The sequence below is a fragment of the Pinus tabuliformis genome, chromosome 1_2 (genome assembly GCF_031772625.1).
Source record: "Pinus tabuliformis cultivar Carrire ecotype Pingquan chromosome 1_2, CPIR1, whole genome shotgun sequence".
Taxonomy (NCBI): Eukaryota; Viridiplantae; Streptophyta; class Pinopsida; order Pinales; family Pinaceae; genus Pinus; species Pinus tabuliformis.
The window spans coordinates 771,928,795-772,000,883 of record NC_142298.1 but is presented as its reverse complement, the minus strand read 5'-3'; the positions used below and the strand labels follow the sequence as shown (position 1 = coordinate 772,000,883).

Below are 72,089 nucleotides of genomic sequence, written 5' to 3'. Positions count from 1 at the left end.
GATGAATGGGTTTTCTACAACAATTTCATTTGGTTATAAAGTACAAAAAGGGAATCTAAAATAAGGTATCTGATATGCTTTCTAGGCCTATTGTAAATTCATCTATTATACTCAAACACAATTCTATTTTACATGAAAGTTACATTGAGCAATATGCATATGATAATGACTTTCGAGATGTGTATGCAAGCTTGAGGCAAGGAAACCAAATTGAAGAGTTAGATTACCATGTACATAATAGTTTGTTGTATCACTTGGGCAAGTTATGTATTCCACAGGGAGAAAGAAACAATATCATAAGGGAGGCGCACACTTCATTGATTGTTGGACACTTTGGTGTAGGCAACATAGTAGTGAATCCCCAAAGGTATTGTTATTGGCCACGCATGTTTGATAGTGTATCTCATTGCATTAGAGGATGTTCTTTGTGTGCAACAAGTAAGCCTAGCATTAGGAAACTAGGATTTTACACTCCACTTCGGTACCTTCACGTCCATGGGAGAGTATCTCAATGGATTTTGTAATAGGTCTTCCATTGTTAAGGAAAGGTCATGATTATTGTATGTAGTTGTAGACAGGTTCAACAAGATGTGTATACTAACGCCATGTAAAAATAAAATTACAGTTGAACAAATAACTCATCTTTTCTTCCAAAATATTTGGGTTCATTTTGGTCTTCCTACTTCCATTGTAAGTGATCAAGATTCTTGATTTGTTGGGAATTTTTGGTAAAGTTTGTGGGACATGATTAACACTAAGTTTAAGAAGAGTACAACCTTTCATCCGCAAATAGATGGACAAGCCGAGGTGGTCAATAGGACAATCATTCATCTTGTTAAAGGATATTGCAGCAAACATCCCAAGTTGTGGGATGAATAGTTGCATTACATGCAACATGCATACAACAGGGCAAAGCATTCTTCCATAAACACATCGTCATTTGAGGCATGTTTTGGGTACTTGCCAAGATCGCTATTGGACTTCATCTTTGAGAAAGATGTCACCATAGATGGTCATAGCGACATCGATAAGGCAAGGAAGTTCATTGAGCAAATTCAGTTGATACATCACACAGTGCAAGAACAGCTTGAAAGGAGTCAAAGCAACTACAAGGCAAGGCATGACAAACACCGTGTTGATCATAAATTTCAATTTGGAGACAAAGTTTGGTTATATATTAGCAAAGAGATACTTCAAGGGCAAGGTAAAAATCTTAAGCCAATCCATTATGGTCCTTTTAAAATTCTGGAAAAGATTGGTAACAATGCATTTAAGCTAGATTTGCCTCCTTATATGCAAATATACTCTGTTGTTAATGTTGATAATTTGAGATTGTTTGAGCCTCCTTTGATTAATGATCAAGGAGAGCATGTTCAGCTGCCATCAATAGATGATTTCTCAACAGAATATCTTGATGAACTTCAACAAGATCTCATACTTGACAGAAGAACTAGAACTTTGAAGAGAGGGAATGTCGAATACCTTCGAATGGGACTAAAGGGGAAAAAAATTCTAAGGCCAAATGGTTGCAAATCGAGAAGGTGGGGGAGTCATACCCTCTCCTGTTGAACAATTGATAGTATCTTTTGGGATCTAAAAGGTTTCTAGTGGGGAAGAATGATCAGGTGCTCAGTATTTAGCTCAAAAATAAAAGTTCTCAGAATCGCTCAAAACTTGAATGAACGCGTCTGTCTCGGTGATAGGATCCCAATGCAACTCGTTTCACTGAAAACCGAGCTCGTATGAGGAAGATATCATGTTATGTCCACTTTGCCAAACAGAGGAATTTTTAAAAAAAAATGTATAGTCATTGCACAGTCAGCAATCCGTACTACTGAAGTGGCATGTGACTAGGTAGGTTAATAGGATGGTCAAGGGCTAGTAAGGTTTCTCCAAGTGTCTAATTGTGGTTGGTTAATAGGGTGGTGATTTGGCTCATTTTTGTTGGTTTATGATGGACCAATGAGGAGGGGACAAGTGGCAAGCCCGAAGGCCACCACGTGTCCCTCCCCAAAGGTCGAGTTCATCAGCGTGCTTGAGTAAAATTTATGGGCAGGTTGGTGGAGTCAAACCCATGACCTCTCTTGAGAAAACCTCGTGCCATACCACTACACCGCAAGCTTGGTTCTTATTATACTATGGTCACCGTATATATTTGAAGTCATATATATTGGCGGTTGGGTTTAGGAGGGAGCCAACCCCCTCCCATGTGAACACACCATAACAGCTAATGGCTAACAGTTACCATTAACCAAAAACCGCTAACATAATCGTTGGCATTTACTACACATGTGACCTCTACCACTATAACTGGAGTCTGGAGGTTAGCATAACTGTGTGGTATTAGTGCTAATTACAGGTTTAACATTAATTAATCTTCGCTTAAAATTTAATTAACTTGCAATTAGTTTGGCGGCATATTCGACAGTCCCTCCAAATTCAGCGGTAACTCCAGTTGTAGTGGAGTTAACTGGAGTTCCTCCAGTTTCAGTGAAGATTTACCAGGAGAAACAGTTTTTGCCATAACTTTTGCAAATTTCGATCAATTGGGATCAGGAAAAGGTGTTCCTAGATGATTTTGATGTTATGAGTATATTGAAGTAGATTTCAAGAGTATTAGAGTATTGTAAACAACATTTTTTCCATTACTGACCTAATACATAGGCCCAAGCCATGGAAACTGGACCAAGGAGATGTAGCCCAGGAGGGGTGAACTCCTTCATCAAAACATTGTGTTAAGTGTTCATTTTGATGGTTTGTTGTACAAACAATGTAAACTTTGAAACGGGAACTATAAACTCAAAACGGGAACTCTGGCCAAAAAACCCCGAAAAAACATAAAAAGAGTGCTAAAAACGAGAAATGTGTACACTGGAACGATGGTTTTTTTTTTAGGGTCAATTTTGAACATGTTTTAAAAATGGTAGTGAAAACAAAATTTTTGTGCAAAAAGCACCTTGAAAACAAAAAGTGTTGATACTGGAATGATGGTTTTTTTTTACGGTCAATTTTCAACATTTAAAAAAAAAATGCTAGTAAAACCGAATTTTTATGTGCAAAAAAACAGTTGTTTATGAGGAAAAAACACACTAATGTTTTTGGTAGAATAACATTTTTCTTTCCTAAGTATAAAATCAACATGTTTTAATAATGACCATAAAGATAAAATAATGGGATCTGAAATACATTAAAATTCTATTAGTTTTCATCCATATTGTTAAATATATAATAACATCACACTAAAGAATTGTTTTCAACCAAAACATTAAAGATACAAAAAAAATTGGAATCTTTTCAACCATCAAATTAAAAAACCATGACATTATGAACAAATTACATGGCTAAATTAATCAAAATGTCATTATTTGTATATTGAATGAAACATACATTATATCTCTAATTTAATGTTGCATTGTAGATATTCTAAACAATAAAAATCATCATAATTAAGACATATAATCCAACAACATAAAAATGACTCATAACTTCTGATTTAACACCATATGGAAATCAAAAATTTTATTTCAAGATACGATGCAAACATCAGTTATATAAATTGTCTTAGACAATTATTCAAAATCACTCATATTTTCTTACACACCATCAGAATTCACATCTTCAGATGCATGACTGGATGCAGACAGAGATGTTCCATATTCTTCTCTTTCATCAACTAGTGCCCCATCTGAGTCCACATGCATACCCTCCATTTCAGGTTCCAAAATTCTTTTGGATCTATGACTAGTTTCAGCAGACGCCCATCTCAGCACTGTTCCTTCTGGTAACAACCTTTTCAAAATATCTATCGTCTTGAAGTGAAGAGTTCCTCTCTTTGTTAAATTGAAGTCATAAACAAGTATATCAACATCCTCTAATTTTAAGAGGTCTGTGCAACGACGATTTATATTTGTACCCTTTATTTTTCTCTTTCCACCATTTTTTTGTTAACTACCATCTCCGGCTTATACACACAATTGAATGGGTGTGTATTTGTGGTACCAATGTACTTCAACACCTGTAACATCCTCATTTTCTGTAAAGACCTTTATAACCTTAGCAACCCAGAATGGATAACCATTGGGGTCTCCATCTGCTAGCACTGCGATCATGTAACCCTCTTTAATATCATGTACTGAACCCCTGTAAATGTCTTCCATGGCTTCACGTTGTGCACGAGATCTTCTGGAACCAATATACATCTCTCTTTCCTCTCCCTGTGAGGAAATAATAATACCTTGACATTGTTGTTGTTCAACAATGTTTATTTCCTCATGTTCATTTGACACGTTTTGTGGCCAAATAAATGGATTTTTCAAAGGTATATCTTCATTTGTTGTTGTTGAAATGATATCATTTTGATTATTGAAAAATGACTCCCACCAAACTGAATCAGCAATGTCAAAGTACTCATATGTATATCTAATACATTTTTTAATTTCTTCTAGGCAATCAAAATAATTTATCTCTATTCTATCTGTGTGCATTATGAACGTCACCAATTGATTGTAATAACAATATTTTTGATGCAAATATTGGATGATCTGGAATGAACTTCAAAAATTCCAAACCTGATGACGATGCCCATTCTGTAGTAGTTGAATACTTCTTGCCCCATATTAGTGTTTTCCCATCAATTTTTTTGATACGAAATTGATGTTGGAAGCTAATGTCATTAAGTTGTTCAATGCATTTCTCATCACCATGCGATCCAGGAATAAACCTTTGCATGCCAACAATTTCTTCCAACACATCAAAAGTAGGCTCTGGCATGTATGATTTCTTAATACATTCAATTAATGATGGCAAGCTCCAAACTTCCTTCCTCCTCAATGTGACTGAAAAACAGCTGAACATCTAATCAATAGGGTCATGAGTGTGCCCAACAAGAAGGAAACCAACCTTTACCTTCTGAAAAATTCTCAATTCAACAAGCATGTTTAGATATCCAAAAACAACCTGATTTTTGTTTTCTCGGCAAGTGTTGTCCAATTGTAGATACAAAACTTCAAGAAGATTACCAAACCAATGAGAAAGCACATCATGAATTATGGTTATTTTTATATTTGCATCATTATGAATATTTGGAGCTGTGAAGTACACCCTTGGCAACATTTTCCCATTGAAGACTATACAACCGACCAAGTGATACTGAATAAAATTTTCCTCCTGTGTGAACAAAATGTAGTAAAAGTGTTTTTTTCTGATCCATACCATCAATTATCAAACCCAAATATTTATTCGGATTATCATAACACTTCTTTTGATGCTTGTACAACTTTTTCCTTTAACTTGTTTGTTGTTCATGATGCTCTTGAAGTTCTTTGACAATCGAATCTACACAACATAAAATAAAGGCATTAAGAAATACATTTTCATAGTTGATGATTATACAATTTTAAAAGTTAAAGTTATGAATGCTTACCTCTTTCTGACCCTTCACATTTGTCACTTTTTTATTTAAGAGAAGCACATGTACTGCAAATCCCCATCCTTGTCTTCTTAGGAATACAGACATTGTTGAATTCTTTCTTCCATACCTTCACAAAATATTGATATGTAATAAACCGACCATGTCCCTCAGCACCTTCTGCATATTCTTTGTATAAGTTGTAGATTTCTCGTCTTGAAAAATTATCTGGAATATGTATTGTCTCTCTATTTGGCATACACTCTCCATGCTTTGAAAAGAAATATTTCATCCATGACATTGCAGTATTTGATAATGGCCCAAACTGTCATTTATGACGTACTTCTGAATAAAATGTGGGATCCTTTTCCAAATTTTCTTGGATTCTCAAGAGACAAAAATTCCCCATCGAATGAAACATTTTGAAAGCCTTTCTACAGATAAATAAAGACCCAATATGATAATCATAACCTGGCAATGTAGATTTCATGCTCCCAACTAAATATGAATTTTGCATGCTTTTATTCATTGACAAATATCTCTTCCTTTTCTCTAATGCAAATTTGAAATCCATATGTTTCAAGCAATCTTTTTGACAACATTCACTTGAAATGAGAGCGCTGATAGAACTTTTTCTCATCAGATATTCTACTCTACCCCTTATATAACTAGAACATCTTGCATTGATACGAAAAGATATGCTCCTACTCCTCGATACAATATTTCTTGGCAACATCTCCATCATTGGATCATCATTTGTATAAGCATTTTCATCATCATTCTAAGGAATGTTATCCACGCTATGATCAGTTGTGCTTTTCAAATACTGACTTGGAGGATATTCTTCATCTTCCCCTTCTTCAGTGTTACTGTCATAGTCCTTAGAATTGGGACTAAATAGAATATTTGACTTGATGTTTATTGGATATTCTTCCTCATGTGTATTGCCAATGCTTCTCTCATAGTCCATAGAATTAGGACTACGTCGAAAATGTGACTGTTTACTTACTGAAAATGCTACATCCTGTCCTTTGTCACTGATACTCTCATAGTCCTTAGGATTAGGACTAAGTTCTTCATCCTGTCCTTCATCACTACTGCTCTCATAGTCCATAGGATTAGTACTAAGAGGACACCGTGACAATCCATTCTTTTTGAACTTTTTCATTATGCTCTTCATCACTACTGCTCTCATAGTCCATAGGATTAGGACTAAGTGGACACCGTGACACTCCATTCTTTTGAAATTCGTCATCATGTTCTTCATCATTGTTGCTCTCATAGTCCATTGGATTAGGAATAAGAGAACACCATGACACTCCATTCTTTTGAAAAATTTCATCATGCTTCATCATTGTTGCTCTCATAGTCCATAGGATTAGCACTAAGTGGACATCGTGACACTTCATTCTTTTGAAATTCTTCATCACTGTTGCTTTCATAGTCCATAGGATTAGGACTAAGTGGACACTGTGACACACTATTCAATTGAAATTCTTCATCATTGTTGCTCTCATAGTCCATAGGATTAGGACTAAGAGGACACCGTGACACTCCATTCTTTTGAAAATTTTCATCATGCTCTTCATCACTGTTGCTCTCATAGTCCATAGGATTACGACTAAGTGGACACTGTGACACTCCATTCTTTTGAAATTCATCATCATGCTCTTCATCACTGCTGCTTTCATAGTCCATAGGATTAGGACTAAGAGGACATCGTGACACTACATTCTTTTGAATTTTTCATCATGCTCTTCATCACTACTGCTCTCATAGTTCTTAGGATTAGGACTAAGAGGACACCGTGACACTCCATTGTTTTGAAATTCGTCATCATGCTCTTCATCACTGCTGCTATCATAGCCCAGAGGATTAGGACTAAGCGGACACTGTGACACTCCATTCTTTTGAAATTCGTCATCATGCTTTTCATCACTGCTACTCTCATAGTCCATAGGATTAGGACTAAGTGGACACTTTTTCATCATTGTTGCTCTCATAATCCTTAGGATTAGGACTAAGTGGAAATCGTGACTCTTTATTTATTTGAAAATTTTCATCCCCTCTTTCATCAGTGCTGCTCTCATAGTCCTTATGATTAGGACTAAGTGGAAGAATTTACTTTCTATTCATAATGGAAGAATTTTCGTTATATTCATCAATATGAATAGAGTTGCTACGCAATGAAGATGTTGATGCTTCATAAAGAGAAACTTCACTATCCAAAGAATCCATCCATTTCAAATAGAAAAGGTTGAATGATACAAATGCAGACTCTCTTAATGATATTATATAGCTTAAAGCATAAAATTTCCCCTCCAAAAATTTTTGCCAAAATTTTTCCCTTCAAAAATTTCGTTTCATGTGTTTCCCTCCATTATTTTATTCTACAATTTACTGAAAAATTTTAACTAATTTTTTTATGAAATAAATCTTTAAATTTTAAATTTTAAATTTTAAACTAAAACTTTTACCTAAATTAATTTAATAGTTAAACCATATAATATTTACTAGACAATTGAATGTTTTTTAAATTTTTATAATACCTTCTAAAACAAAATAATTCCACCATGCTGTAAACCAATTCCATAATATTCGCTTTATCATAGTTTCCTATATCGCCATAACAAAATTAACATGTTAAGTTTTTAAAAAACAAATTAATCCCACATTAACTGTACGGTAAAACATTTCCGTAATTTCACCTATATAATAAATTGCATTATCACTATTACTCACGTCACATCAAGGTTTTCCGAGGTTCGTTAAAATACATGGAGCGAATTTGTGAAGCAGCTACATTGCTATCAACAACATATTCAACGGAGGATTCTCGCATTTGAAAGGTTAGTTAATTTTTCTGCTTTGCAAATTTTAAAATTAAATAAGTTTAATGAAGTTTTTTTTTTTTTTTTTTTAATTAAAAATTTTTGTGGGCCAAATTTACCCACTACGCCCACAGTGGGCATGGTGGGTCCAGTAATGCTCACGGCGGCCAAACAGGCCCGTAAGTTAGGGGCAGTGGGGCTGGCTACCCGGCACCCCACCCCACCACGGCCGCCCAACGACCCACGAGGTGGCGGGGCGATTCAAAAGGCGGCAAAGACGACAAAGTTAGTGATTTATTCAGAGGTGTTGATAACATTTTCCAGTTGGCATTTAGAACTGGAGAGATATGGGAGTTTATTAATGAGATTTTTAGCATGTGGGAGAACATTGACATTAAAGACCAGAAGGTCAAAAGGTCTAAACCATTGATATGTAACAACAGTAAATCAGGTCCTAAAATGAAGCAGCTGCCAGAAGATATGACTAACACACCTTGTAGAGAATTGCAAGGAGTGAAGGATGAAAAACTTGTCAAAGCAATATTATCTCGTGCGAGGTCATGAGAATTATCATTAGAGGAAATGACTGAGGAATTTCAAAAGCAGGTTTGTTCAATTATTTTTATTTATTTCTAGATTATAATTTTCTTTTAAATATAACATATTGTTCTTGGTAGTATTTTTTATACATATTATTATATTAACTTTTTTCACTTGATCTATGTAGTCACAAAGTTTACATGAAAATTCAAGAACAAATAATTAAATTGTTGAATGAAGATAGTTGGGATGATGTTATACGCAACTATCCAGATTCAAGTTCTACATCAACATTAAAAAAAAATATCTTGCATTTAAAAAGATATGTTGATTTATACATTCATTTTTATTCATCTATATACTATTTTAAATTTATAACTTACACATATATTTGTTTATTTTATAAAAGATGAAGAAGGATGCAAATGGAGCACTAGATAGTTTCAGAATCTTTATTGAAAAAATTAAGATCGAAAGACTGAAGAAGCAACACCTTATGAATGTTGAACTTGATCCAACTCTTACTCATTTCATTTGGAATGGGCACACTATTCAATATCAAGTCATACAAGGCGACTGTGAAGACATTGCTAAACTCATACCTAAAAGAGATTATGCTGGTTATTGCAGATATTCCCCATGGTTACAATATTCCATACATTAACTATGATAGTCACCCTTATACTTATCAAGCTCTTAGTAAAGTGGTTGCATGATTTCTAGAAGTCACATCATCACCATTATGGAGATTTGTCATTTAGATACACAATTGGCAATGTTATTGTCAAGCTTCAAGGGAAAAACAAATTCAAATATGCAACTTACATGGTAAGACTTTTAAAATGTATATTTGATTAATGTTAAAAAATTCATTTATGTACAAGTTAATTGACTTTTTACTATTTTATGTTACATGCAAAAGTCAAATCTTCTTAATAGTGAAGATCAACCATTTATAAATGATTGTGAGTTAATCCATATTGATAGTTGGGTAAAAGAAGATAGCTATATGTCTATGATTTTTAAACGGGTAGATGGAAAGAGTGATAGCCAAATACTGACTTATGATGTTGTTGTGAGAAAAATTACATATGAAGACAAAGAAGCAAAAGGAGAGATATTTAACATTTATCAAAATCCACAGTTATTGATTAGCTATCTTATAGACATATGTTCAAATGTAGACATATGTTCAAATGAAGGAGATTGAGTTCTGGATTTGTTTTCTGGCTGAGGTAAGTTTTACTATATGGAATTGAATTTCAATATGTTATTTCTTAATTTATATGTCATTGTACTAATTTATTTCATTATTTCTTTTGTGCTTGATAATTAGATATAACACTAGCATGTTGCCTTCAAAAATGAAGAAATTTCATTGCCATTGAAAACATCCAATACAGTGCAATTTTATTCAACAAAGAATTAATGCTCTTCAATTCATTCCAGATGCAATGCAAGAAATTGGGTTGAATAAAGGGGACTTTACTAAATCATGTGTGGCAAAAAAGGCAAAGGAACCCCGACCACTATTACACGGAATGATTGGAAAGGCATACATTGGGAGATTCACAAACATCAAAGATCCATTAGAAGAAGAAAATGAGCAAAATGAAGCAGAAAATATTGTGGAAGAAGACAATGATGAAACTCTAGAGGACGAAGAGTTTGGATTACGTGACAATGTTGATTAAATCTAAGTTAAGCTTAGAAAGCAAGCTCATTTTTTGTAACTATTAATTAGTTATACTTGTAATGTTTTGACTTTGACATTTTATGAGAAGAATAAGCACTCAATTAAGGTTGTTATGCATTCAATAATTGTATTATGTAATTATTTAACCATTTTTAGATAATTTTTATTATAAAAATTGTGATTTTGACATGTCATTTCTAGCCAAAAAAATACAAAAAATTATCAAAACGTGCAATTTTTTGTTATATTTATGTTAAAAATGGTTATTTTTATAAAAATTATTGTTTTTTGGAGACAATTATTTCATATGGTTTGAAAAATTAATTAACGACATATAAATATGTAGAATATCGACATATCATTTCTAGCAAAAAAAATTACAAAAAATTATCAAAACGTGCAGTTTTTTAGTTATATTTATGTTAAAAATGATTATTTTTATGTCAATTGTTAAAAATTATTGTTTTTTAGACACAATTATTTCATGTGGATTGAAAAATTAATTAACGGTGTATAAATATGTAGAATATGTAGAATATCGACATGTCATTTCTAGCAAAAAAAATTACAAAAAATTATCAAAACGTGCAATTTTTTAGATATATTTATGTTAAAAATGGTTATTTTTATGTGAATTGTTAAAAATTATTGTTTTTTAGAGACAATTATTTCATGTGGATTGAAAAATTAATTAATGATCTATAAATATGTAGAATATCAAAATTCAAAATATCGACCTTCTTTTTTAAATATGCAAAACAATAAAAACCTCATTACAAAAAAAATAATAAAATAAAAACAAGAAAATATGAAGAAGAATGCAAAATTACCACTTTTTTAAATCAGTGCGAAAATCACTACCATTCTACAACATAACGTACATAAAAAAATTTAAAGTGTCAAAAACTATGCTTTAAGAAAAACATGTGTGTTCTGCGTCACCCTTTTCAAAATCGGGTCACTTTTTTGCTATCTCTAAAAAACGGGTAACAGTATCAGTTCCTATTTCAAAGTTTGCATTGTTTACATTTGTTTACTGTTGTTCATCACTTTACTTTCATCATATTTTTCTCATGAACTTAACATAAAACTTGACAAAATTTACCTGTTTTCATTCACAAACACCATAAGGGAACCTATGCACATGAAGAAAAAGATAAGTATTTGTTTTTAAATCTGAAGCTAAAATTAGCACAACAAAACTAACATTCAACAATAGACTATAAAAACAAGAGTATTATTCCAAATTCAATTATTCTCAACATGGCTTTGATGAGGTTCTATTGGAAACTATAGGCAGGGTGATTCCCAAAACCCTCTCACAAGTTCCCACTCACAATATTATAGTCCATATCATTTCTTGCATTCCTAATCAACTATATCATCAATTTTCATTAAAAAGAAAATAAAATACATACATAGTGTTTCTAATTTATCTAGTTCAACCATGATATATAAATGTTAATATAGGCAATGTCAATATAATTAATTACAATAATCCTAGGGATCAAAATGAGGATGTTACAATATTATGTCATGCCTTCATCACTAATTGGTGATGGCCATAGTTAGTTCAAAGTACCCTTTTATTATGGCAAGGCCAAAGGCCAAATTATAACCTAAAAATACTAGAAGCGCATGGGATAGTTTATTTACCAAGTTGAAACCTTTTATTAGAGCTAAAAAGTGTTAACTTTGAATAGGGCATATGGCCTTATTTTGGTTATGTAAAATTTAGATGGAACATTCATACTTTCACCCTTACATGGAGCACATATTCAAAAGTGCTCTATGGCATTTTTTAAAAGAGTCTTGATGGCCTACTTCCTTTGTTTTGGGTGGATCCTTCAAAAGTGATTGATAGCTAAACTTCAAAGAGGCCCAATAGGTTATTTCCATTGCATCAAGAAAATTATATAAAAATTCCCAATGGGCTATCTTTCAAAATGGCACGTTGACCTTTACTTTCAAAACTAGGTTCCTCTTTAAAATAGACCCAATGACCCTAAATCCTTTGTTTCAAAGAATTATATGAAAGAAACCTAAAGATAGTCAAGTTGTATCTTTAAAAGTGACCTAACGAGTATCAAGCCATACATTCAAAGGTGACCTAGTGAGTACTGGACCAAGCTTTCAAAAAAATTCCATTGAGATTTGGCCATATCTTTCAAGTGACCTAATGGGATTAGACCACATCTTAGAAAGAGCCCCAATGGAATGTAGGTGGAAATTTTAAAAGGGATTAATGGCTTTGGCTCACAATCAAGGCAATCTATTTATATTGGTTTTATGTTTTTTTTCCATTAAGCCAAATGGCCTAGGCATGTGTGTTTCCTTTGAAAGATGGATTTGGGAGTTTATTAGAATTAAGCCTAATGTGTAGTGCTCAAAGAGGGACGATAGTTGTATGGTTGTACCTCTAATATAGCACATAAAATTTTGAATATGGGTTACATCTTATCTTTGACCCAGTTAGCCAAGCCATATTTGGAAAGGAAATTAATTAAGGAAACCTTGAAAGGTTAAGTCAATGGGAAAAGACAAAAGTTAAAATGTGGTGATAAAGGGATACAAGTACATGAAAATCTATCCAATTGTCATATGTAGCTAACCAAAACTATGAAATCTTGACCAAATTCGTATGAGGGTGCCTAAGTAAGTCAATGACCTTATTGGAGTCTCCTTTCTTATAAGAAAAGAAACAAGTCAAATTGTTGGATATAGGATACTCATTTGAGGTGGCGATGATCATGTACCATTGACTGTGAATTAAGGAAGACCAAAAGGTGGTGACCAATGTGTAGAATGGTTTCATTAGCTAGAATATAGTGGTACCACTATTTAATGCTTAGACAAAGGAATACAACTCTTTTTTCATATGTACTAAAGTTCAACCTGGCCACCAACAAAGTTTCGAAATGCAAGCCATTGAAAGGACCCCTTATTTAAGAACTTACCCAAAAGCATATTGAGATGCACCAAATTCAATTTCAAATGGTTGTTGAAAATATGACATATGGAATATTGGTTCAGGTAAGAAGATATATTTTAGATGCTAAAAGGTCCTAGTTATAGGTATCCAAAAAAATTATAGTTGAAATTTCACTAGATTGAGGGTGGCAAGTTTTTAATAATCTTGAATGATTTTGTGATAAAAATTAAGGCTATCCAAAAATGATGCCAGATCAACGATTGAAATGATGGTGTCACCCAATGAAAAAGGGATTTCACACATTGTAGATCCACCTAGATTCCTTCTTTGTTAATGAACAAGCCTAAAAAGGATATGTTGGCCTATCCAATGACATAATTTCAATGCTTAACATCAATTTTGTGCTATTGGAGGAGATCAAAAACTCAATAGACACATTGATCAAGCAAGATCTTAACATAGTTCTCCAAAGTTTACCATGCCTAAGGCAAGACTATTAAAGCCTAGTTTACAAGCATTTTAAATTTGAATGTTAAATGTTTTTTGTGCTCATATATTTGAATTTTAAATTGTAAATAGAAATTGATATATGAGATAATCTTCCTCAAAATTAGTTTCTAAATCCAAGTTGGAATTGAGAGTCTCATGGGATTTCCTCACATGCCTTGAGTTTTATTTAAGGTCCAAGTTTGGTGGAGTTGAGAGATTTTATCCTCAAAAATCTCATAGATCATCTTTTAATGGATCTAAAGAGTGATTCTCTCCTTAGAATAGGGATCTAAGGAGATATCTTCTCCTTTGTTTAGGTATCTTTGAAAACTATAAATCCCCCTCATACGTACTCTTTGAAAGGGAGCTTGTCCGAGAGAGTATTTAGAGAGTTAGTTTTTGTAGAAATTTTGAATAATTTAACACATATTCAATGGAGATTATCCTGATCATGTACTATTGCGGAAAACATACACAATACATAAGCTCCTCTACGTTGATCAACAATATAGCAACATCAATAACAATAAAACATCAAGAGCATTCACACATTAACACAGTATGTATCCCGGGGAAAGCATCTCGCTAAAAACCCCACACTATCTGTATATTAATGATTGAGTCATGTAACATTACACAGCATAATACTTCTCACAAGTATCTCCACCTCTGTTACACACAATACAGCTCAGATCTGATCTCCAAATCTCTTCCACTGCTTGCCTGCCTCCACTGCTCAATACCTGCTCAAGGACTGATGAGAATGTCTTACCAAACTCGTTTTTCACCTGCAAAATAGTCACTCACTCTTTGTTGGACGTGAGCACAAGCTATAATGTGGGAAAATACGTGAGCAAACTCATTGGCATACTCAATCCCTTGATTGTGCAAGATCTGGTGCACAACTATAGTCACAACTGATAGCAATCTGATTCTCTACCACCTGTCCCTGTTGAACTGAACATGCACTAACATGCAACTGAGTTAACTGATGTATTCATTAGTTGTATTATGAGTTAATAACTTGTGAATTAATTAATAACTAATTCACCCAACTCATCTCTAGTCTATTTGTCAGTTAGACTAAATACAACCAGTTTAACAAAGCTAAACTGAACACAACTCCATCAACTCCACAATCAACTCCACCAAACTCAACTGATTGAGTTCTAACTGAAGTCATGCATGCAACAACTCAACTGACTCATAAGAAAAGTGTATTTCCTTCTGACAGCTGCATGTGCCACCTCTGTAGCTCAAACTGAAGTGCTCCAAGAGAATAAGATTAAGTTTATAGTCCAAATATTATTGTGAGATAATAATATTTGACTTTTCTATTTTTGACTTTGATCACTCACACTTTCATCAAAAATAGAAGTCCATCTATTTTTTCCCAACTTGATCAATCATCCATAAACAACAACCTGCAATCCATAGACATGATCCATATGTCTAAAAATAGACATAGTCTAAAAAATAGACTTGCGCCAAAAATAGCCTGCGGGCCGACTTAGTGAAGGCGACTCTTTTCACTAAGCTCCATCATCTTGTTGCAATCTCAACACTCCCTCTCGACAAGATATGGATTATCATCAACCCCTATCCTGCCTCGGTGGTACTTGAATTTGCTCCTGGTGAGAGCCTTCGTCAGAATATCAGCATCCTGATCCTCCATTGGAATGTACGAAAGTAACATGATCCTCCGCTGCACACAATCTCTGATATGATGGTACCTGATGTCAATATGTTTAGATCTATCATGAAATACAGGATTAGCCGAGAGTTTAATGCAACTCTGGTTATCACAGTAAATCACAGTAGGATCCAAATGAGAACCGAACAAACCAACTAGGATCTTCCTCATCCATATAGCCTCGCATGCAGCCAAACTTGCCGCCATATACTCGGCCTCCGCTGAACTGAGTGCCACGGATCTCTGTTTCCTGTTGTACCAAGAAACTGCAGTCGATCCAATAGTGAAGACCCCCTCCTGATGTGCTCTTTCTGTCTGTTGGGTTCCCTGCCCAATCTGCATCCGTGAAGCCACATAGCTTCACCTCATCCTCCTGTCTGTACCACAAACCATATCCCGATGTGCCTCTCAAGTAGCGCAATACATGCTTTCCCGCCTTCCAGAAGAGCTTGGTAGGCTTAACCATAGCTTGTGAAAGCTGGTTAACTGCATAGCATATATCAGGTCGTGTATTGACCAAATACATCAGCGACCCCACCAACTATCGATAAACAGTGGCATCCACTTCTTCTCCCGAAGTGGCATCCTCCTTCCTCCAACCTCCAGGAAGAGGAGTATCAACAGGCTTGCAGCCATGCATGTTGAACTTCTCCAGTATCTCCCGAGCATACTTGCCCTGAGAAACAAACAGTCCACCACTGTGCTGCCATATTTCCAATCCTAGGAAATAGTGAAGGAGGCCCAAATCCTTCATCTCAAACTCTGTAGCAAGGTCCTTCTTGCATGACAGTATCAACAGCTCATCACCCGTTAGAATCAAATCATCAACATACAGTACAATGATAAGCAACTTACCCTCCACCACAATCTGGTATAGGTTCGAATCCGCCTCGCTCTTGGAGAATCCAAGTCTTGTGAAATAGCTGTCTATCCGTGTGTACCAAGCACTTGGTGCTTGCTTCAACCCATACAACGCTCTCTTGAGCCTGCACACATGCGACTCGCTGCTGAAGACTTCAAAGCCTTCGGGTTGCTCAATGTACACCTCCTCCTCAATGACTCCGTTGAGGAACGCAGTCTTCACATCCATCTGATGAATGTGCCATCCAATCTGCGCTGAGAGAGCAAGAATCGTCTGTATGGAAGAATACCTTGCGACAGGTGCAAAGGTCTCCTCATAATCGATCCCCTCAATCTGTGAAAAGCCTCGGGCAACAAATCTTGCCTTATACTTCTCCACACTCCCGTCAGCTGCCTACTTAACTTTGTAGATCCATCTCGAACCCACCACTGATTTCCCTTCCGGTCTAGGAACAATCTCCCATGCACTATTTCTGACAATAGAATCATACTCTTCCACCATGGCGTCTACCCATGCGGAATCCTCCACAGCTTCCTCGAAAGAGGATGGCTCAGTCACAACACACTTTCTCATAAGAGCCATGTATCCAGTGTACCGATCAGGTGACTGTCTCTGCCTGCGTTGGGCTGTAGGTGGTCCTACAACTTTCTCTGCATCTTGAGCCAGTCACTCAGCTTTTGTCAAGCACTTTCGCCCTCTGATGGTTGGCGCTGCATGAGTGGTCTCTTCCACTCCATGAACCTTGTCCTGTGGCTGATCCACGTCCTGAAGCTCATCCTTAGGAACTAATAGCTCCTCATCTGCATGCAAGTGTAGCTCCCTCTCAAGCGAACACTTCATGGCTTTCTCCTCCTGAAATTTTATATCCCGTCGCACAACAGTTTTACCACTGTCTGGCAAATACACATGATAGTTGTGGGGCGTATCAGTGTACCCCACAAATATCCCAACCTCTGCGGTCGGCTCCAACTTCTTCCTGGCATCCTTCGTCACATGCATGTAAACGTTAGCACCAAAAATCCTCAAATGAGAAAGATCAGGCTTCTTACCAGAATAAGCCTCCTCGGGTGTACTCATGCCAAGTATCCTATGAGGACAACGGTTCTACACATAAACTGCTGTATTGCATGCTTCTGCGCACAAGTGAATGGGTAGGCCCTGATCATGCAACATTGCCCGTGCAGCACCCACAATCGTTCTGTTCTTCCGCTCAACTACCCCGTTCTGCTGTGGGTTATGGGGAGCTATGAGCTCTCTACGAATCCCTTCTGTCTTGCAGAAATCCTTGAACTCGTCCGAGATGTATTCACCACCATTATCACTCTTAAGAGCCTTCACCTTCTTCCCCGAATCCTTCTCGACCAGTGCTTTGAATTCACAGAACTTTGAATATGTCTCGCTCTTCTTCTGCATGAAGAAGATCCAGCACTTACGAGAGAAATCATCAACAAAAATCACATAATACCTGTGTTTTACTGTCGAAGCAACTGAGAAAGGTCCACACACGTCTGTGTGAATTCTCTCAAGGATCACCGTGGCGCGACTATCCTTCTCGTGAAAGGTGGCTTTCACAAACTTCCCCAAAGTACACCCCTTGCACTGATCTGACTGTGCAAGTGTGCCTTTAGGAAGCCCTGTAGTGATCTGCTACAGTATCTTCAAGGCTCCATGGTGAAGGTGACCCAATCTCCTGTGCCACAACTCGCCATCATCCCGGCTCACCAATCCTTCTGCCTTGCCTGCCATTGCTGCGCATCCATCTACATGCAACTGATAAAGGTTCCTCACTCGAACCCCTATCTTCCGGGTCTCACCAGTTGTCTTGCTGCGCAGAAAGGCCTTTCCCTCGCTGAAAACAACATCATACCCCTTGTCTTCTAACATCGCCACTGAGATGAGATTCTTCTTCAATCCTGGAACATGCATGACTTCCTTCAATACAAAGGGTTTACCAGACTCCCTCTCAAAGGAAATGGTACCGATACCGGTCGCACTGTATCTACCATCATCGCCCATCTCGATGTGCACTCCAAGATCTTTGTCCTCCAGATCAGAGAACAAATCTCTATCTCCCGTCATGTGAAAAGACGCACCACTGTCCAAGAACCACACTGATCCCATCACACTTGAAACCAAGAATGCGATCAATGAAAAATCAAGCTCAAACTGAGAAGCTAAGGCCTCTCCCCCTGCAGATCCAGCAGCTTGCTTATTCTTCTTCTTCTATGGACAATTTGTGGCATAGTGTCCGTGCTGGTGACAGTGAAAACACTTCACCTTGGACATATCCTGCTTCTTGCCTTTCGCACCAGACTGAGAAGCTTTCTCGTTCTTCCCTTTCTTTGCTTTGGTAGCTAAAGCGCAATTCTCTTCATCAGATACCTTTGATGAAGATCCATTCTCATACTTATTGTTACTAAGTTTATCCTTGAGTGCCAGGTCGCTCTTGCTTTGGAATAACATTCGCAATCCGTTGAAAGACATTTCAACAACACTGCTGCAAATTCGAATTCCACCAGCAACCAACTCAACTGCTTCCGATCTAGAATTCGTGAGAACACAATATTTCTCGTACAGAGATTGACTGTATGGGCATTCACCGGATATCTCACCTTCCAAAGGAAGTATGAATCCAGAGGCTACCTGGCCCGATCACAGACTCTGCCTAAAGAAATAGAATGTAAACACTTCCTGAATAGTAGATCTGATGATCAACAGCTCTGATACCATGTAGAAATTTTGAATAATTTAACACATATTCAATGGAGATTATCCTGATCATGTACTATTGTGGAAAACATACACAATACATAAGCTCCTCTACGTTGATCAACAATATAGCAGCATCAATAACAATAAAACATCAAGAGCATTCACACATTAACACAGTATGTATCCCAGGGAAAGCATCTCGCTAAAAACCCCACACTATCTGTATATTAATGATTGAGTCATGTAACATTACACAGCATAATACTTCTCACAAGTATCTCCACCTCTATTACACACAATACAGCTCAGATCTGATCTCCAAATCTCTTCCACTGCTTGCCTGCCTCCACTGCTCAATACCTGCTCAAGAACTGATGAGAATGGCTTACCAAACTCGTTTTTCACCTGCAAAATAGTCACTCACTCTTTGTTGGACGTGAGTACAAGCTATAATGTGGGAAAATACGTGAGCAAACTCATTGGCATACTCAATCCCTTGATTGTGCAAGATCTGGTGCACAACTATAGTCACAACTAATAGCAATCTGATTCTCTACCACCTGTCCCTGTTGAACTGAACATGCACTAACATGCAACTGAGTTAACTGATGTATTCATTAGTTGTATTATGAGTTAATAACTTGTGAATTAATTAATAACTAATTCACCCAACTCATCTCTAGTCTATTTGTCAGTTAGACTAAATACAACTAGTTTAACAAAGCTAAACTGAACACAACTCCATCAACTCCACAATCAACTCCACCAAACTCAACTGATTGAGTTCTAACTGAAGTCATGCATGCAACAACTCAACTGACTCATAAGAAAAGCGTATTTCCTTCTGACAACTGCATGTGCCACCTCTGTAGCTCAAACTGAAGTGCTCCAAGAGAATAAGATTAAGTTTATAGTCCAAATATTATTGTGAGATAATAATATTTGACTTTTCTATTTTTGACTTTGATCACTCACACTGTGATCACTCACACTTTCATCAAAAATAGAAGTCCATCTATTTTTTCCGAACTTGATCAATCATCCATAAACAACAACCTGCAATCCATAGACATGATCCATATGTCTAAAAATAGACTTGCGCCAAAAATAGCCTGCGGACCCACTTAGTGAAGGCGACTCTTTTCACTAAGCTCCATCATCTTGTTGCAATCTCAACAGTTTTGGAGAGGGAGTCTTGTTTAGAGAGCTTTGGGATTTTTTGGAGAGGTTGGAGAGATTTATGTTGAGTAAGATTTTGTTTAGAGAGCTTGAGGGCTCAAGAGCCTTTATGAGCTATTAAAGAAACATATGCAATGTGTTGGCCTTGAGAACTCTTTGGTAGTAGAAGGTCGTTATTGGGATTCAGTCCTTTTTGTAAAGAATTGTACACATTCAACCTCGTTTAAAGAAAGACAATAAAGTGATTCGACCTTTGGAGGCGAATCCAAAGATGTAGCCTAATGGAAGAGTTGACTGGGTGAACTCTGTTATCATCTATGTCTTGATGCTTCATCTTTCTATTTGTTCATATGTTGAATAAGTTCTTTTGTATACATCTTAAGTTACAATTTTATGTGGAAATTTTTACTTTTATGTGACAAATTATAACTTATATCTCACAAGCCCTTATAGTCAGGTAAAGGATTTGTTGCAAGTTTTATGCTCTCTAGTTTTTTAGATCATTTAGTATCAAAGCAGTTGATTGTTTGGCTTAGTGGGTACATTTTCTAGCTTTAGTTTAAGCAAGGAGAAGGTAATTTCCTTTGATTCAAAATGTCTCATTTTGATTCTTTCTTGGAAACTATTTATTAAGACTCGATTTTTTTTAATATTTCTTAGTCATGAAGAACATGATAAAGGAATTGTATAATGAAAATAGAGAAAGCAATGAATTGTGAAAGTAGATGAAGATATTGGAAGGAAAAAACCAAAAGTTCCAAAATAGACTCCAAGAATTGGAGGGGATTAACTTATCACTTTGAACGGAGAATTTTAAGTTGGGATGATTGCATGAAGCCGCAAAGGATGTGAAAAGGAAAATACATCTTCAATTGCAAAATTCTCTTGAAGAGAAAATTGGTGAATGTTTAGGGATCGAAACAGTAAAAAGTCCCTCCAAGATAAAACAGGTTTGTGGTCATGGCAAGTATACAAGATATGGACTTTATAAAGAGAATATTGATATTTGTACCTTTTGTCAATTGGAGAACACTTCCTATAAACCATGAAAACAAAGTGGTTTTCTTGAAGCTTCAACTACCACTTCATCGACAACATAAAAGATAGAGGAGTTGACCAATCAAACAAATGACCAAGGGTCAAAGGAGGTAAAAATCTCTTCATTTTCTATATCTTTTGTTAACAATGATGATGCATCTTTTTGGGAACCATGCCAAGGGGATTGGTCTGAAGTTTTTAACCAATATGGATTACAATGGAAACAGACTTGGAGTCAATGGTCAAGGCATCAACAATCCTATCAAAGTAATGAGACAACCTCAGAATGAAGGATTGGGATATACTTATGAAGAAGTTGGAGAATGCTCCAAAGTTGTTGAAGTAAGAAAATCATCAAATATTGAGTTTATGTCAAAGGGACTCTTGCAAATTAATGATGCAGCAAATCATAATGGTAATGATGGTGATAAGTTGTCTCCACCAAGAGTTGAGCGCTTCAAAAGAAGAGCCAAATCGATTTCTCCTCGACAAAGTCTCAGTCCAAAAGACAACAGGAAAAGGTATAAGTCTCATGAATATTCTTTCTATGATAATTTAACTAAGAAGATACACAATATGTTCCGTTGTACCTTTTGCCACAGGGATGATCATTGTGTGGCTAAGTGTGAAGAGCATAAAGTAATGGTTCAAAAAATGAATATGTTTCTTAAGACGAAATCAGAGAACCCTCTTCTAGGTTTAAATGTCTTTTTTCCAAAGAACAATCGCATATATTTTTGTATCCAATGCAAGGAAATGGGCATCGGATCGAGAGTTGTTGGAGTCTGCATCCCGAGCTCCATCACAAGCCAAGTAAATAGTCGTTGCAAAGATATATGCCAAAGGAATACGCAAAAGGAGAACAGGTGGTCAATATGTCAAAAACAAAGCATGATGAAATCCAAATAAAATTAGATCCATTTAATTGGATTGGTAAGAAATGGTTGGATTTTTTGAATAATTAAAAGTCAATGGGAAATCAGCCTTTATTTATATTATAATGGATGTAAAGCTTGTTATCATGCATATTTTGAACCTCCAAAAATTGATCTATATTTTTCCATTAAGAAGAAGCAGAACTTTGCTAAGATATTGTCATTGATATCTATTTTTTTTATCCAAGAAAATTATACAACAATTGTTTGACAGACTTGTTGAAGGCACAGCTACTTGGGAAAAGCTCAAATAATCAGTTGTAAATACTACAATCTCTTATGTAGTTCAAGATTGATCCACGTTCAGTTGCAACATTACATGAATTCCAAGCCTTTATGACAACGCAAGTTGGAGTGAGAGGGGCTGCACAAAAAGAGTAAATCAATGATGTCCAACACTTGGAAACTTGTGGATGGGAGTTGTTACGAGATCACGGAAATAATTATGGGATTTCACTATCTTTACAACATGCCTCTCACTCGGGATACACTTTTGTATTCGGAACTGAATCCCTCGCATTTGCAGGGATTTCAAATAGCCATTGAATAAATCAGGCACGAAGAACAACTGGAAAATAGGATCATCATTACGATATTTGACTTGAGGAGTTTTCCATGTAGAAGAGAATGCTTCCACGTCACAAGAGGTAGTTAGGGGTTGATCCAGAATATGATGGAGTATGGATCACGATGACATTGCATTGGAGAAACATGAAAGGTCTATGAAGATGCGTTGAAAATTAAACATGGAATGGTGTTGTAAACGACTTCTCGGTCCATACAGGCATTCAAGATAGTTGTGTAGTTTGTTGGTGATAATGTTGATGATGATAGTGACATCATTAATATTTGATGCGATCTTGAGGGCTAATTTTGTTGAAGCTACGTCCAAATTCAGTGAAGATGAAATTTTAATGTGCCAACCGTTTAAGTACTGCAATATGAACACGACAAGGGTCAATGTTGGCAGGGGAGGTTACGTTGCACACGAGATCAACGTGCAAGGAATAACAATGTATTGTTCGACATTTCTTGCCAACGAAATCAACGTGGGGATCCATGTCAAAAATCCATGGTCAATGGTTTACAAGGAGGAGAAATGGAAAATTGAAATGGTAGAAGAAAAGAGGAGAATACACATTAAACAAAATCACAAAGAAACTTTTTATTAAAAGAAAGAATAAGTGTAAAAGCTACATTGTGGTGGACAATATGTCCTTTTACAAAATGCGACTTCTTACTTAGTCTTTTTTTAGTTATAATACCATAGGTAAATTCCATGGGTGGGTAGATACCATGGGTGAATCTCACATACAATAGCATGGGTGAATGAATACTATGGGTGGATGCCACTTACAATACCATAGGTAAATTCCATGGGTGGATCAATACCTTGGGTATATGAATACCATGGGTGGATGCCACTTACAATACCATGGGTATATTCCATGAGTACATAAATACCATGGGTTGATGACTATCATGGGTGGATGCTAATTTCCATTCAGATCATTCCTCCCTCCTTAAGAAGCAATGATACCCATTGCGTGAAGTTCCCTCCTAAAAAGCTTTTGTTGAATATGAAAAACCACTGAAGAGAAGGGTTTTTTGTGGTTAACTCATAACTAAGATGAACAAATATACGAGGATAAAGATACCCTGTAATGCTTGTGACCAACTGTGATACTCACAGTGTGCGACCTAGCAAATGGACTCGATGAAGTGTGGGTTTGTGGATGAACCATAACTATGAAAAATGAAGATCCGAGGATAGAGATACCTTGCTTGTGATCAACTGTGATACTAACAGTGTGCGACCTAGCAAATGGACTTTGATGACAATGATTTTGTGTGGTTGACCCATAAGCGTGATATTGATTGTTGACGAAGTAGTAGGTGCCTACATAGCCTAGGGTGGGAGGACACGTCTCCAAAGAACTCAAGACAGATGCTGCTATGCTGAAACAAATGAATGTGAAGTAGGTGTCTACTAAAGCAGGGTAGGAGGGCACGTCTCCAAAGGGAACCCGCTCCAAATGCTGCTCCAAATATAAAAACTAATTTAAAATGGGCATAACTCGGTCAATACAACTCAAAATATTTATTATAACCTGTTTTTGGAAATAGAATGACCATTTTGCATCTTCCCATGTAATTGAAATCTCTATCTAAATACTCTGGAAACTCAGATGTACGTTGTAGCTGTTTCGCCATCACAAAAATTTCTGAAAAAATAGTTGATTTTAAATCAGTGCTATCTCCCTCATTTGAACTTTGATTCCACCATTTTTTTTTTTTTTTAAATTGGACGATTTTTCAAGAGGAGCTTAGATATGCAATATTTTTTCTGAAATTATGCACAAAAACTGCAAAAAATTATAGGAGAGTCTCCATCCACAAATTGTTGTCAGAAAAAGTTCCGCAGCACCACTGATTTTAAATCAGCGATATCTCCCTCATCCAGACTCCGATCCAGATTTTTTTTTTTTTTTTTTTTTTTTCGTAAATTTGGGTATTTTTTGCAAGGAATCCAAATATGTTATTTTTTTTGTAAATTTTGTACCAAAAGTTTCAAATTTGATCTGAAAACTTGACACCCAAAAAAATTCTTGTAAAAAAATGAGAAAAAAAATTCTTTCCGTTTTGCCTAAGAAAGTGTTTTGTGGAGGTTGTAACAAGTGCATGAAGTTTGCTAACGATTGCTGCAAAACTTTAAAACTGAAATATGCATCAAACCCTCATTCCCATGGAGTCTTAACTTGAATCTGATACCACTGATCCAGATCTTGGGGGAGGCCCCCAAGATCTGAAAAATTGAAATGATAGAAGAAAATATGAGAATACACATTAAACAAAACCACCAAGAAACTTTTTATTAAAATAAAGAATAATTGTAAAAGCTACATTGTGGTGGACAATATGTCCTTTTACAAAATGTGACTTGTTACTTATAGTCTTTTTTTAGTTATAATACCATAGTTAAATTCCTTGGGTGGGTAGATACCATGGGTGGATGTCACGTACAATTCCATGGGTGGATAAATACCTTCGGTAGATGAATACCATGGGTGGATGCCTTTTACAATACCATGGATATATTCCATGAGTGGATAAATACCATGGGTCGATGAATACCATGGGTCAATGTCAATTTCCATTAATAATTATTAATACAAAACATAATTGATTATTATATAATATTTTTGATATAATATGCTAATTAAAACATATTAAATATAATATAATAAATAAAACATATTAATATATTAATATATTGTATTTAGTACATTATATCAATATTTTTTTTGGTTAAGTTTGCAAAGACTACATCTTTATCATGTCCAATATATCACCCTAATCAAGGCAGAGAATTGAACCGATAACTTCAATATATCACCGTAGACATTATATCAGGAATCTTATATAGTAATCAATAATCTTATATTATAATCCATTATGTTTTGTATTAATTTATTCATGAATGGTTATATACATATTTTCTTTTTTATTGCAAACATTGACTTTTTTTTAGAAATATAATTATATTGAATGGTGCTTTTTAAATTTAATGTCAAGGAAAAGTCGTAAATATTAGATAAAGTTTAAAAGAAAAATAATTTACCTTGCAAATTTTAAAAATAATTTATTATTTTTATTATTTTTCAATAATAATAGTAATAAAGATTTATTTAATTAATATTTTTTCAATATTAATAATAAAAAATTATTTTTATTATGAATTGGTTTTACAAATGGTTTAAAAAAAGTTAATTTAATTTATAATGAGAAAAATAATAAATACTAGTTTATATTAATAAATTAATATGGTTGCTTCTATTTTTCTAGATATAATACATTAATCCAAATTTTATCATGTCTTCAAAGATTTGAAACTACCACAACAAATGTGTGACATAAAATTTGACAAATGTGTGCCATACAACTGGAGCTACACTCTTTCCACAATAACATTATTAATTTTTACTAATTGATAATGAAAAAAAAAAAAACTTTATTGATAATTGAGTGTAACCATATAAATTTTTTTTTTTTCCAAATAATGTTATTAACTCCATGTTTTATATATATGTGTGTGTGTGTCCTAGTCTAAAGAGGCGTAGAAAAAATGGAAATTTGGATAGGATTTTGAAAAAATCTGGAATAAGCTTTTGAACTCTTGGTTACAACTATCAAAATTCAAGATTTTGGGTGCCCCAAGGGTTTTTTATGGCGTTGAATCTATTTCCACCATAAAAACAGTGTTGAAACCATTTCCACCATCAAACAAAATTTAAAGACTTCTAGGGTTGGATTTCTATTCATTGATTCGGGGAAAATTTTGTGATGTAGGTGAAATTGTGACCTTTGGATAAGTGAAACGGCACAATTTTGCCATACAAGGAAAATTATGACCTTGGTAGCCAACACCTCACAAAACCAAAAAAAACATATATATATATATATATATATAATTAATCTATATCTTATAAATTTATTTATCATTTAATATAAAAAAAATTAATACATAATTAAAAAGAATGCAATTTAAAATATCTAATTTCTATACTTCAGATATCTAAATTTAAAATAAAATTTCGCTAATCTTAATACATTTCAAATTAATGGAAGTAATACATTGTAATAAACAAAACTAAGTAGTGCATAGATTGTATAATCCATCATGTCTACGAGTAATTTGATTGTAGGCGTGGATTTCGGACTGATAAAGATGTTGGCCGCAGAGTGAAGACTGGCGGTATTAGGCCTCCTCTTGACCTGTTTGTCTTCTATACGATGGATCTGTCGCCGTTCACACCAAATTATTTGTCAGTGGCCTCATCTCCCAGTGAAACTTCCTCCAATAGATATCATAATCACAGACATCCGCATTTACCCTTAGCTTCGAATACTAATTCTTATCATTTTTATTTTCATTTTTATGGGAATTCTCGGACTTTCACTCCAACAGCTGTTGCAGCAGCAGTTAGGAATAAACTGAAGGAAAACACAGACTCTACGGCAGGCGCTAACGCATATGGCAACCACAGCCAATACAAACGAATCGACACACACCAACAGCACAATGCTTTGTCATGGGAATACATGATCAGAGATTATGTAAAGAATGGCTTCTGCGATAAAGCGCTGAGGCTGTATTATCAAATGCAACGCGCAGGCATACAGCCAGGCAAGTTGGTATTTATTTCTGTTATTAATGCATGTGGTAGCCTCTCAGATCTCCAAACAGGCAGGAAGATTCACGAAGATATTATCGCAGGGGGAATTGAGTCGGATGTGTTTGTGGGTACCGCGCTTCTGTCAATGTATGTCAAATGTGGGAGTTTAGAGACTGCATATCAAGTGTTTGACAGAATGCCTGAACGAGATCTTGTGTCATGGAATGCAATGATTGCTGGTTATTCCCAGAATAACCATCCCCATGCAGCATTAGCACTCTTCAATGAAATGCAAGTTCAAGACATAAAACCTGACTCTTTCACCATGGTTAGTGTCCTGCCTGCTTGTGCAAATTTATTATCTCTGGAGCAAGGTAAACAGATTCATAGTTATGTAATAAGAAATGGATTTGAACATAATATTTTTGTTGGCAATGGACTTGTAGATATGTATGCTAAATGTGGGAATATTGTCATTGCCCAGAAATGGTTTGAAAGAATGCCTACTCGAAATATTGTGTCATGGAATGCAATCATTGCTGGATATATCCAGAATAACCAACCCCATGAAGCATTGACATACTTAAATGAAATGCAAAAAATGCACATAAAACCTAACTCAATCACCATGGTTAGTATTCTGCCTGCTTGCGCAGTTTTATTGGCTGTGGAACAAGGTAAGCAGATACATGGTTATGTAATAAGACATGAATTTGAATCTCATATTTCTGTGAGCACTGGGCTTTTAGACATGTATGCCAAATGTGGACTTATAGGCATTGCTAGACAAGTTTTTGACAAAATGTCTAGTCGAGATGTTGTCACATGGAATGCATTGATTTTGGGATATGGACTTCATGGACATGGTGAGGATGCTCTTGCTCTTTTTTCCCAAATGCAGGGGATAGGCATAAAGCCAAATCATAGCACCTTAGTTGGTGTTTTGACTGCATGCTCTCATGCAGGGTTAGTAGACAAGGGCTGGCAATACTTTGAGTGCATGAGATCAAATTATGGCCTTGAACCTCAGCTGGATCATTATGCATGCTTGGTTGACCTTCTTGGACGTGCTGGGCATTTAGATGAAGCACGTGACATTATCAAAAAGATACCAATCGAGCCTGATGCTGCTGTGTGGGGGGCCTTGCTTGGGGCTTGCAGAATTCACCGTAATATTGAGATTGGAGAAGAAGCAGCAAAACATGTTTTGAAATTAGAACCAAACAATGCTGGATCTTATGTACTATTGTCAAACATCTATTCTGAGGCAGGCAGGTGGGAGGATGCAACAAAGTTATGGTCGATGATGAAAGAGAGAGAAGTAAAGAAGCAACCAGGATGTAGTTTGATTGAGGTAAATAGAGAGGTTCATAGATTCCTTGTGGGAGACAGAACCCATCCTCAATCTGAGAAAATTTATGCAACGTTGGAAACCTTGTATGGAAAAATAAAGGAGTCCGGATATGTGCCTAACACAAATATTGTGCTGCACGATCTGGAGAAGGAGATGAAGGAAAACGTGCTATGCAGTCATAGTGAGAAGTTGGCCATTGCTTTTGGGGTCATCAACACAAGACCGGGTAACCCGATTTGTATAATGAAGAACCTTCGTGTGTGTAGTGACTGCCACAATGCCACTAAGTTCATCTCCAAGATTGTTGGGCGAGAAATTATTGTGAGAGATACAAACCGTTTCCACCACTTTAAGGATGGATCATGTTCTTGTGGAGATTACTGGTAATGTAATCGAGCCCAGCAACAAATATATTTATACCTTCAAGAATCCAGCAACAAATATATTTATACCTTGAAGCTAATATGTGCACACTATTCCTTTTTTCAAGTAGAGTATAATGTCTTTGTACAAAGGTGAGGATCAGGATCAGCAAAGGTTCTAGTGTGGGTGTGACAGTCATTCCAAAATTAAATATTGGGATGTGGCACCCTATCTGTTGTACGCATTTATGATTATATGTAAATCTAGGCAGAAATTTTAGCAAAATAATAAGAAAATTCGAAATTCTAGTTTCTAGACGTTTAGATGCCAACTAACTGAATGCATTTTCTTACCTGTTAATGCAATCCCTCTTCTCTGTTCTCCTCTGTGACAAAGGCAACTTATGTGTTGAAGTCTAAAGACTAATACATTGATGCACCGAATAAACTTGTCTGAATGCAAATCAACACATTTTATGTAAGGTGAAAAATCCTACTCTGTATTTAATTATTATATTCCATTGTTTATAATGGTTGATTCAATTTCTCCGTTTTGTTTAATAACTTTTATTTTTCCCTCAGTGAGACATTGGAATTCCAAAATGTAATTCACAAGACAATTGGCCTTGTCAACTTCTTTCTGAGGGCGTAAATGAAGACTATCATTACTGATATCCCTGTAACTGTTGTTAAAAGTTGGCAATCCAGATGCCACCTTTATATACAAATGTTCCCAACAAGGACATAGTTTATTCATCAAAAGATTGTATATTCTTTCATACACTCAATGTGGCAAAAACAGTAATTAATATGATGAATTTTAGATACTATTTTGGTTAACGTAAGACCATTGTTAGCATGTCATAATAGAACGAAACCTCACTTGGATGTTCTGGTCACATTGAAAATTGAAGCAAGTTTTTGATGACAGACCAATTGACCTCACCTGCCAGTTCTTTTCCCCGATGCCAAAACGTCCCTGCAGAACCATGATCAAGCTGCCAATGAAACCTGCACCGTTGGATCAACAACCAACCAAATCAATGAACCGCATCTATTGCAGAGCTCAGCACGTCTAATTTTACTTCGAAATGATTTTGATGTATTTGATCAGAACCCTTCGTTACTGTTGTACATTATTGAATTGATTTTGATGAAGTCATCTTTCATAATAATTTGATGACTCTCTTTTCTAATTAGGATTAATGACAAAAAACGTACTAAAGTAATACTTAATCAATTTTTTGTAGAGAGAAGTAGACTGATCCTTTTCTTTAAGGAATATGGGTTGTATCGTCTACCAAATAATTCAAAGATATGTATAAAAATAATATTTTTCTATGACACATGTTGCCTCTATATTTAGTATTCAATCATCTTCATAATATTTTCACATCAACGTGTTGATGGCGACTGAATTTGCAAAGCCTATATCATGATTAACTGTTAATTTCAAAATCATCCTCTTGATTATTTGCATATTGAGTTAAAGTTCACGCATTAGACTGAAAATGTTGTTTAGAGTTGAAAATTTGCTCAAATTTTTGTTTTGTGTCCTACACTCTTCTGCGACATGCTCAATTGGAATACATCTTTTGCACCATACTTGAGTCATATCTTTACCTTTTCCTAATTGATTATCATTGTTAGGAGAATATTAAGATCTTCTAAAATGTTATTGCTTTTGATTGTTTCCTCCTCTTCCTCGATTTTTACCATGGCCACAACCATACTCTTTATTTTTTGAATTGTTGAATCTTCGTCTTGCTCTAAAACTTTCATTGTATGTTCCTCTTCTTCTTGTACTTTCATTGTAAGTGCCTCTTTCTCTTGAGATTTCTGCTTTTGAGTTTGTAAAGAAAATATCTTACCAGTTTTTCTGTGAACCAAAAGTCTTGTCTCATTAGATCAAGTCACTAAGGGAATTTGATTATCCAATTTACTAGCAATTTCTGAAGTTTTCAAAAATTGTTTATAAGAGGGTGGTAATCCATTACTCTTAGGCCATAAAACTTTCTTCCACATTGTGAAATCCACATTTTGGTATTTCCCATTTGATATTTTCTAAACTAGAGATGCACTCCAAAGCATCTCCCCCTTCAACCAATCTTTGTCCAAGGAGCTTTGTATGGAAATCGATCCTTTTTAATCAAGTTGAATATCAAATGCTTTTTTTTTAAATTTGCCATGCATTCCAAGCATCAGTTACATTTTCAATATGTACAATGAAATTTCAATATGTACAAACATTTCATTGGTTAAAAAAAAAATGCCTTTTCATCTTTCAATTCCCATTTTGCTAATTCTTTAGCATAAATAAGCTTAATTGCAGCTTTATCACCACTACAAAATTAATAAATTAATTTGTTTTGCATGCGATGACTTAAGCCTTATAGTTCTTGGGTACATCCAATTCAGTGAATAAGTTTACCAATTGAGACACGATAAGTTGCTTAGAAAGTATAAAGCACAAAAGACACTACAACCACCAAGAAAGAGAGCTACAGGGATTTGGCCTTGACCTTCTTATAGCTTCAATAAAATAAGCCACTCTTGTCAACCTTCAATTTGAGATTACAAGTAATTAAACTACAAAATTTGATGCTATAATCATCTTCAGACCAAAATGAATTTTTACCCTTTTTAAAGTAAAAAATTCGCAAATAAAAATTCCCCTTTGAACTAGTAAAGACTGTAAGTACAACCATTTATTTTCCAATAGCAATTCTCTTACAACCCCTATTGCAGGCCACTTCAAAAAAAAGCATGGGACATTTTCAGTAGTCTACTTTAAAAATGCCCACTACAAGATCACAATCTCCACTTAAACTCTCTCGTTTTTCCTCTTTCTTGAAACTGATGATTCTTTGAAGTAAACAATTACCATCCTCCATGGATGGGCACGGCCAAAACTTAAGATGGCACCGTATCACCTGTTGATACCTATTTGAAGTCACTTTGAAGAGAAGCGTAGTGATGTTATGCCAGAGATTCGATGAGGGCTGTTGTCTGCTCGATCGTTGATTGCAGATATGGGAGGGCGTCCAGGGTTAAGTTCTGCTCTGTGATCTCTACCAAGATTCAATTCAGTGAAATCTGAATTTTTTGCTTTTCAATCGATTTTTTGTGTTGTTTGTTGTTTTTGAAACACTGCGAATTCTAGATCCGGCCTTAAGCACCGCAAAGTTAACTGATGGTCAGTTTTCCAGCAATTTTTACTTGGGTTAAAGCCTGCCTTCTCGATCCTGATGGTTTAATTGCTTAATTGTTTTTTTCAGAGACCCAATGGAATAAAATGAATCATGCTAATCCCTCTTGCACTGGTTTTGGGTATAATCGCTTTGGTCAATCCCGTCAGATTTTGAGGATCATTTGAACCTTCATAATCTGCACACCTTCATAATGGCTCTAATCTGACACCATCAAGAGCATTATAACTGTATTCAGTTAATATAGAGTTGGTATAATTGTCCTCAGATTTGCATTCCAATCCAACACCATACTTGTGCTTCAATGCAGTCAGAAATTCTGCAACAATTGGATCCTCATCTAGCGTTTTAATAGGTTTCATGTCAAAAACATTCTGAACATCTGATTCATTGTCGTTCAGCTGATCATGCAAATCCACTATGGTGTTTCAAGTTTCTTCAAAATACTTTCAGCAAGTTGCGATAAGAACAACAAGACATGTCTCAACTGTTAGAACCCTACAAATATCCATACAATGGCATCCAGAGAAAAATACATTTGAATGGGAAATACCAAACAATTCCTGACTCTGCAGATGCAATTTAAGCAACAAAGTGTTGCCAACTTTGTTATTGGTGAGGCACGAATGTCGAGCCCTATGCCAATCTTTTAACAAGGAAATGGTGATTTTGTTCTTTGCTAAGCAGCAGCTAGAGGGATCTACTAGATCCATGCCAAATCTACTAGATAGATGGCCAATTGAGTAGATCCATGCCAAACAATTGAGTTTATATCAAGATTAAGAACAAAGGGTATTTTGGCCAAAGATTTCAGCTCCTGGATAGATTTATGAAATCCACACCATTCTTATTTTTATTTTTAAAGATTTGTAATAGATAAATAGATATATAATCTTGGTTTTAAAACGCATGAAGATTTTTATTTTAGTGTTTTCATATAATAAATTGAGATATATTGTAAAACTAGATTTTGTTTACGGATGTTTGTGAGTATTTTTTTTTGGAGTGCAACAATTTTTTTTTGAGTATTTCCCATGATTCATGGTTGGTAAATGGGGTAAATCGTTGACCTTGATTATGGAGCCTAAGCCCAAGAGGATCAAGAGACTCATACTTGTGACCTCCTCAACTTCACATGAGAAATATTAGGTCTCACATTTGGCTCATGGTCACTTGACCTAACCCTTGAGGCTTGCTACAACAATTGTTATAGATCTATATCGACAATTTTTTTTGATAGAACTAATTGTAGAGTAGATCTAAAATCCAAACTGTTTGAAGGTAGATTTAGAAATAATGACCTTAGTATTCAATATTTAAGAATTAAATACACTTTTATTATTATTATTATGATAAATAACAAAAGAAATACCTTCTTGAAGGCATTCCTTTATTCGGAAAATAAATTAAGGTTTGAGTTATGGAACCTTGTTGATTGAATCATAAATTACTATGTCATTCTCATCACCATAGCTCTAATACCATGTTAATTTCACCAAGTGCCCTTAAACACAATTTTATTAATCAAGAAAAGAAAATTATTAATAGGTGAGAGGCACATTGTATACATAGCCTTGGTATCCTTATCTCAAAATGCCAAATGTCATTGACCAACTATGCATGGATAATCACTACAACAAGAATGTAATAAGGTGTTCTCTTTCATAGGAAATATCTATCCTCTAGAATAACTCTATCTATTATTATTTCATGAAAATACTATCTAAATAAACTTTAGTATTACAGAATAACATTCATCTTCTATGAGAGAGTCCTAACAACAAAACTTTTCCTCATAGTTATTGGGCATAAATAATAAAGATCTATAGGAATGTTCAATGACCTTGTCCTGTACTAGGATGACCATCCATTGTTGAGATTTGTCGATGTTCAACACGTCTAGGGTTCTTATATCTCACATTCTGCCTATACCTCTTAAGGCTTCTCTAACACTACTTAATTCACCTTGGTTTTGCTTCCAAAATTTAGGATATAGTTATTGGAATTGCCTTTCTTCAAGTTTTGTTTCTTGCCAGAAAACAATTATCTATTGTTTTCTTCTTATAAAAGTCCTAAGACTATCCATCTTCTGTTTGCTTGCTAACCCCCTATAGTTCAATTCCATGAGAGTAATTTGATTTCTTGGATTGAGGGGTTTCCTTATGCCTCTAAAGGTTGCATAAAGCATTTTGCACTCCAAACTACTTGTTACAATTAGCCTCTTCCTCTCACTTTTCTTTATTTATTTTCTTACATTGTATCTTCAAAGTGTATTGTTCATATGCATCTCATTCAAGTAAATTTAACATGTCTTAGCTTGAATAGTGTATAGGATCTTCAAATCTTGTAATGGAGGATCAATGTTGGATGGCCCAACTATGTTCTTTTTTATCAATGAAATTTTCTCTATAATAATAGGTTTTGTGAGAGGGAGCAAAGGGCTATCATGTGGAATGACTCCTTTCGAAGAGAACAACTCACCCACCTCTTACACCTATCTTTGTGTCTAGGGATGGACACATTTTTTTCTTAACTCAAAGGGTTGATTATCTATAATTAGGATGTGGTATTTTTGTTGTTTCTTAGTATGTCCACCAGTTCTCCAAAATGCATTTAAGAGCTTTGACACTGAAAATGATTTTGGGTGGTTGGCTCTTGATTATGATTTACCATATACAATTTCTTATTTCTTGGTGCTTCACTCTGACGAGGAGTGCTTCTAGAGTAGGTTGTGAAGCTTTCGCTTTTTTGTTCTTCTTGCAATATTTAGTGAATGGTCATATTTGTGGAAAGTGTTGCACTTGAAAATGATTTGCTTGTAATATATCCCATGTGTGTGCTTATCCTTCAAAATTGAGCTTAATTGGTTTCAACAACCCCTTCACAAAATTCCACCTCAACTTAGATTCAATCACATGTATACTAGTTAGATTTCAATTTATCTTTGCCAACAAGTTTTCCTAGGGTTTTGGTTGTTGAAACTAGATATTGATCTCAAATAAGATCAGAGGGAGGTGAGGAAAATAAACCCATACTAGGGTTGAAGATGGAACATCATCCATTAGTTTGAAATCTAATGACTATCCATTTTGCAAGTGAAGAAGTTTATATTCCATAAAGTATTGATCACTCATTATGTTATGCTCTTGACCTGCGACAAGATGCTAGAATACCAAATATACGAAGAAACACAACCCAAAACACAGAACAAAATGAGAAATAACAGCATGTATTTTATTATTCAGAGATGAAAGCAATGTTCACTTGCCTCTTCGAGGGGGCAACCTCCAGTAGAGCAGGGCTCGATTACAAAATAAGGCACGACCCTATTACATAAATAAGGGGGTTAGGGTTGGACCCTAACATGCCCTCCCCCATAAAAACAACCTTGTCCTTAAGGCTGAAGCTGCGGAAACTGCTGAAGAATAGTCGCTGGTTCCCAGGTCGCATCTTCTGGAGAGGTGTCTTTCCACTTGACGAGGACTTCCTTGATCGCACGACCGCGCAAATGTCATTCTCTCATGTCAAGGACTGTTCAGGTTGGAGCCAGATTGAACCTTATTCATCCAATTCAAGTAGACTGGTTTGAATTCTACAATTGTTCCCCACCACTTTCTTGAGGCATGATACATGGAAGACTGGATGGATTTTTGCAGTGGGTGGCAAGGCTAGCTTGTAGGCTACTTCTCCAATGCGCTAAAGTATTTGATAAGGTTCGTAGAATTTTGGAGATAATTTCTGACGACCCTTGTATTTGAGTGATGTTTGCTTGTATGGTTGCAGCCTCAAGAATACCTGATCCCCTTCTTGAAATGTGCGCTCTGAACGATGTTGGTCTGCCTATTGCTTCATGCGATTTCGAGCTTGATGGAGTTTATCTTTGAGATGGGCTAGCATGGTTGCACGGTTTTGTAGGATTTGATCCACTGCTTGCACCTTAGAGAATCCAGCAATATAAGAAGTAGGTGAAGGGGGGAGTTGACCATAAAATGATTCATATGGAGTCATCTTGGTGGCGGCATGATAGTTAGTATTATACCACCATTTAGCTAAAGGTAACCACTGTACCCATTGATGTTGCTTTTCTGAAGTGAAGCACCTGAGGTAGGTCTCCAGACATTTGTTGACTACTTCAGTTTGACCATCAGTTTGGGGATGATAGGAAGTACTTAGTTGGAGTTGGGTGCCTTGTAGCTTGAAAAGTTCCTGCCAAAATTTACTGGTGAAGATTGGGTCACGATCAGACACAATGGAAGTGGGCATGCCATGCAATTTGAAGATCTGGTCCATGAAAGATTGAGCCACCAAAGTGGGGGTAAAAGGGTGGGGTAGGGCGCAAAAATGAGCATACTTAGAAAGTATGTCCACAACCACCATGATGACTGACTTGTTGCCTGACTTCGGAAGACCAGTAATGAAATCCATAGAAACATTCATCCAGATTGAGGCAGGGATGGGCAATGGTTGTAAAGTGCTTGGGTACTTGACTGTTTCTCCTTTGTGGCACTGACACACATCAGATTCAGCTACAAAAGTAAGAATGTCAATTTTCATGCCTGTCCAAAAGAAGGAACGATGAGTGCGAGCACAAGTCTTCTGAAACCTTGCATGGCCTGCAGTGGGAGATGAGTGCAACTCTGCCAAAATGCACGTTTTGAGGGTGGAAGTCGGTGATATCACTACTCTATCCTTGTAGTGAAGAATATCATCCTTCCAAGAGTAGCTCACTGTGGAATTAGGATTTGCTTGCAAATATTAATGAGTTGGGAGAGAGAAGGATGTGAAAACCATTCCTTGCGGGCTTCTTCAATCCAATCTGGAAAGGGAAGATAGATTGCTAGTAGGGTGTTGTCCTCCTCAAATTGGCGTGATAAAGCATCCGCTATGAAATTTTCGCGCCCTTTCTTGTAAATTATCTCATAATCATATCCCAGCATGTTGGCTAGCCATTTATTTTGCTGTGGCAAGGATAGTCGTTGCTCCAAAAAAATATTTAAGGTTTTGATGGTTTGTGTGGATTTGGAAATGCCGCCTCAATAAGTATGGTTGCCATGTATCCACTGCATGTAATATGGCCATCATCTCCTTCTCATAGGTAGGTTGTCCTAGATGTTTCCCACTTAGTTGTTGGCTAGTGAAGGCCAAGGGTCGACCTTCTTGCATTAAGATAGTCCCAATACCTGTACCTGAAGCATCACATTCAATCACAAAATATTTGGTGAAGTCGGGTAGTGCCAATACGGGAGTGGAACACATGGCCTGTTTGAGAGTTATAAACGCCTGTTGTGCTTCATCAGTCCAGAGGAATGAATTTTTCTTGAGAAGGTGAGTGAGGGGTCTAGCAATGCGACCATAATTGTGGAGAAATTTGCAATAGTAGCCAGTGAGACCCAAGAATCCTTTCAAACTCTTCAAGGTCTTTGGTTGGGGCAAATCCTGCATTGCCTAGATCTTTTTGGGATCCACCCTGATACCTTCATGCCCCACAATGTGGCCCAAATACTCAACTTTTTTCATGCCAAAAGAGCACTTGGAAAATTTGATAAATAATTTATGCTTCTAGAGTAGTTGCAAGAGCAAGTCTACATGCTGAAGATGTTTTTCCCAGGTGAGGCTGTAGATGAGAATGTCATCAAAGAAAACGAGGACAATTTTTTTGAGATATGGTTTGAGCAGGTGATTCATGAGGCTCTGAAAAGTGGATGGGGCATTACAGAGACCAAATGGCATGACCATGAATTCATGATGGCCTTCATGAGTTCGGAAAGCAGTCTTGGGAATGTCTACTTCTTTCATGCGTATTTGGTGATAGCCCGAGCGAAGAACTAGCTTAGTAAAGAATTGAGCACCATTTAGTTCATCCATCAAATCATCAACAACCGGGATGGGGAAATTATCTTTGACCATAAGCTTGTTGAGGGCCCTGAAGTCTGGACACATGCGTCATTCCCCATCTTTCTTAAGCACCATGACCACAGGTGATGAATAAGGACTGATGCTAGGACGAATGACACCGGCTTCTGGGAGTTCCTTGATGATTTTTTCAATTTCATTCTTTTGGGCGAAAGAGTATCTATATGGGCGCACATTTGGTGGTTGTACCCCTGGGACCAAAGTGATGTTATGACCATGTTTCCCTCTAGAGGGTGGAAGCTCATGAGGTTTGTCAAAGACCTGCGGGTGGTTGTTTAAGACTTGTTGCATCTTAGGATGAATATGAAGAGTAGTGGGCTCGATGGCCTGGATGGCATTAAATTGGGCGATAACTCCATGATGGCCCTTTTTTAACAACTTTTCCATTCGATGCGAGCTGATGATAAGAGTACCTGCCTGGAGTCCGCAAAGGGTATGCGTGTGGTCCTTTTGCTTAAAGCTCATATATAACTCCTGGAAATCCATTGTGATTGGGCCTAGTGTGCGGAGCCATTCAACACCCAAGACAATGTCACAACCACCCATGTTGATGGCAAACATGTGGGTCTTTAGGTGGTAATCTCCCATTTGAAGTTTGATATTTTCACAGCGGCCTTCACATTTCATTGTCCCCCCATCAACAATCTGGACCTGGAAATTAGAGACTGCTCTAACAAAACAATGCACAGCTTTTGTGACTCTCTGATGGATAAAGTTATGCATGCTGCCACTATCAATCAATACTACTACAGGGCGATGTTTAATAAAACCTCTGATTTTGAGAGTTTGGGGAGAAGAAATGCCTGCCAAAGCATGAAGTGAGATAACTGGTTCTTCTAGTGTAGCTAGGAGCTCATTGTCTTGCTGGTTGTCCTCATCTTCCTCCTCTGTTCCCTCAAAGGGTGGGGCTTCCTCAGATGAACTGTGATCATTAGCATCAATTTGAAAGAATTTGGGTTCCTTACATTTATGCCCTGGGGAGTATTTGTCCCCACAGTAGTAACACAATCCTTGCTTTCGTCTTTCAGCCATTTCTGCTGGGGATGCCTTTTGAACCTTAAGTGTTTGGGTAGTGCCCTGAGCCTGGGTGGGGCGTCCCTTGGCTATGAAATTTGGACGAGGTGACTGGGCCGCTAAAGCACGTTCCACTTCGATAGCCTTTGTGCAATCTTCCATCCATGTGGTTGGGTGGTGCATCTGGACGTGGGCTTGGATGGTGTCTTTGAGACCACTTATAAAACATTCCAAGTAGAATTCATCTCCCAGACCTGCTGTGCAGAAGGCTAATGTATCAAAGGCTGTAATATAATCGTTTATTGTGCCTGTCTATCTGAGCTTAGTAAGATGACCCAAAAAATTAGATTCACGGTCAAAGCGGTCACAAATGGATTTTGTGAACCCCTGTGCCAAGTAATTGTCCTTGGGTAGAATTATTGATGCCACTGCCACCATTGCCATATTTCTTGGTCCAAGTAAAGGCCTCCCACACGTAGCTTAGTATCATCATCTACGATGTGATTCAGAGTGAAATATTGGTCCATTTGTGATAGCCATATTGTCGAATTAGAGCCATCAAATTTGTACATGTCCAGCTTGGGTGGTCAAGGGTGGGAATGTTGGTGATTTCCATGGAAGTGAAGATGATGGCTAGATTCTCCTTCATGGTCTTCATTAAAAGCATATGCCTCCGATTGTAACGCCAACTTGCCCTTTTTGACTGTGTCTGTTAATGTCTCGATCTGCACTGTTAAAGCCTCCAACCGTTTTTCAATGGTCTCCATCTTCTCATTGGCCATGGCTTGAGCTCTGGTTTCTACCATACATAGATCCAGGTCACTATGAAAAAATTTGGGACCACCCGAAAATTGAAGCTAACAAGTGAATGGTACCACCTCACTCAGCTCGTCGTTGTGATTCTTATGGGTTAATAAGCCTCTTATAAGCGTCCCAAGAGGGCCTCAGACTTTTTTTTTTCTTTTTTTACTCTGAAAGGAGTTTTACTCCCCGCTTATCAATACTGCAGTAGCCAATTTCCAGAAAAGTTAATCTTTCCCAATGTCCTACGAGAATCGTACCAGGGTATAGGAGCCACAAGCCTCCCTGCACAAATGGTCAGACTGTCTGCGAAACCATCAACCACTGACTGTGAGTTGGACGGTGACAACAACAAAACACCGGCTGCTAGATCTTAATGGTATTGTGGCAGTAGACCCTGAACTAGTGGATCTGATTGTTGCGGCGACGATAAAACCCCAACTGCTAGATCTGATCTGGAAAAGAAGATGATGGGCGATCTTTAGAGAGACGAGGGAACTATGGTCTCAAAGAGTGTTAGGTGCTACAGATCACAATATACATAAGGGTCCAACAGTAGTACTCAGCCTAATCTTTTGGGGCACTAACTAAGGAGGATCAACTGTACCCTTAGCCGTACTACCCAACTACCCTATCATACGCACGAGTAATCTCCCTGAGTGTTGTTCTCGATGTACTGTAGCAGCAAGACGACTGACGGTTTATCTACGGCGAGGTTTCAAGTGAGCTTAGGGGGCTTCCGATATACCCAAAGGGTACGTGGAAGACAGTTTGTGCACGATTCTGTCTAATGCGCTACTACTCAAAGGGGTACCCACAGGGGTTACAAGGGAGTCCAACAAGCGTGACCACCTCTTGTATTTCCTGCATGCATGCCTCCCCAAATCCGCAGGTTTATGCGCTCAACGATAGATCCCGTGGTTTAAAGACGCCGAGACACGTCTCTAGCCAAAAAAATTCTGCTAGAAATGGAGATACCACCGCCTTGGAAAGCGCTCTGATACCACTTGTTATGCTCTTGACCTTCGAGAAGATGCCAGAATACCAAATATACGAAGAAACACAACCCAGAACATAAAACAAAATGAGAAATAACAACATGTATTTTATTATTTAGAGATGAAAGCAATGTTCACTTGCCTCTTCAAGGGGGCAACCTCCAATAGAGCAGGGCTCTATTACAAAATAAGGCATGACCTTATTACATAAATAAGGGGGTTAGGGTTGGACCCTAACACATTAAGATTAGCTCTTTGTTGTCATTAAGCTTGAAGGGAAAGGTATGGAATCCTAATGTCCACAAAAGTATGTATGCAGGTTTTTTTTCTTCCTTGAAGAAATATCTTTATATTTCATATGAGGAATATAAATGTTTCAGTCCTCGAGGGACTCTCAAACAATGAGACCTAAAACCATTACAAAGATATACTCATGATGAGCTCAAATCATCACATACAAGAATTAAACCTGAGTGGGAAGCATAAAATTTCTCCCAACCACTCGAGCTACACTCAATTGACAAAAGTAAGTATACAGGGTGCTTTGTCTCAATGGTTTCCAAAGAAGGCCAGAGTCAAGTGAACTAACCAATATGAGTCTTTCAAAGAACAATATCGATTCTTATACAAGAGGGAACGAGAAAGATGTATCCTTGATATTCTATCTATCTTCTTCACAAATCTTTTTGTTTGCAAAGTTGCAATTTTGATCCTTTTTGAGTTGTATGTCACAAGAGATTACAATGTCTCCACATCTACAAACAATTTAAAGAGAGATATTGTGTTGCTTCCTCAATGATTGTTACCATGGGAGCTCCACTCTATGACCCTAGCTAGAAAATGACCATTTGATCCAAATCATATTTATAATGGGGTTGTAATACTTAGTGTTCCATGACAACTTCAAGGGCTTAGGAACCTTAATGGAAACTAAATTATAGGTACAAGTTAAAAATTTATGTATCATAAATCTATCTCATTTAAACTTTTTATAAACCATTTTAACTATTATTTCATGACTTATATATAAATTCACTAACAAAAAATATATTACTCATAAAAATTAATTTTAAATTTTATTAATTATTTTAATAGAAGCTGAAAAGCATTTATATTAATAAAAACATGTGGCTAGAGAACACATGAAAGGTACATAGAAAAAATATTCCGCATATATGTATATCATCATATAGAAGTTATAGGTTCCACCTATCATCAACCTGATGAGTCTGTGAAGGCCTATACTATTTTGATATGACTATGTGCATGCAATTGTATTTGAAACTTGGTACAAACTTTGTCAAACTAAAGGAATATTTCTTATGGCCAAGATATGATATGGAAGGTGCCTCTTCATCTTCAAGTGTCTACGATCCTTGTTCATTCACCTAGCTAGAGATAGTGCCAACAAAATGTAGAGGGCCATAAACTAAGAAGTCCTTACCCAAAGGCGGAGAGGAAAACCACGATTTTGAAGAAGGAAGAGTCATCACCTTGACTTGCACCAAGTATTCCAAAGAGTCCAATATGTGGTTGATTTGAAGAAGAGTTCCTCTGACTATATCTAAGCTCAAATTGCCTACGAGGTTGAGAAAACGGTCTTCGACCTCCTAATACATCGCTTTATTTCCTTGATTTCATATTCATGACAACCCAAGGAGCTACGACTGGCATACAAGTCCTTATAGTCCATGGGAGTATGAGACCTAAGCATAGAGAAATAGTGAACTAATATAGAGAGAAATGACCATAGAGAAAGCCCGAGAGGGGAAATCTAGCTTGGGGTGATTCAAAAGGGAAAATGCATTTGTTGGATGATAGGGGACCTTGTCGAAGAAAAATCAAGCTAGGGTACGCCCATTAATACTGGGATCATTATCCCATAGGTGCAAAATGGGAGATGAAAGGTGGAATTATAGTTTCAATTGTAGCCAAATGTTAGTATCATGTGTGAGGGTGACATTATAATGGACTCTCTGTGTGTTGCATTTTGAGGAAAAGTCTATCACATGCCCTTCATAACCTTAAACTTAGTTAAAGTTCTTGATTACGGAATAGGATGAACACAATATGTGTTCTTAATCCTTAAACACCCCTTCTTGCTAATCTCAATTGCATGCTTGGCTTGATCTACAACATTATTGTTATGCCTTTTTAGATGAAACCATTCCACTTGACGATTATTGCTTAATAAGGATCTTATTTGATGGATGAGTGCTCTAAATAAGAGATCCTTGACTTTTGATCTTGTAATCATATATCTTATAATAATTGAAGAATCTCCAATAATTATTAGAGAATTATCCACTTCAACCAAGTTATTTGATAAGTTTACTAATTTTCATGTATATATACTCTTATATAACACATGCATATATACCACCACTATTAATAGAATCTCTAAACTATAATTGATATATATCTTCATCACTTATTTCTAAAAATATAATAATCTATACACCTTAATTTTCATGCATATATAAACTCTTATATACCATATACATATATATATACCATGGATAGATATATCTTCATCACTTATTTCTAAAAATATAATAATCTATGTATTTTAATTATTTATTAAGAAAAATGTAACAATATTCCCTAACAAATAATATTGATATAAAAATTATAAACTTTACTTTTAAATATAATTTTTTTATGAAAATTTAAAATTATTAAAATAAAATGGTAAAATTTATAATTATCTCGTATTGAATTAAAAAAAAAAGAAATAGTTTTTAATTATTATCTATAAATATAGGATGATACCATTATTCATTTAAAAAAACACACACTCATCATTATATTCATAGATGATATATTTTTATTAAATATTTTAAACTTTAAAAAATTTAAAAGAAAATATAATTAAAAATTATATATTTATATTAATAATATTTTGCTTTTTAATTAAAAAATATTAATTCCATATTTTCAAAATTATTATTAAAACATTAATTTGCACAAGTGAATTATTATCATTAGTGTTAAAAAAAGTTGTCTATAATGCGACTTTTTGGAGATTCGGTGACGGAATCGGCGGAAAAAATTGAGGTTAAATCTTGATTTGTTGCAATTAAAATGATTTTTTAACTGCATATTTGGATTTAGCACCCTCGAAAACCCCTGAGACAGTTTCATTGTGCAGAAACTAGCTATCAAACTTGCGATTCCAATAAATTCCTGCCGGATTTCGACCGGAAAAACCCGCCAAAAAAACTTTCAAAAAGTCGCGTTTATAGACTATTTCTTAAAAAAAGCTGTATCAATTTAAAAAGAATTTAAAAGAACCGAGTGGATATACTCTCATTTCTTACATGTGGTGAGGAATACTAATCCAAAATTCCGGCGAAAACGATCTGGTTTATACCGTCGATTTTGTACCCAACAAACACTCACATTAAACTTTCAAACTGTCGAAGCCCAGATGCCAACTCTCGAAGTTGTTGTTGGTGCAGCGAATTTAGTGAACTGCAGAGAAATTAGTGAACTGCTATGGTAGGCGTCCTCCTCCTCCGGCCTTCCCTTTTGCAGAATGAATCTGTCGCCGTTTCCCCCATCTTCTTTAGGCCTATCTCAATGCCCATCATCCAATAATGTTTCCTGCCATAAATACAAGAAGCAGACGCCTCTGCATTTGCCATTAGACTTGAATTCTAATTCCAATCATCTCTACTTTTATTTTTATGGGTATCGTGCTGCTCCAACTACCACTGTTGTTGCAGCAGCAGTTAAACAACGATGGAAGAATAAAGTGGAGAAGAACATAGAAGTTTCAACAGGTACCAACGCTTATGGTACCCAAAACCAATGCACACAAACGGATGTACAGAAATGGGAGCGACGCAATATTTTGTTCTGGGACAAAATGATCAGAGGTTATGTAAAGAACGGTTCCTGCGGCAAAGCGCTCAGGATGTACCATGAAATGCGATGCGAAGGCATAGAGCCGGACAATTTGGTATTTATTTCTGTAATCAATGCATGTGGCATTCTATCCGATTTGCGAGCGGGCAGGAAAATTCATGAAGATGTGATCGAAAAGGGAGTTGAGTCGGATGTTTTTGTGGGAACTGCACTGACCTCGATGTATGTTAAATGTGGGAGTTTAGAGGATGCACGACAAGTGTTTGACAGAATGACTAAACCAGATGTTGTGTCATGGAATGCGATGATTGCAGGTTATTCTCAGAACAGCCACCCATATGAAGCATTGGCATTCTTGAATGAAATGCAAGTCCGTGGCATAAAACCCAACTCAACCACCATGGTTAGTGTTTTATGTTTGTGCACTGATTTATTGGGTATGCGACATGGTAAACAGATCCATGGTTATGTAATCAGAAGTGGATTTGAATCTGATGTTATTGTGGGCACTGGGCTTTTAGACATGTATGCCAAATGTGGTAATGTTGAAATTGCTTACAAATGGTTTGAAAGAATGCCTCAGCGAAATGTTGTGTCATGGAATGCAATTATAGCTGGTTATTCCCAGAATGGCTATCCCCATGAGGCATTGGCATTCTTTAATGAAATGCAAGTCCAGAGAATAACACCCAGTTCAATCAGCATGGCTAGTGTTCTGCCTGCCTGTGCTGAGTTATTGGCACTAGAACAAGGTAAGCAGATTCATGGGTATGTAATAAGAAATGGATTTGAATCCCATGTTGCTGTGGGTACTGGGCTTTTAGACATGTATGCCAAATGTGGGCATATAGGTATTGCCCGACAAGTTTTTGATAACATGCCAAGTAGAAATGTTGTCTCATGGAATGCAATGATTTTGGGATATGGAATTCATGGACATGGAGAAGATGCTCTTGCTCTGTTTTCCCAGATGCAACAGATAGGCACAAAACCAAATCATAGCACCTTGGTTAGTGTTTTGATTGCCTGCTCTCATGCAGGGTTGGTAGCTCAGGGCTGTAAATACTTTGAGTGCATGGAGACGTATTATGGTCTTACACCTAATCTGGAACATTATACCTGCTTGGTTGACCTTCTTGGACGTGCTGGGCATCTGGAAGAAGCACATGACATCATCAGAAAGATGCCAGTAAAGCCTGATGCTGCTGTGTGGGGAGCCTTGCTGGGGGCCAGTAGAATTCACTGCAATATTAAGCTTGGAGAACAAGCAGCAAAACACCTGTTTGAATTAGAACCAAACAATGCTGGATATTATGTACTGCTGTCAAACATCTATGCTGAGTCAGGCAGGTGGGAGGATGCAACAAAGTGGAGGACAGTGATGAAAGAGAGAGAAGTAAAGAAGCAACCAGGATGTAGTTTTATTGATGTAAATAGAATGGTTCATACCTTCCTCGTGGGAGACAGAGCCCATCCTCAATCTGAAAAGATTTATGCTACTCTGGAAATTTTGTACGGGAAAATAAAGGAGGCAGGATATGTGCCTAATACAAATCTTGTGCTGCACGAAGTGGAAGAGGAGCTGATGGAAAACATGCTATGCAGTCATAGTGAGAAGCTGGCCACTGCTTTTGGGCTTGTCAACACCAGCCCAGGCACCAACATCCGTATCATGAAGAACCTTCGCATTTGTAGTGACTGCCATAATGCCATTAAGTCTATCTCGAAGATTGTTGGACGAGAGATTATTGTTAGAGATACAAATCGTTTCCACCACTTTAAGAATGGATTGTGTTCTTGTGGAGATTACTGGTGATGCTACTTAAACCCAGCAACAAATACGCTTATGCTTTCAAATTTTATTTTCTGCATACTATTCCATTGTAAACGTATAATACTTCTGTACAAAGACAGGCATCCGTTGACTTATGTTGGGTGAAGCTTTGGTGCTGAGCATAAAGAATAATTCTCATGTCTATAAACTACAACACTAATATGGACCCTGGGCTTGTATCATATAATTGATATATTATAATTACTTCATATCTGGTAAATCTTGGGCTTATATAAAATAATTGATAAATTATACTACTTCATATATCGTAAATCTTTATAACATATTTAAGCTAACATCTGGGCTGATTATTTTACCATTAAATCTTTTATTAACATATGGGATCTATACAACAAAAGCTTATATACGGAGACTATAAGCCTAATATAATTGTTTTGAAATGCATTCATTTGGGCTGATTATTTTACCATTAAATCTTTTATTAACATATGGGATCTATACAACAAAAGCTTATATATGGAGACTATAAGCCTAATATAATTGTTTTGAAATGCATTCATTTGGTAATCACTACTGCAAATGGAAAATGGACATACATGAGCATGGGAGCATAGAAAGAATAGAAAAAGGCAATTGCATTGATAGCAAATCTACATGATATTTGGCAATAATACTTGAATATATGATAATTCATTGATCTGATGTCTTCTGTAAGGTATTTGTTTACTTTTTAAATATTTTGAACTGTGTTATGAATAATGTTTAATATATATATATTTTTTATCTAAACAGTACAATGTTATGAGTTAGTTAAATTGATTGTTAAACTTATTTACTACTTTTGTTTTATCATTTTTGTTTTGAAAATTATAAAAAAATAGTTATAAACAACATTAAACATGTTTTTAATTACCATCTTTAACGCAAATTATTATTTTATTGATTTAATAATCAAAGTTTTTAATATTTTTCATGGTATTAGGTATCAGGTTTGATTGTTTTTTTTATAAACATATGTTATATTTCACTGAATCAAAACTTGCATGGTGAAATTCTAGGTTTTACACCATATCTAGGACACATAGAAACCCACTTTGTAGTTGTTGTTGAGCAATAAGAACTTGCTTCTAAAACAAGAGAAATTTGCATGGTGAAATTCTAGGTTTTACACTATATCTAGGACACATAGAAACCCACTTTGTAGTTGTTGTTGAGCAATAAGAACTTGCTTCTAAAACAAGAGAAATTAGAGTAAATGAATAAATGCTATATGTCTAGTGAAATAGAGGATGCAAACACACTTTCTTCTTGGTTGAGGAGTCATACTCTAGAGGAGCAACTGTAATTGATTGCAGATCAAGCCAATGAAAATGTGGGTGTAATACCATAGTTTTGACTCTTGGGATTATATTTATGTAAATTGTAAAGGTGTGCATATAATGATGAGAGTCAAGCTATGTGAACTTAAATAAATGATCCTTTGTGTAAATGATGTATGTATGTTTGTATGTATTCTTAGTGTAGAGTTCGAGGTCAAAGCTTCACTAGTGCATGTAGTTGTAGATATACTTATATAGACTGTGGTAGGCTTGCCATGGTAGACTCAAAGTTATTTAGATACTAATGTTGTAATATAATATATAATAGTCCAAGAGGGTCAAAGAGAGCACAAGAGGGGATATGGTTCTATTAGAGGGGAAGAAGAAATTGGATGTCGTGTGAAAATATTCCTCCATGTGTTGGCATGAGTAATAATCTATTTTCTAGCATGTGTCTTAAATGTTTCTTATCCAATTTATTTGACTTAACCAATCATGAATGCATACAAGATACTAGTGAAGAGGTCTACCTCACATAGTTCTGCAAGCATGGGCAAAGTATAAACGATCCGGGGAAGTGTGAGGACCACTTCATTTTCTGACCTCATCTCAGATCATTCTTTTAGGTTATTAGAATTCTCATTCATATGTCTATTCTCTCTAGTTTCAATGTTTCCTTTCCCATTTGTTATACATTAACCAAACCTAAAAATAATAAAAAATCAACATTATGAAAAAGGAAAGTGTAGATATAAGTGATCATGTATAGTGACAAGCTGGGAAGCCTTCACCCACTTATTGCTACTCATTTGCTACTTGAGAGCCAAGATTTGTTCTTCTAGTTTATTCATGGATACCATTTAACAAATTGGACTCTTTCTTCTACATTAAAGAATATCCCCAAATGACCATTGAACAAAGAAAAGGAAGCTCTTCCTTGTGTTGTTTAGAGTAGTGGAAGAGAGTGACATGGTGGTTTGATGGTTGGACAAGATGATTGGAGTTCTTTGTAGTGACAAGTTGGTGGAGCCATGAGAGCAAATGGATTGGTTTGAGTGAATTGTAATCTAATAGCCTAATTTCTTTTCTTTTATGGTCTCGTAGACTAGCTTGTGAGTGGCATCTACATTAGATACCTATAGTTGGGTGGAAAATTGTTCATACACAACCAATTGCTTGGAATATTCTTGGATTAAAGATGGGTTTTTGATCTTTTGTTTATAATTTTGTAATTGCATGTTATTTACTCTTTATGGAGATATATGTATTTTGTTGATTTTTCCGCAACGCTTCAGCTACAAGTCTATGTCTAAGATCATGATCATAAACGCTCCGAATTACCTCAACACTAGCACTTTGCATAGTGGAAAACATATAGCAGTGAATCAACCTAGTGCAGAAGACAATTTTTAACCCATAGCTTGCTATATTATAGATCTTTAATACAACAATCTTATGGTTCTCGTACCATGGATCATGGCCCTTACATACAACCCTAATACAAGTCACAACTAGGGCTTGGTGTCAACAACTATGATCACCAATCTTTCCCTAAACAAAATACACTTGCAATACTTGCTAAGGGAGCACTCTACTCAACGCTTTCAATCCACGTACCTTGAACAAATCCGACATGTACGTTTCCTCTTCTTTTGTTGATCACTGCAACGCTTGCATCTCTAGCCACACAATTTGCCACTATTGGCTCTCATGATTGTTCAAAGATGATTGAACATAGGCTCATAGATCTTCCCACTAGCAATCAATTCTCTTACGACCTTTGTTAAACTGCCCTCTTATCACTGGTTTGCCCACGTGGAACCCACTAAATTAGGGCACACCACTCTACCTCCTAACAACCCATTAGCTCCTTCAATGAACATTGCACATGAAATCTTTATGTTGTCGACTTGTCAATGTCCATTAAGGGATTTTTGAGGTCTAAAATGGGCCTCGTAAGGAAATTATAAAATAATAGTGGAAATAATAAAATAAGATTTGATTACATCATCAAATTTTAGAGGGAAAATAGAAAAAACTATTGTTTTCAACTCGTATTTTCAACTTATCTCTCTATGGGTTTACTCAAATTTTGAATGGAAACACTCGTTGGATGCAAAATTTGATTCATCATCCAAGGAGTACCCATGTTGCGCACTTTCGATGGACTTTACTACACGAAAAATAAGAAATACATGAAAAACGTGATTGCAATCACATTTTTTCATGTATTTCTCATTTTTTGTGTAGTAAGTTCCATCAAAAGTATGCAACATAGGTACTCCTTGGATGAAGAATTGTGTTTTTTCATATATTTTTAATTTTTTGTGTAGTAGGGTCCATCAAAAGTTTGCAACATGGGTACTCCTTGGATGAGGAATTAAATTTTGCATCTGAGTACTCTCGCTCAAAATTTGAGTAAAACCTTAGGGAGATAAGTTGAAAATACGAGTTGAAAAAATAATTCTATTATTTTTTAATCTTTTTACTTTTTTAATCTAAAAATGGTGAATCATCCCCCATGGTTGACATCATCATCTTAAATTCTATTGGTTCTTATAAAGTTTATTTCGGTTGTACATTTTTCTTAGGAGACCTATTTTAGACCTCAAAATTCCCCTAATGCTAATTGCTCTAGAATGCTACTCCTAGGGCACACCAGATTTGCCTTCACAGAATTCATTAATTGACTAATCTAGGGCTCTAAGCACAACCCACTTACAAATCCTTTACATCACAACATACAACTGATCTAGGGCACTAAACAAATAACCTAATAGTGATTTGGTGCCTCCAATATCACTGTCTTAGGAAACCAACAAACTATTGTTCATAACCTATGAACAGACCTCCACATAAGCTAATCTTGCTTTCCTTCTTCACTTTAGGGCAGCCCATAACTCCTATCTAAACCATAATCTTCTTGTTCACGAAGAACTCAGGTTTCAACCCTCTTTAGGTTTAGTTTTCCCATAATAAACTTCTATGCACAGATACGAAGAATGCAACCCAAACATAGGAATAAACGTCCTCTATTAGGGTCTTGACCCTTGCTTTTGTGTACAAGAACTAGGGTAAATACACTAGGTCTTAGAGCTAATCTTGGATGGCTAACCTGCACAAAAGAAGCCGTGAACTAGGGCATACGACCAACTATCCTAAACCCTTAGGAACAACCCTTCCATCTCCTAGCAATTGTCACATAAGAAACAAGCCTTTTACCTTTTCAACACAACTCCTCTTGTAGTCCTGAAGATCACAGATCTGAGCACCATTTACTGAGGTATCCAACCCCTCTTAGGGCATTTGAACCACCCATAGAACTACCCTAAACTCGACCTCCAAACCTCTCCAAAACCTGCACTATCCTCTTCTTTCAAACCCTTATATTTTCCGCTGGTCCTTAAGGGCATGCGACCCTCTTTCCAGCAATAGACTTGGCCTTATGGTCCTCTAATACATGCTTTATAGGCGTCTCGACCATCTCCTTAATAACATGACAAATATGGCATAAATCACAAAGAATTTATGCTCCAATGTGTAACAAAGTTACTGATGCGACCCTCTTTCCAGCAATAGACTTGGCCTTATGGCCCTCTAATACATGCTTTATAGGCATCTCGGCCCTCTCCTTAATAACATGACAAATATGACATAAATCACAAAGAATTTATGCTCCAATGTGTAACAAAGTCACTGATCAAACGAGAACTATTACCTCAAAATGAGAACTCTAACAAAAAAACCCCAAAAAACATGAAAAAACACCCTGAAAATGAAAAGTGTTGATGCTGGAATAACAATTATTTTTTTATTTTTTTCAACATTTTTAAAAAATTGAAGTAAAAGTCAATTTTTTTGTGTAAAAAACATTCTGAAAACACAAAGTGTTGATGCTGGAATAACGCTTTTTTTTTTTTTGTAATGTCAGGGTAAATTCTCAATATCTTTTAATAATTATGTTAAAGATAAAATATCATGACTCTGAAAAACCTTAAAATTCCAAGGATTTTCAAGCATGATATTAAAGATAAAATATCACCTCTATAAAAAGCCTTAAAATTCCAACAATTTTCAACCATGGTATTAATATTCTTTTAAAAAATTATTATCATTTATTTTATATTAATTTTATTTTATTTTAAGTTTATCATATTAATAACAATTTATTAAATATAATGTCTTTTTTATATAATGTATTGAAGTCACTGGATAGGAAACACTTTGGTTATGATGAATGAACAACTTTACAAAACAAATGAAGTTATATGTGATTTTGAAGTTTTTTATACTCTCTGCATTAAAACTCTCTCTTTTTTTTTTTTATTTAATCGAAATTTGTGTAAATATTTTTAAGATTTTGAGATTTCTAAATTGTTTTTTAAAAACTATATTTCAATATATATATATATATAAGTTTAATTTATATATATAATAATAATAATAATTTAATATTAAAATTATATTTCTTTTGAATTTAATAAATCAAAACTAATAAACATATCGAAAGTTATGAAAAAAAAAAATTATCGTTTCCACAAACCTATTGACTGCAAAGGAAGTACACCATCAACAAAAAAATGCTCTCCTAGACATATTACCTCTCTATACTTTTTATTTTAACATTTATATCCAATGAAATATATTGAGAACATGAAAATAAAAACTGGAACCAAAAAACACAAAAATAATAATAATAATAATAAGAAGTAAATTAAAAAATATATTAAAAAAAATAATAAATAAATAAATTTCAAGAAACCTTTTAAGAAATTAACGGAAAAAAAATATATTAAAAATAAATAAATAATATTGATGAAAAAAAAAACCACAATAAAAACAATTTAAAAAAACTCAAAGAAATAATAAAAAAACATTTAAAAAAATAAATAGAAAAAAAAAAACAATAAAATAAAAATAAAGAAACAAACCACATTTAAAAAAAACTAAAATTTATTTAAAAAACATAAAAATAATAAAAAATAATAATTAAAAAAAAACATTTTAAGAAAATGTAAAAATATATTTAAAAAAAAAAACATTTTAGAATTTATAAAAATGAATCAAAATGCTAAGGCTAAACGACAAGGAGCTGAAAACAACAAAAAAAACAGACATTTTAAAAAAAATCGAATTTATAAAAATGAATCAAAATGCTAAAGGCTAAACGACAAGGCGCTGAAAACAAGAAGTTTTTTTTTTTCGCAAAAGAATTTATTGAGATAAGATTTAAAGTAAAAATAACCAAACCAAACATTAAAAAAATAAAACATACAATTTTAAAAATTAATAAATTAAAAACAAAAATTAGTAACATTTAAAAAAAACCAACACTTTTTAAAAAATAAAAGAAAAGCAAAACATTAAAAAAACAATTATAATTCGAAACTAAATTTAAAAATAAATATAGTTTTGTTTTTGTTTTGTTTTTTATTTTAATAGTTTTATTTTATTTTTAATCTTTTTAAAATATTTTGTTTTTAATAGTTTTTATTTTGTGATTTTTTTTAAATATTATTTTTAATTTTTTTTGTTTTTATGTTTTTTTTTTGGGTATAATTATTATTTTAAGTTTTTTTAGTTTATTATTATTCTTTATTTTTTTTTTTAAGTTTTTAATTTGGTTTTTCTATATGTTTTGATTTTGATTTTTTTGTTGATTTAATTTTAAAAACAAATTGTTTTGATGTTTGAAGTGTTTTCTAATTTTTGAGGTAATGGAAGAATGAGTATTTCATTATTGTTGTTATATGTTTAATATTTGTATTATCTAATTTTAACTTTAATTTTTATGTAAATCATTAATTTTTGGAAAAAAAAATATTGATTACTATTAATTTTTGACAATAAATTAATATAATATGCTTTTTTTTAAAGTTTTTTTTGTTATGATTTTTCCATAAAAATCGTTTATTGAACATGCCATTTTTAACAAAAATTTTCAAAATGTGTATTTTTTTCATTGTACTTATATTGAAAATATGTATTTTTTGTCATGTGTTTAAAAAGGAGTTGTCTTTAGTGATTCCGGTGACGAATCCGGCGGAAAAAATTGAAGTTAAATCTTGATTTGTATTATTTAAAACGGTTTTTTAAATGCATATTTGGATTCAGCACCCCGAAAAACCCTTTGGACGCTTTGATTGTGTAGAAATTAGCTATCAAACTTGCGACTTCAATTATAAATTGCTGCTGGATTTTGATTGGAAAAACCCATCGGAAAAGCTTCCAAAAAGTCTCTTTAAAGACAACTCCATATAAAAATATTGGTTTTTTAGCGACAATTATTTGATGTGCATTGAAATATTAATTAATAATGCAAAAACATATAGAAAATCCTAACTTTAGAATAATCAACCTTTTTTTATTTCTTTAACTATTCGAAAAAATGAAGATTTTATTAGAAAACAAATTGAAAAGAAAAATTAAAAAAACACAAATACATAAACACACTTAAAAATAAATATCTCGGTAAAGAAGAAGAAAAAACTCTCCAAAAAAAGGGGTTGATGCTGCAAATGTTCATAAGAAAATTGCAAGTACCAAAAATATGCTAAAAAAAGGTTATTCTGAATAACGACTTTTCAAAATCAAGTGCTATTTTTGCTATCTTAAAAAAATGGGTACTAGGTAATTTTCTCGTTTGATAGGTAACTACGTTGAGTGCCCACATATTCACAAAAACTCGACTAACAACTTCACCAAACTCACTCTAGAGAGATCTTGAAAAAGGCACAAATTTATTTTCTTGTCCAACTCGAACTAGGCTCTTGTTGGACTACAACTACTTTAGACTTTTCCTTGCTTAGAAGAGTTACTCTTGGATGGATGATCTCAATCTCACTTGCAACCCCACTTGGCCTTGTAATTCAGCTCCTTCGAGGGCTACATCTTTCTAGCCTCCACACTCAATGAATGTAAGGCTCTTAATAATAATAAAAATAAGTATAATAATAAATAAATAATATAATATTAAAATATAAGTAAATAAGTAATACACAATTAAAAAAAAGATAATAATAGTAAATAAATAGTAAATAATAAAGAAAAGATAATAATAGTAAATAAATAATAAAGAGAATATATTAATAATAAATAAATAAAATAGTAAATAATAAACTGGAGTTTTTAATAACTATATATAAAAATAATAAGAATATGTAAAGTTAACAAAAAGTAAAAAAGAATAAAATAAGAAAGAGATATTAAATTAATCAAAACTTAAATAAAAAAATAAAAGTTGCATTTGAATAACAAGTTTCTCGAAAAACATTGTGTTAATAATGTGAGTGAACCCTTCACCCATCAGAACATGAACCAAGAGCAAAGATGAAGAGAAATAGAAACCTATCCTTTTTAAGAGCAATGGTGTCCCTGAAAGACGTTAAGGATTAGACGTTCGAATTTATTAAAAACATTAAATTTATTTATTTATTAATTATTATTATTATTATTCTTATGACTATTAAAATAGGACCACAATTAGGATCTAAGTAAAAGAATAAACAATAATAAACGATTAAAAATTAAATTATAAACAATAAACTATTAAGGTATTAATACCTAATAAAATATTATTAAATATTAATATATTACTAAAAAATAAAAATATTAAGACCTAATAAGACTAACTAACATTAATAAACTATTAAAGACTAATTAACATTAATAAACTATTAAAAAGTATAATGATTATTAACCTATAGAATATTAAATAAGTAATAAGACTTATAATTTCCGAATTTAGGTTTCTGTGATCCATGATTATAATGCTGGGAATCTTTTGGTAATAGTCACATCGAGAATATCTGGTCATGATGATAAACCACACTGATTGGTTCGAAACGCGTCGACCAAATACCACGAATGTGATTATTACTAAAAGATTCCCAACATTAAGACTTATAATTGTTAAATTTGAATTATTAGTAACTAATAAACTATAAACGAATAAATTATTAACTAACTAATAGGAAAAACTATTAATAAAAATAATTAAATAACTATTAATTAATTAAAAGGAAAAACTATTATTATTATAAAACAATATTAAATTTATAAGGATGATTACTATATTCATATTAAAGCCCATTAATATTGTAATAATTATTAGAAATTAGTTAAAAATATATCGAGAAAATAATTAATATTATAATTATTAAAAAAAATATAAAAGTTAAATTTGATGGAATACAGAGTTAAAATAATGATTGATTAATATCATTAATCCCAAGAATTGAAATATTAATATAAAAGAAACCAATGTTATTAAAATTAAAGTGATTAAGACCTTATATTGTTAAAGACAATAAATTAAAAATAAAAGAGAAACTAGGAACTTATGATACTTGTTAAGGAGGGGAGAGGGTGAAAAGAAAAAGGGAGAGAGGGAAAGGGAACCAAGGAATAACTTAGGGTTGGGTAGATTGGAAGGAATGCTTGCGAGAAAGACAGTGGATGGTGGGACACCAAGATTGACTAAGCTTAAAACCATCCTCTCGATTAAAATTGTTAGGGTTCTTTTCAATTTCAAGGGCTTCCCTGATTAGACGAGTGGTGTGAAAGGGAGCAGAGGCAAGGATTCTAACTTTTTCAAAGAAAATGAGATGCTTGGTGTTGTGAGAGTGCTTAGCAATGATTTATTTTGAGATCTGATTATGGATGTTGTCAACCATGTGCTCCTTAATACAGGCTTTGAATGATCTACCTGTTTGGCCTATGTAGGACTTGCCACAAGAGCAAGGAATCTCATAGACACCAGGGCCAAGCATGGGATCAAATTTGTCTTTGGGAGACCTAAAGAGTTGCCTAAGGGTGGTCTAGGGTTTGAAGGAGGTTTGGATGTTTTTCTTTCACAAGATTTTGGAAATCTGGTCAGTAACACCTTGGATATAAGGAAGGGTTACTTTGGAAAAGGGAGGAGATGAAGGATTAACTTTGGGTTTAGGATGGAGGGCAGAGTGGAAAACTTTCTTAATTTTGGAGGAGGAATAATCATTGGATTGGAGGGCTTTGGTTAGAATAAGACATTCTTTGTCCAAGTGTTGGGGATCAAATATCCGAATGGCCCGAGTTCCTAGAGTCTTAAGAACTGCAACTTTCTGAGCAGGGTGGTGATGGGAATGTGCATGAAGGTATCTATTGGTATGGATATTTTTTCGGTAAACTTGAAAGGATGGGGAGTCGTTAGGACATTTGGAGACGAGGATGTTAAGAAATAGAAGTGAGTTGTCAACTTCCATTTCCACGGTGAACTGAATATGGAGAGAGATGTGGTTAAGGTGGTCCAAAAATGAATGTAAAGGAACAATGCCATGGAGCCATACGACAAAGGTGTCATCCACGAATCATTTCCAACATTCAAGTTTTAAATGAAAGTTGTCCAAGGCATGAGACTCGAAAGATTACATAAAAATGTTGGCAACCACCGGAGGGAGGTATGAGCACATAGCAATTCCTTCAATTTGTTCATAGAAAACACCTTTATAAGAAAAGGTGGTGGAAGAAAGAGAAATTTTGATAAGGTTAAGGGTTTCAGAGTCAACAAGGTTAGAAATGGTGTAATGACCTCATGGGTGGGGATTTTGGTGAAGAGGGAGACAACATAAAAAATGACAAGGATATCATGTTCATCAAGCTAAAGGTGTTTGGTCTTGTTAATGAAATCTGAGGAATCTTTAATAAATGACAAATTTTGACCGGTGAAGGGTCAAAGCTTCTAAGTAAGGTAACAAGATAGGGCATGGGTGGGGCACCTATGGTGCTAACAATGGCTCTCAAGGGAATATATTCTTTTATGGATTTTAGGTAAACCATAGTTTCTAGGGGTTTGAGGATTGAGGGGGATTAATATAATATATATATATATATATATATATTTGTAAGCAGAGGTAGTATCTTCCTTTTCTATTCATAATAATCAGTTGGAACAAATACAACGATCTAGTGGCCTCAACTGGCCCAATAGGGAAACCCAGTCTATTGGCCACCTGAGTTTGCTATAAGCCATCCAAAAACAAAATTTAACCAATCTTTCCATCCAAGCTATGTGCACAGTACATTTAGAGACACTTAACATACTAAAAACTAACATATAAACGTCTGAGACAAAGAGCTATCAGAAAAAAAATCAGAATAAACTGGGAAGGATTACTCCTTCCATTCTTCAGTGACCAAATCGGCGTAAACCGAAGTTGCCATGGAGTCATTGGGTGCTTGAGACATATGTATCAACCTTTGCTGAATCTCATCCAGCTTATTGTCTTGCATTATCATAGTGACCTGCAAGTTTTTCAGTTCCTTTTTCAGATTCGGCATTCCTTGGGCTATTTCTGCCACTTCTCTTGCTACCTGCTCAAGAGCCTTTGCTAGAAGCCATTTTAGAGCCCAGTACACATGAAGGGCTTACTTGTAGAGCGTCATACAACCTTTGGTGTTACCTAGGTCATGGATGATATCTGCCCATTACTCCATCTTAGGATCTGACTCCTCTTCCATTACATTCTCTTCCATTTCTTGAATTAAGTGGCGGATGCCCTCGTCCGTCCCTTCTCGATATGCTCTAGCTGCGTCTTGGATTACGGTCCTCATAGATCTTCTCCCGCGCCGCTGGCTTGCAGGCATTGCAGTTGGCTGGTTAGCTCTGTTCGGCTGGCTTTGTCACCCTCTCTCTCCACGCCCCCTGCCTCTACTCAAGCGTGCCATTTTCCCCTTTATTGTCACCTGTTTGCAATTTTCATCAGCGGAAGTTAGATTTCTAAGAGTTACAGACTTCCCATCTTCTTTCAGTTCCTTTTCCCTAATCCCTCCTACCCTACTCCAATCGTCTCCATTGTTCTGAATTTTCCATTTATTTTCTCTTCCCGGATAAAGGATGGTAAGTAAACTCTCTGTCATACTAGCCATCACCTGGGCTAGGTTCATAGTTTTATCAGCTTGACTCCCTATCATCCTACTACCATTCGTTGTAGTATTTGCTCTTTGGTCTTTTTTTCTCCCCCGACAGTCCTCTTGTTCTCTCATCCTCCGCCCACTTTTTGCAAAACCCTGCTTACCCCCCTCTTCTGCTTTACTGTGCATGGAAGAATATAGAGCTACCCCGCTCCTATCCCCGACTTCCCCAGTAATCGCCATCAATCCCTTCTCTTCTCTCATACCATGCAATTCAGAGAGAAATTCAGGAAGAAGGCCAAAGGAAACATACCCGAGTTCACGCTTTCCCGTCGACGCTCCCAACGCTGCACTGCATCGTGCTCCTCTTCCCTTCGACGCATACTGACTTTCCTTCTCCCCTTTGCCACCCTCAAGTAATTCAGCCCATCTGGCCCACGTCCCATCCCACTACTTTCGCCGATTTTCCCCTTCTCTCTCCCCCCGCTCCTTCCACTGCATTTCCTCGGAACTCCTGCTGACATGCAGGACGCCAACATGGCATTTTGGATGATGCTGCGGCTAATAGGTGGCTGTCTTGACCATCCTCTCCCACGCCTTGTCCTTCTGCCCTTACTTTCCTTCCTTTTCACCCCGATCGGGGGCAATAATAATATAAATATTTTAATTATTATACTGTTAACTAATTTTTAGTAATTATTACAATACTAATGGGCTTTAATATTAATATAGTAATCATCCATATAAATTTAATATTATTTTATAATAATAATAGTTTTCCTTTTAATTATTTAATTATCTTTACTAATAATTTTTCTTATTAGTTAGTTAATAATTTATTAGTTTATAGTTTATTAGTTACTAATAATTCAAATTTAACAATTATAAGTCTTATTAATTATTTAATATTTTATAGGTTAGTGCTCATTATAATTTTTAATAGTTCATTAATGTTAATTGGTCTTATTAGACTTTAATATTTTTATTTTTTTAGTAATATATTAATATTTAATAATATTTTATTAGGTATTAATACCTTAATAGTTTATTGTTTAGAAATTATTTTTTAATAGTTTATTATTGTTTATTCTTTAACTTATATCCTAATTGTGGTCCTATTTTAATAGTCATAATAATAATAATAATTTAATATTTTTAATAAATTCTAACGTTTAATCCCTAAAGTTTATCTCGACACCACTGCTCTTAAAAATGATCACTCTCTATTTCTCTCCATCTTTGCTTTTGCTTCATGTCCCTGATGATGGGTGAAGGATTCACTCGAAACATCAGACATTTCAAAGATTATTAACACATTTTTTTTCCAGAAACTTGTTATTCATCATGTATTACAACTTCGGAAATCTACATTCAAACGTTACATGTTGACAAATGGAATGTATGCATGCGGACCCTTTTCCATTTTTTTGCCTATTAAATGGACGATGAGGAGGATGATATTCATCCATTCCTTCATCTATTCTCTTGAGAGAAAAATGTTGTGAGGCAAAAGATTCCCTGAGAATAATACGTTAATTGAGGGCTCAAGGGTGGCCAACTGTAAAAACATTATGTGCCACTGAATCTACATAGAGAGTCGTCCCCAAAACTTTGTTGTAGTTAGCGGGATTCAAATAACATTCAACTCCAAAATCACAAGTAAGGAATATCAATGCTACAGGTAAGTTGTCTTTGCTCATATTTTTCGAAATTCTATACTAATTAGTTGAATAGATGTGTGTCGATTATAAATCACATAATTGATCTAATTAGTTGTACATTTAAATTGTGGGTTGTTACATATAGTGGCAGCCCAGGATTTAGCTCTATGTGACCTTTATGTAGAAATTTTAATTTTTTTTAATTAAATTTATTAATAATATTTTATTCTAATAAAATTTAAATTCGCTTACTTGAATGGGTTGACTTGCAACAACGTTTTTAGGGGGAAAGAGCTGCTGCGCGCGCGCGCCTGGAGACTGCCATCGCTGCCGACCGCTGTCTGAAGATCCCGTGCCATGGACCCTCCGGATCCGCCTGGTGGGGATCTGGAGTTGCAACGAGCATTTTCATCTCTGGTTAAATCTCTCCCTCCGCAAAGACCTAGACCTGCAGCATCTAAGTTTGTAAAGAAGCTGGATGTTTTACAGGAAGTTCTTCTACCTCCGACCATCCCTCGCATGGCAGCCCTCTCCCTTGCTGAGAAAGGGTTAATCGGGCAATTTACAGGACTATGGCCTTCTCCCAAAACTGTGCAACGATGGGTCGAGCGAAACTGGTCAGACAAGATCCAGAGCAAAATATCAATAAGATTCTGTGGCAGAGGATATTTTACCTTTCACTTTGAAACCAAGGAGGATAAAGACCTTATTTTCAGAAACGGGCCCTATTTTATGGATTCTAGGGGCCTCTATCTTAACAAATGGACCCCGGATTTCGATCCAGAGCTAGATATTCTGAATGCAGTTCCTGTCTGGGTCAGATTGCCCCATCTTCCTCTTCACTGCTGGGGGGACGATTCGGTTAAAGCAATAGGAAACGCGGTGGGAAAATATATAGATCGCAGCGAACCCAAAGACAACATGCAGGCTTGTGCGCGGATCTGTGTTGAGGTTGATTTGGGCCGTGGACTGCCGGAAGCAATCAAACTGAAAGTGGATGACTGGTGCCATATTCAGCAGCTGGACTACGAACAAATTCCCTTCAAATGCAAGGTATGTCACGAATATGGACATTTTGCAAATAGATGCCCTAAAATAGTTAATGTAGAATCTGAAGAGCAAGAAGGACAATGGGAAACTGTTAAAAGGAAAAAATCATCCCTTCCTCTCAAATCTATGGATTCTGATGTCCCTGGCCCATCCCATCAGCCCCCTCCCCTTCATCATCCCCCCCCCTCCCACCCCTCCTCTTCCTCCCAACAATCCCCTATTCAGCACCCTTCATCTCCCCTCCAGACCTCCGACCCTTCCATTCCTCCATCTTCTAATCCCTTTGCCTCCCTCTCTGAGGAAGGAACTGAGCCTGAAATCCCCTTCTCTGAACCTCCCCTTCATTCCTCCCCCCCCCAAATCTCTCATCCTTCCCCTGATACCCCTTCCGCTCGGGTTACTAGAAGCTCCTCAAAGGAGCATGGAGCTCCCAGTGATATCCCCAAAAAGCATGGGCCGGGCAGGAAATCGGCCAAACAGCATAGAGAAGAAAGCACCCAGAAAGATATCGCCATGGGCTCCCAGACTCCTATAGAATCCTTTATTCTTGGGCTCTCGGACAAAGAAAATAATAACAAAGGCAAAGAGAGGCGGGCACCTCTCCATGTAAGCAGTAAAACATGATGAAAATACTATCCTGGAACAGCAGGGGATTAGGGCACCCCTCCAAGATAGTAGCCCTCAAGGACCTAATCAAAAGTGAAAACCCTGAAATAGTACTCATTCAAGAAACAAAGCAAGACCAATCTGAAATTAATAAATTCATCAGCCAGCAAAAGCATTACAGTGGATGTGCAAGTGAAGCAAGAGGAGCCTCAGGTGGCATTTTAACAATGTGGGACTGCAACAAATGGAACTGCCATTCCTCCAGAATACATCAGCATTGGATCTGTGTTAATCTAGAGAACAAGACAGATGGAACAACAATAAAAATTTACAATATATACGCCCCGAATCATTATAGAGAAAAAGAAGAGTGTTGGAACACTTTGGAAACAAGTATAGAAGAAGAGCAGGATAACAACCTCATACTTGTAGGGGATCTAAACTTGGTGTTGCATTCCAACGAAAAAAGAGGGGGAAATTTCAACCCCGATCCTTTCAGGAATCGACTTGAAAACATAATGCAGGAGCAAGATCTGGTCGATATCAGACCCAAGAACCGAAGGTACACCTGGAGCAATAGACGAATAGGAGTTGGCAATATTATGGAACGTCTTGATAGATTCCTCATAAGTATTGCTTATTTATCTACCTTCACCACTGGCCAGTCGAACATCCTCAATGTCTCCGCCTCTGATCATTACCCAATCACGCTTACTCTGCATAGTCAATGCCAGCTAGGACCTCTTCCCTTCAAATATTGCTCCATTTGGAATCGTATCCCAGCAGCAAAAGATGTGGTTTGGCAGGCTTGGTCTCAACATGTGGAAGGCTCCCCAACTTTCATATGGGAAACAAAATTAAAGAGAGCAAGACAGGCTCTAAAAGAATGGGCAAAGAACAACTATCAAGAGCCCGAGTTGAACAAGAAGAAAATCAAACAAGAATTAGAGGATGTGCAGCAACACATAGAAGCCATTGGGCTGTCCCAACAAGCCAAAGAGAGAGAAACAAAATTATACTCACAGCTGAGGCAAATTACAAAGGATGAAGAAATAAAATGGAGACTGAAGTCAAGACAGCTCTGGCTGCAGGAGGGAGATAAAAATACTTCCTATTTTCATAAGCAGGCTATAGTACGAAAGGTCAGAAACATTGTGAATACAATTAAAGATAATGAGGGGAACATCTATTATACTCAGGAAGCGATAAAAGAAGCAGCCACAAATCATTTCAAAAATCTTTTGACTGAGGACAAAAGTGAAGAGGATTACTCAAGTTTTTTACAGCACATGAATAAGGAAGTTACTCACGAAATGAATAACAGTCTCAAGAAAGAAGTCGAAGAGGAAGAAGTTCAAAATGCAGTTTGGAGTCTACACCCAGACAAGGCCCCTGGGCCTGATGGGTTTCCAATCAGTTTTTATAGAGAGTATTGGCAAATGATCAAGAAAGACCTCTTAAAGATGATACGCTGGGTTCTAAAGAAAGGCAAAATGGGGGGATTCACCAACTCTACCCATCTTGCTTTAATACCAAAAGAGAACAGACCTTCCTCCTTTTCAAGATTTCGGCCAATTTCTTTATGCAACTCATCTTACAAAATTATCACAAAAATCCTGTCATCCAGGCTCAAACCTCATCTCTCATCTCTGATCTCCGAAAACCAAGGGGGATTCCTCCCCAATAGGCACATCTCTGACTCTATCCTGCTTGTACAAGAGGCCATTCACTCCAGCCTAAGTAGAAAGGAGAAAGGGTTTGTCCTCAAGCTGGACCTTGCAAATGCCTTTGACAGGGTTCAGCATTCCTTTCTGTTTGCTGTCCTTCATAGAATGGGTTTTGACTCCTCCTTTATCACAATGATCAAAGCTTGTATTTCGGACCCTTGGATATCCCCTCTGATTAATGGAAGACCGTGTGCTGCTTTCCAATCCTCTCGAGGCCTTAGGCAAGGCTATCCCCTGTCTCCCTACTTGTTTATCCTCATGGCTGAGTCCCTTAGCCAAACCCTGGATTTCAATCGAAGAATAGGCCTTATCACTGGTATCAAATTTGAGCATGGCACAAAAAATATTAATCACTCCCAATTTGCAGATGATACTCTCCTGATAGGAGGAGCGTCCATCACCATTGCAAGGCGCTTTAAGAAGATCTTAGACCAATTCATGGAATACTCAGGAGGAAAAGTTAATCAGTTAAAAAGTTGTATATATGGTTGGAACACTCCCAGCCATACCATCCACAGCATTGGAAGCACTCTAGGAGTCTCCTACAAGCTCAATTGGAACCACTTCACTTACCTTGGGATGCCAGTAAGTTTGGGACCATTGAAATCTGACACCTGGAGTGAAATCCTCGACAAAATAAAGAGAAAAATCCAACAATGGGGCACCATGTGGCTAAACCCAACAGGAAGGCTTGTTCTTTTGAAATCAGGCTTGGCCTCTCTGCCCATTTACCGTTTCTCTTTATACCAAGCACCTGCAACCTTTCATCAGAAAATGGAAAAGAACCTCAGGCATTTCCTCTGGCAAGGAGGCAAAACGGAAAAAAGAAAGTTCAACCTTGTCAGTTGGAAGAATGTCATCCAATCTCAGGAAAAAGGCGGGCTAGGAATAAGATCACCAAAAATACTGAATTTAGCTCTTGGAGCTAAAATAATTTGGAGAATGATCACTGGTCCCACAGCTTGGTGGAAGAAGGTCTTAGAGGCTAAATATCTGAACAGTACGAGGCAACAACTTTTGGATACAAACATTCCCAACAGAGATAGCACAAAAATATGGCAACTCTGCAAGAAAGCCATACCCTTCATGACTCAAAATATTTCAAAGGTCCCCGGAGGAGGGAACAGTGTCAAATTCTCTACAGGTAGAATTCTCGGACAGCACCCAATTGGATCACAAACGGAGGCAATCCCTGCAATAAACTGGCTCAGCAGTAAAGAAATACTATACCTGTCCCAAATATCACAATGGGAAAATTCTTCACAAGCATGGATAGGTTGGGAATTTCCGGAATACCCTAGAGAGCTAGAGACCAGCCTTGCTGCTCTCAAGAACCTCCTACACAGCAAAGCCCCGACGCAAAAAGGCAAGCAAGATGGCTACCGTTGGGATCCAACTGGAACACAGTACACGACCAAGGTTGGGCACCAATACTTATGCGATAACATCTTCCTACAGGATGTTTGGAGTCAATGGAAGCTGGTATGGAGAGCAGAAGCACCCCCAAAATCAAATTCTTTATTTGGCTCCTTTTAAAAGGGAAGGTTCTAACAGCAGAAAACTTTAAAAAAAAAAGGCATAATGGGACCCTCTCGATGTCCAAACTGCTGCAGATCAGAAGAGACACTACAACATCTGTTCATAGACTGCACTATAGCGGAGGAATGCTGGAGGACGATGGCATCTCTCGGGAATGCTCCATGGGAGCCTAAGGCATCTATTGCAGACACTCTTTATAGCTGGAAGAAAAACTGTCCCTGGAAAGGAAAACAGAGTAAATTGACACAAAGGATTTGGAACACCATGTCAATAACCCTCCTATGGCGAATCTGGTTAGCCCGTAACGGCAAGATCTTTCAAGAAAAAAATTGCAATATCAGAGTTATGTGCCACAAGGCTAGGATCTTAGCGGTAGAGACAATCACAGCCCATACCAAAGGCAAGATAGAGGTCACCAACTGCAGCGTCGAAGAGAGAAGTCTGATTAGCCATGTACAAGAAAACATAATCAGTGCTCAGGAGATAAGCCAAAGAAAGGTGCAAACGAAAGAGACACACAGGACATGGAAGCTGAGATTAAAGGAGGAGGAGTTTGCAACTTGGCTGAGAAACTGCAACAGGGTCTTACTGTTCTTTGATGGCGCATCTAAATCTAACCCGGGCCAAGCAGGGGCAGGGGGTCTAATCTGCAATGCGAATGGCGAAAAAATTCTTCAATTCGAATGGGGATTGGGAGAATTATCCAACAACAGGGCAGAAGGATTGGCTTTGTATCAAGGGCTCCTCCAGCTGATCAAGATTGGGATAAGAACAGCAGTAGTCTTCGGGGATTCAGAAATCATCATCAGGCTCATGGTGCAACGGCAGAGCACGCCGAACATCCTCTTGCAACAGATCAACTACAGGAACCAAATCCTCCACGACTCCATGCAAGAAGTCCGTTACTACCATATCCTCCGTGGACTGAATAAGGAGGCTGACATGTTTGCCAACAAGGCATGTGAGCGCTCCAAGGGCAACCTGTACTGCAATAACACCTCCTCTTTCCAACCGCTCCCATGAATTACACGCATCCAGTCAACGCTCATTGTACCACAGTTGACAGCATCTATGACTACCGGCAAACAATCAGTGCAAGGGACAGAACATGTATGGTTGATAGGAATTTGATCAGAATTCGGATTGGGAGATCTGCTCAGAGCGTGGGAATCAGGCGAATAGCAGGGGGAAATCGTCCCGCCAGACAGATCCCCTGTGCCTATCAGGATTTGCTTTGGGCTGTGTGGACCATTTTTGGAAGTCGCAGACGGGTTCGTTCCCGCCTCAACAGCATGTATGCGTTATATATACCTATTTTGAGCTTCAGGATCCTTCATTCCGGAGAAGCTTTTTGTGACTGTGATCATTGCTTCAGAGACGCCTCTGTCTACTCCCTTTCTGCCAGAGGTGCCGATCATAAGATTTCCGAGTATTCAGCGGGAGCCATTAGTGGCAAGCAGCAAGTCCAGCGCCCCCGCATCAGAGATACGACCAGAACAAATAGGCATACCCCAGTGCCAATGGAGCGTCCAGAACAGTGCTTCCACTGCCGTGACCTGCAGGCAGAATTTGAGGAGGTGCGCGCGCAACAGAGGACCCTGGAAGACCATGTCCGCAGTATGGAAACAAGGCATGCAGACCAAGTTCAGAATCTGGAAGCAAAACTCGATGAACAATGCAGAATTTTACATGAAAAGTATCGAGCCGAGATGAATCTCTTCCTGCATAGAGTTCACTCTTTGCATGAGCAGTTCAGCAGCCTGCACAACAGATGTAGTCATGCCGAAGAATCGATCACCGTCCTCAGGTACATGATGGATAAAAAGTTCAAAGAAGCGTCATCCTCCTCCAGTGCAAAACCGAACGAGCCAGACCCAAACCCGGAAGATTCTACAGCAAGGAAGATTAGTCACATAGAGATAGATTAGCCATGTGTTGCAGTTGTAAATTTTGGTGTTTGCAGTTTGTAAGGATCTATAGTAGTAGAAGATGCCTCATAGGTAGGAACACTAGAATCAGGATCAAGGAAAGGAACTTTTTTGTAATTCCTTGGATCCACAATGCTCAAGAAGCACTATATGTATGGCAAACTGCCTCTCTCTTCTTTTTTCAGATTAATACATAGCAACCGAACTTGTCAAAAAAAAAAAAAACAATTAAATTCGCTTAAAGTATATTAAGGAAACTCAAGAAACTTAATAGAAATTTTTGAAATGATTCAAGATGAAGATATTTAAAATCACAACAAATTTAAAAGAAAAAAGTAAAGGTATGTAAATCAATTTCAAACCACACATACCGATTACTGTACCCAATTTCCTCCCTATACCATAACTCGTTATAAATTATCTATTTTATTTACTGTTCGCTATACCATAGCTAATTATAAATTATCTATTTTATTTAGTGTTAGCTAGGTATCAGATTTGGCTCCTCTGCATTGAGTTAATAGATTATTTATTATTTGATAAAGCTCACAAGTGGGTTAAAGATAACGCAACACCATGGGGTTTTGAACCCAATTCCCATTGTAATTTTGAAGGTATATGAATTTATTGCAAATGCCTCCACAACTCCATCTTTTTCAAAAAAATGGTTGGATTTCACGTATTATTGTCATGAAGCAGCTAAAAGAAAAATTCGATTATAAAAAAAAAATTTCACAATTTTATGGTTGGTCGCTTAAGTGTGACTCCACCACCAAAGTATAGGGTTAAGGATTTCATCTTAGATAATTGAATTTATTTCTTTCACAATGGTTTTTAATATAAAATATATATAATTTTCGTCAATACATTTTTTTTTTTCTCTTCTATATTACGAACGTCCATAAAGTGAAATGCCATACGATTAATAAATAACAGATGTGTTGACATAGATTGATTTTGAATAAATTAAAATTTTAATGAACTATGCTTATATTTTAAAGTTAAATTTGACTTATAATTTAGTAATAGAAGTTATAAGTCAATAGCTTATTATTACGTTAATTTGGAATATTATTGTGTTTAAATCAATTGTAAAAGTTTATTAGGGAATAATCTAATCGTTAAATATTTTTTTATTAAAAAATATAATTAATTAAATTGTAACAGTTTATTAGGGAATAATCTAATTGTTAAATATTTTTTTATTATTAAAGAAATATAATTGATTAAATGTAATAAAGAAATTACATGTTCACCTTTTCAGTGAATAGGGTGAACACATTATATAGTAATTAAATGCTTTTAAAATTTTATAGTGTGATACATGATATTTTAAAATATTATTTTGTAATATATAATACTATATGAACACGAATATTTTGGATAAAATCAATTTTATTTATACTATGAATTATTTTGTTATACTTTTAAGTATTAATATTTTTTTGTACATTCTAGAAGGTAGAGCATCAGTTTGGTATCATAGTTTTCCACCAAATTTAATCCATAATTGGAGGGAGTTTAAACACTTATTCTTTGAAAAGTTTGTTGATGATAAAACTCCAACTATGTTAACTAAAGAACTTAGAAACATTAAGATGGGGGATAAAGAAAATGTTACAAATTTCAATCAAATATTTATACGTATTTTGAACAAATTCCCCATTGATGTACAATTGCATGATTTAATTACTAAGAATTATTATACAACTGCCTTGCCCACTAACATTTCTATTTTTTTCAAGCATGCTACAAAAGATACTTTGGCTCTTAAATTTGCAGAAACAATTGCTATTGACAAGGACTTAAGGTCTATTGGGGTCATTGTTGATCAAGAAGATTCTAAGGACACGAAAGACACTTCTAAAACGGCCCAAGCCTCTTCCACTAAGGCTAAAGAGAAATATGCTTTTGACATGGACAACTTGAATAAATCCTTGAAGTTGTTAACCAACGAAGTATTAGAACTCAAGAGGAAGTCAAGTGAGGCTTCTACCAATAACAAGTATTTTAAGCTGTTTTTAAGAAGAACATCAATCAACCAACAAAGTCTACACGAAGCTCCAATGTTGAAAATTTGGTCATGGATAACTACTATACTTTTCATCAAGAAGCACATTTAGAGAAAACATGCCCTCAATGGAAACATAACATGAATTCTATGGTTGCTAATGTTATAGAAAGTTTGTTTGTAGAAGAGCACCTAGAGCAGACTTAAGAGACTAATGAGCCTACCTTGACAGAGGAAAAATCAAATGCGGGTGATTCAATTTTCACATTTGATCTCATATTGAACAATGATTGACAAGGTGTTGGTGAGACCACAATGGGTGATGCTCCTCCTCAACAACCTGCTATGCAATATAATTTGAGGAGCAAAGGACTGGTACCTGAGCAAGATGTAAGGAAGTGATTGTTGAGAAAGATCTTGCCTCCTAGTAATTCTTCTCAAGGAACTCAGAACAAATCTGGGATTAAACAACTTCAGAAGAATGCTTCCAGAAATAATAAGAACATGTATGTCACCCTTGAGGCATCGAACAAGGTCACACCACTTACCACTTCAGCACACCCTACCCAAGATGAGGATATAGATTACAATGTTCTTGAAGACATGAAGAAATCTCGTGCAAACATTTCCATATTTGAGCTAGCAAAGTTGGCAGGGAAAAGTGAGTTGATCATTCAAGCATTTGCAGCTTAGCCTCCATTAGGCATAACGATTTCTTCTTCCTAAGCCACGTTTGGTAAGTCTCCTACTATACACGAATTAGGTGTTAATGTAGCTAATGTAAATTATAGATACACTTGTCCCCCTTTTATTTTAGCTTTTGATATTTTTAATTATAATGTCCATAATTGCCTAGTTGATTTTGGTGCCTTTGCGAATGTAATGCCTTTATTTGTTGCAAAGAAAACCAATGCTAAATGGGAAAATATTGACATCAGATTCATACAATTAGATAGATCTTTAGTACAGGCCATTGGTGATCGTAATAATGTTATAATTCATTTATCATCAGATCACAGAGTTCACCAATGTATTGATATTGTCATTCTGGACATCCTAAAAGCTTATGGCTTGTTCTTATGCATAGATTGGTATAGCTTGTTACAAGGATACTTTGCTACATACTGGTCACATTTGTAACTTCCTTATAAGGGCAAGAATAATCAAATCTGAATAGAGAGTGAACCTTTCATGAAACACACCTTCACGATGCTCGAAGCCCCTAATAAACCTATTAGTTATGTGAAAGTAATTTTTAGAAATTGTTTTTTAGAAGTTGATCATGAATTTTATCTTGCACATCCATCCCTTGCACCACCAGGTACATATTTGGAACTCCTTATGTGCAATCCAACTGGTGCTAATTTTTTTTGTAACATAGATGTAAATAGTACTAATGTAGGAACTAACCCCATTGCTACTAACCTTTGGAATTTGTATTTTGATGGTTCGAAAACACAAGAGGGTTTTAGAGTCAGATGTATTTTGATAGACACGTGAAAGAACAAGTACATGATCTTGTGCCGAATAGAATTTGAGTGCATGGACAACATTTCCGAATATAAATCACTCATTATGGGACTAAAGAAGGCCATATACCTCAAGGTGAAGTGCTTAAGGTAATAGGTAACTTAGAAATTGTCACACGACATGTACACAATACTATTCATTGTGTGTCACATAATCTTAGAAACTACCAGCAAGAGGTATGAAGTCTTATTTCTGTTAGACAAAGGTAATACTGAGAGGGGGTGGTGGGTGAATCAATATTACGTGAATATTAGAAAAATTTATGCAATTAAAACTTATTTAGAAATTCACTGCAACAAATGTAACAAGATCATGCACATGAAAAACACAAACAATAATCACATTTATACACTTGGTGTAGGTTTTAACCCCGTACAGAAATTATATGCATACGAATTCTAAAACACGGAAAATAAACAATGCGAGAGCATAACACATAAAACACATATACACAGAGATTTTCCCCTGGATCCCAAAACCGGGACTACCAGCTTGATTTTTCATTATGTTCCTTTCAACGTTATAATACATATTTATACATGTCGAAGCATCCAATACCATGGACTGAAAACCATCACGTCCAATACCATGGACCAAAAACCATCACGTCTAAAAACATGTGCGAAAATCATGCACAAAACCATAGGTGGGTCCACCCATCCTAACATAGGGTCCAAAACCAAAATTTTTTGGGGCGCTGCCCCAGACCCCATAAAGTGGGGTTACGAGTATGCCTCAAACCCCCTGTGACCCCCACCCCCCCGTTACACAATCAGCGTAACGAAGGGGAGCTTTTCCCCCCCTCTAACCCCCCGGTTAACTACGTGGGCTAGTCGTGGAAAGAATATAACACAACCCAACATTCTCCCACTTGTTGTTTTATTTCCACAGGGGGCCACAAGAGAGCTTAGTCATTTTTCCAGCCCTGAAACAACCATTGTCTCTCTACACCAAGAGAACTTCTCAGAGCTCACAGATTTTGTCAATGCATCTGCAGTATTCTTCAAAGAGTCCACCTTTA

At 36.0% G+C, this 72,089-nt stretch overlaps 1 protein-coding gene across 1 annotated transcript; it reads left to right on the top strand.

The window, feature by feature from the left end:
* The first annotated feature begins 26,987 nt into the window (after positions 1–26,987).
* On the top strand, positions 26,988–47,050 carry LOC149208129 (pentatricopeptide repeat-containing protein At4g13650-like). Its single transcript, XM_089398246.1, has 3 exons — positions 26,988–29,228; positions 40,830–40,899; positions 44,648–47,050. Exons 1-3 carry the CDS (start codon positions 27,109–27,111, stop codon positions 46,826–46,828), a joined length of 4,371 nt encoding a protein of 1,456 aa, XP_089254372.1. The 5' UTR covers positions 26,988–27,108; the 3' UTR covers positions 46,829–47,050.
* Positions 47,051–72,089: the final 25,039 nt, after the last annotated feature.

Coding starts and splice junctions, on each gene's coding strand:
- LOC149208129 (XM_089398246.1), top strand. CDS start 27,109: ATGGATCTGTCGCCGTTCACACCAAATTATTTGTCAGTGGCCTCATCT. Junction 29,229..40,829: donor TGTTCTTGTGGAGATTACTG/GTAATGTAATCG, acceptor GTACTGTAGCAG/CAAGACGACTGACGGTTTAT. Junction 40,900..44,647: donor GCTTCCGATATACCCAAAGG/GTACGTGGAAGA, acceptor CTGCTATGGTAG/GCGTCCTCCTCCTCCGGCCT.